General features: G+C 35.6%; 1 protein-coding gene across 1 annotated transcript; it reads right to left on the minus strand.

The window, feature by feature from the left end:
• Positions 1–14506: 14506 nt before the first annotated feature.
• Positions 14507–54271, minus strand: LOC149546072 (protein Dr1 homolog). The gene is made up of 6 exons (XM_089790982.1): positions 53978–54271; positions 53755–53838; positions 15610–15699; positions 15266–15360; positions 15038–15106; positions 14507–14901 (listed from the first exon to the last, which is right to left on the minus strand). The coding sequence occupies exons 2-6, from the start codon at positions 53807–53809 to the stop codon at positions 14755–14757; spliced, it is 456 nt and encodes a 151-aa protein (XP_089647108.1). The 5' UTR covers positions 53810–53838; positions 53978–54271; the 3' UTR covers positions 14507–14754.
• Between the last annotated feature and the right edge of the window lie 17818 nt (positions 54272–72089).

The raw sequence follows: 72089 nt of genomic DNA on the forward strand, positions 1-72089 counted from the left end.
CCTGGGTTCCACGGGTCTTTTTCCTCTGAGGATTGGGTGACCGAGGCAGCGAAGTTTGAGGACGGTTGGATTGCGATTAAAGGGAAGAAGGCTAAGCCTTATGCTCCCCCTTTAGATATGACCCTTCGGTCGTGTAAGGGTAACCTCATTTTAAAAGGATAATCTTTTGTTCCATTATGCTGACTGGTTCTTCTGGGTTGGTGTTATGGTCTTGTCACTAGTTTTCTAGTATCTAGTTTGGATAGCCTTCCTGGCTGCTTTGCTCCAGTTTGTTTGTCCTTTCAGATTCCAGAGTTTTTGGTTAATTTTACTGGTCATATCTGCTGGTTTTAGGTCCTTGCAAAACCTGGTTTAGTTGTTTGGTTGGTTTCAGGTCCTTTTAAAACCTGGTGCTTAATGGTTTATCTTTCTCTTTGATGTAATGGGTTTCAGGGCCCCTTCAAAACCTGCTTTTACATTAATCTAAAACATTTAAGTTCCTATTATGTTGCTCCACACTATGTGACATTGTTAGCCTCTCCATTGGGGGCTCATTGTCATTAATGGTGGTACAATATTAAGTGCAATCACACTTTGCAACTAATATAACATTCATATTTATCCTTACCTTTGTCTCCAAAGTTGAGGGAAAGGTTAGTATTTTAATATCTCAACCTTTAAAAGGATCCATTTTCCTCCTTGATAGGTGGCATTTATTTATCAAGTAATATCAAATCTTACATAGAATTATTTGTCGACATTAGGTTTTCTCTCTTATACAAGAGGTATGTACCCATGATTGCAACATATTCATTATTCGCAATCGGGTATCCATGGTAAACAAATCTCTTCCCATGAGGGCTCAAAGTGTGTAATCCTTAAGAATCCCTTTACCTGGCAATAGGGAGGGTGTGGATTCTTCCCTTCTTGTTCCAGAACACTTTTCAACATCCTTCAAAAGGATTCATTTACAATTGTGGAGTTCTATCTATTTGCATTCATCCATTCCTTGATCTCATAGGAGTTGTGACCTCTTTGTCTTAAATTGTGTGTTGCTTACAAGATACCTCCTTGTTGTTAGAGTGTTCCTCTTTACCTTAAGATGTCAAAAGAGACTCACTTTTCCATTGTAAGGAGGGACATATATGGCCTCCTTATTGCATATTCTAATTATTTCATGCATTTGAAGTAGAGTACACCAACATAATACACTTTTTTAGGGTCAAGTCAGTCTGCTTTGTACAATTTTGGTGGATTTCCTTATAGTAGAATGTTTTTTGTGGTTATCATTAAGAATGGTTGAAGTAGCATAACAGAACTTGCTACTCCATTTGACCTCTCCTTTTCATATATTTCACAACTAGTTGACTAGAATAACACAATTTGCTAGATCATTTTCATTGGTTGACTAGAATAATACAATTTGCTAGATCATTTCATGTCCAAATTTAGTATGTATGGGTTGAGGTAGGCTCATACTCCTACTCATACTCCTAATGCTTGTTGGAGCTTTAAATTAATTGAACAAGTCTAATGTTAATTCAAATTCTCCATATATTGTTGTGAGTATTTTCTAGGCATGCTCTTTTATTACGCTCCCTCTTCCATCATTTATTAGCACATATGGCCCCTATGTTACCATTTGTGGCCTCTGTACTTCCTCATGTCCTTGAAATTATATGTGCCTACTATCTCAACATCTACCCTATCCCTAAGACCTCCCATTTCAATTTTAGCCCATTCTCCCAAGGGTTTTTGTTCCCCCGAGACTAGACTAAAATTTGAGTTGGGGTTTAATTGCAATGTTTTGTCAAGTATTAGCTATTGTGGTTAGCTTGAATCAATTTTGAATCTCAAAATGTGTGAGATATATAGGTGACCTATCTCTCCTCATTTTGTAACCAAGAAAATTCATGATCAAGATATCAAGAGCCCTTCTATATTCATGTATTCTCAAATTTTTCAAGCCTTCAAAGCATCATTCTTCTCCTTCATTAAGCATTGTGGAAAATTACATTCATGGTGCAAAATTTGTCTTTTATAATTTCCTATAGGTTTTTGTGTGGATTCAACAATTACTATATTAACATTGATTACATCAAAATAAGCATTGTGTCATCAAGGTACAAATTAACTTACAATTCAAATCTAATTACTATTTGATATCAACAATCTTTCGTTTATGAAAATTCATTTCATTTTTAAGGTTGATTCCTAAACATGGGTTCGACCAAGGAAAATCCCTTTCTACAACTTGTTTTCTAGTTTTTTCTATGTGCAAAAACATGTAGCACAACTGTTAGAACTTTCTTGGAAAGATCGAAATCGTATAACTGCCAGTCAAAGTTTTAGGTAGAACTCTTGGGAACATACCACCCCGAGATTCTTGTTCTCAACAACAAAATGAGCAAAGCATTTTGTTTTTGTTAGAACTACTTCAAATTCAACTTACAAGTCAATCAATTTTCAAATATGTGTTTCTTATCACTATAGATTTCTATCTATTTTGTCAATCTGGATCTTGTCAAATTTTCTTATTTAGCCTCTTATCTTACATCATTATATTATTTTTTATCAAATACAACTTTCGCTAATTCATTATTACATAGGATAATGCACTCATTTAGCATTTAAGTCTTACTTCATCCTATTGTGTCATCTTCCTTCCAATGAGTATTTGAGAAAGACCGAGCAATCTACCTTGCTTTCATTTTTCTATTGTACACATACATATACTTGATTTCAAGCATTGAGAGCTAATATGTTTGCAATAGCCACAACAAAGAGGAATTAGGATCAATGGGATATTATTTTGGGTTCACCTAGCTTGGTTTCTTAGGGCCTAAAGTCTAGAGAGTTGTAATTAGTTCCTTATCCCTAATTGATCACTATTAAGATGCCCAATGCTCCAACACTTATATGACTTAAAATGAAATTTTTCATAGAATTTTTTGGCAATCTACTAGAAACACCAACAAAAAGTCTTCTCGATGTTTGTTAAAAGGGTCAACAATATATTGTGATAAGATGAAATTTGTTTGCATGTACTAGCATTTTCTTAGCTAGGTTATATTGCACTAAATGAACTTGAATCCAATTTTAGTTTCTCAAATAGATAAATGCCTCTGTAATTAGATAAATTGCATTTTTCATTACTCTCATAAAAGAGTGTATCTCAACAAAACAAGCAAGCCAATAGATGGGTACAAGATGTGTATGTGTATGGGGGGAGATTTAGAGGGTTGTGTATGTAAACAAGACTTGTATGAAATCATAATATATACATATATACAACAAAAAAGGATGATTAGATCTAGCTTGTCTCTAACTATATATTAAAAAAATTCAATAAAAACATATATTTAAAATCTGTGTTAGAGCCAATTGTGTTGATAGATCTCAAAGCAAATGGCTACCTTTGACAAATGGCTTCATCAAAATCAATTTTGATGGTTCTTAAAAAGGTAATCCTAGGAAAGTAGGTTGTGGCGTGTGTTTATGAAGTCAATTGGGTGAAGTTCTTGCATTCAAATGTCTCTCTTTGCCTTTAGGCACAAACAATATGGCAAAAGCATTTGGATTACTTTATGGTTTGGTTTTAGCCAAGAACTTGAAATTAAAAATGATCCATATTGAAGATGATTCCACTCTCATCATTAATGCTTGCATTAAGAGACAATTTCTTAACTAGAGAATCAAATATATCATGTCTAAAATCTAAAGCTTGATAGATTCGTTTGAAGTTTGCTACATTTTGCATACCTACAAAGAAGGCAACTCTTCAGCTGATTTATTAGCAAAATGGGGGTCTCATAGCATCAATCTAGATTCCTCAAGATTAAATATTTATGTAAATGACTTTCCAAATTCAACGCACATAATTGCTATAGATAAAGAGTATTGTGTTGCTCCTTAGAAATACTTACAATTGTTGTAAATGAAAATGATGTTAGTTTGTTCGCACGTACTAGTTATGAATTGGGGTTTTCTTTCTAGATTCTTTCCCTAATGAACCCTTGAATCCAGTTTATTTATTATATATTTATATGATGGCTCATCCACCTCTCTCTCTCTCTCTCTCTCTCTCTCTCTCTCTCTCTCTCTCTCTATATATATATATATATATATATATATATCCTTTTAATAAAGATTTCTAATTTAGATATAAAAAGTACAAAAAACTTATTGATGTTTGGTAATTTCAGTCAGATTAACCTATATACAATTATATATGAGATATAATGTATATATGTGTTCATTATATATGAGAAATAAGTTTTTTATTTTATATATATATATATATATATATATATATATATATATATATATATATCTTATGAAAGGACATGTCTCTTCATGACTTATTCTTTATATAAATAAGAGATTGCTTTCATTTGAAAAAATAGATCATAGAGACAATGCTAATACATTAACATCGATCTGGAGAGAAAAAAACATGATATCATGGCCAAGTTCCTTCTAGAAAGCCTAAACATCTTGAAGGTGGATCCCAATCAAATATAGTAGTGGAGTAATTTTGACAAATGCCAAAATATGGTGTAATACAAAGTTCAAGTGGAAAAAATAATCACCATACAGGAGTCTTAAATCAGTCGATCAACTCTATGGAAAAGAAAGCACTATAATTTTTGGTGACATGCAAGCACCTACAAGTAGGTCGTAGACCTCTCCTCCATTCCTTTTGTCTGGGTTGGAGAGCCTCAGGTGAAAACAAAATAATGAACAGATTAATATCATAAATTTACACATTATGTTCATTGGCAGATGAGATTTGTCTTGTCTATTTACAGTCGCTGTTAATTTCTGCAAACAGAAGCAACACCTGCAACTCCACTCACACAATGCACGCCTCATATTCTTTTAGGGTCCGTTTGGTTCGTGGAATTTTAAAAACCTGGATTTTTATAAGCCTTGGTTTAGCCAAATCAAGGTTTTGCAAATCTTCATTCCGATTTTTGGGATTTTACTTGAACCATTTGTTTCACTCGGAAGATGCATGTCAGACACATTTTTATGTGTAAGATTGGAGTTGAAGGCAAATTTCAAAAAGTAATCCAATCTATTGTTTTTACACTCCTTAAAAAACATAACCGGGTTTTGATTTTCAATTCTTACTTGCTAGTAGGAAGTTGGAAAACCTGGTTTTGAGCGAAAATTGGAAGTCGCATATGTTAATTCCATTTTGCCAATTTTAAAACAAACGCAAAAATTTTCAAATCCGGATTTTGAAAAAGCCAATTCCTGTCATCTTCCAGAAACCAAACAGACCCTTAGTAAAATGTGGGAAAACATACCGTCTACGCATTGCAAGCGTAGCTTCACTATCTGCCCTCAATTTTCTCATGCAGAGACAGAAAATGATGGTTGTGGAGGCCAACGGGCACTACATAGAACCAATGAACGTTACTCACCGATCAGATAGGAAGTATGACGTGTACACAGGAATCTCGTTTACCATGGCTCCAATTTGGCATTGAACGCCCACAAGGACAAGTAGTTTCAATCAAAGGGCAATTGGGAAATGACCGAACAGATAAGACAACATAACGGTTTATATTTATGATAATGTTGTGCAGGTCACTTTTATTAAGGTTCTAAGCATTCAAATAAATTTTCATCTACCGTATATATCTTTATCAGGCTTATTATAATTGGTGAAACTACGAAGACTTATTTCATGGATTCCATACATATACTAAAGGATTGAATTTTTATCAGAACCAATCTATAAGCCTTCCCCTATGCAAGTCATAGGAATTTGTGCATGTTTGTACAAACATTAAAGATCGCAGGGACCATTTGGAAAAAAATTAATTGTTTTTGAAGTGCTGAGAATATTTAGAAAACACGACGGACCAGCCTGGAAGTAACACAGGTTCATTGAGGGTGTAATATACAAATAGTGAAGCTGGAGAATTAAACTGTTCAGAATATCAGGAAATTTGATGTAGACAAACGAGATATACACATCTGATGGGATATGACATCTCCATGGGGTATGACGTGGAGTAGGAAATCGACATAGACACGGAAGTCAGCCCATAAATTAGCATGGAGTATGTAAAATAATGCATGGTCAAAAGGTTCGACAAATTAAATGTTATTCTGTGAGTTTGTCCTGCCAGCATGGAAAGTTTGGGCATAACATACCTATAACAAACAGGGTAGCATTCCAACATAAAGACTCTGTTGTGCCCAATTTCATATCATGCCAGTACAAGGGACCTGCCACTAACCGAGCGGGAAATGAATGGCGTTGGTTTTATAAGGAGTCTCCCAAGTACGTATGGGTAGAAACAAAAGTAAAATGAGCTGTGATTATACTTCGTTTAGTACATACCACTATATAATGAAAGCTATTAAAAAGTGGTAGAGCAGAAGCGTATTGGATAAATGTGAGTTATATCATAAAGATATAAATATTCAAAACTATTTATTAATGCTGGCCAATTCCATCCCATGCTTCATAAAGCTCTTAAGGAGCTGTTCAAAGAAATACATGAGAACAAAGGTCCATTTTCTGATGAACATGACTTCTTTGCTCACACTCTCGAGCGGAAAAAAGTCGTGTGGATGGAAGGAGAGCTGGGATGGACAACTTGGTTCGATGATCATGATGATGTTTTGGAATAGCTTTTCTATCTACTCTTTTTGTTATCTCGCTAGAACTGCTACTTAATGTGTTAGTTGGCTATTTCTAGCTGATTGTTGGACTTTGATCTGGGTGGTTGAGGCTTGCCTCCTCCCCTCTTTTGATACTGTACCTCTTTTTTGTTCTCTCGATTATTTAATTTAAAAAATATATATTTATTATTCTTGAATATTATTGTAATTTCTTTTATTTTTTTAATACATACTACAAGAGCTATGTGCCTTGATTTTTTCTTCTAAGAATGTTATTGTAGGAAAAGGAAGATTGATATCAGATTTAGGAGTTTGACACTTCTTCAAAGGTGAAAAAGCTCTAAAGATTGACGTTTAGAGGGAGTTTGACTAACTAGCATAGATATCTTAAATAAATCTATCTAAAGAAATGACGTTAGATATCCACTAAAAAAAATTATAATTTAATTTACTAAATCTAAAATTATTTATATTTCCTTTATCTCTTTTTATTTAATTTTTTACTAACTTAATCTTTTTATTTTATTTTAGTTTCTTAAAAAATATATGATTTATATCATTAAATATTATAATTTAAACGAATATTTATGTGGTATTTATTAAATTGTTTTTAAAATTATATTCTATTTATAATAAGATTTAAACTTTTGACATGTAGATGGTTGTCAAATTTAACTTGAAAGAATAAAAGTTAATATTAACACGCTCACACCACCCCCACTCCCCCATTCTACCATTGTAGAATGCTTATCGGCATTGATTATTGGAGTCTGACTAATTTTGTTTTTTGTTGAATCAATTGTCTTATGCATCTCATTATTGTAACATAATATCATCAACAATAGTAAAGAGAAGACAATCAACAAAAAATAGTGCACAAGACATAACATGGAAATCCAATTCAGGAAAAGCCACCAACACAAAGGCTGCTAGGATCTACTGTCCTATTCCAGCCTTCAATACAATTCAATTACATTATTTAAGGGTTTCACCTTAGAGCTACAACTCTTTTCACCAGCACACGTACTCCTTCAATATGAGCATCAACTCAATAACTTCATATGAGCACCAACTCCACAGATTACGATCTTTGAATGATTTAAAGACCAGTTATACTTCAATGATAGGTTTACAAACAAAAATATCAATAACTGGTTATAAGTGTTTCTCCGTAGAGATACCACCACATACAGATGATTATAAGATACCTCAATCTTTCAATCTGAATCTTCAATAAACTTAATGAGACCTGATAACTGTTATTGATGACTTTCAAGATAAAGTTCTGATAATATTTGACATGAATTATCTGTGTTATAATCTGAAAGTATATTGTAGACTATCACAATCTGGAATTACATTTTCACTGTATGCTTGACCACAGTTTATTTCATTAGTCAATAAACATGTATTAATACAAGTGTATTTTTCAAATGACTGAAAGCACCATTGTATTATTCTCTGTACTTCTACTGAATTGTAAATGCCCAGGTAATCAAATTGATTCGAGCGACTAGATACTCTAGTTACAACTACAGACCATAAATGTGTCAGAGATAAATTAATATCTGAATACGAGTATTTAGTATTGCAAAACAAATCATTTGTTGTGGATGAATATTTACCTTCACAAAACAATGTCCAACTGAATAGCTTTTCAAAAAGATTCCAAACCTTTGTGCAACACTGCCTAATTTTACATATAGAAGCCCGATTTCTTCGATCATTTTCTAGCCAAGCCCCCGTAGATTTTTCAAAATAAGACAACAGACTTTTTTTCAGATAAGAAAAAACGTCAAATGTCTATTACTGCCATGTATTACGAACACCATGACCCAATATTTAATTTTTAACCAAACCCACCTCTTTAGGGGGAAGTTCACACTGGCTTATCTTTTGAAGAAGACAACAAACAATACTTAGTCTTATATGATTTGTCTCTTTACATTAAATCAATCTTTTGTCTTTGCATATTACGTACAACCTTTTGCATTTCTCTTTGATTTAATCGCAGTCGTCAAAATAATTCAAAACTGTTTGTTCATAACATATTTGACTGCTGAGTCGGCACCTTCAATGTGGCAGACCTCTGCTCATCACCTCTATACTTTGAAATAACTGACAAATACACCTATTTAATTTCAGGCTCTACGGTGACTTATTATTTATGAATCTTCAACAGACAATCATTTCAATTAATATTAACAGGCTTGCAGAAGCATTGATGAACTCCTGTACGCACACACTCGATGTTCACAATGTATATATCATACCCAATCAGTGAACGAAAACAGGAAATATATTATTGTCCGTTTGGTATCATTGTCATATATTACCACTGCTGAAAGACAGAGACAACAGGTATGCTTTCAAACAATCAATTGCAAGATATTATTCAAAATAGAATTCAGAGTTTGGTGTTGTATTTTGACATCAATGACATCATTGTTGTGAGGTTTTCATACCATCGCCCCAAAATTTTGGGGACCACCCTTTTTTTCGGGCAGGCCTTGGCAATTTTCGCGTGTTGTAAGTCTTTGTTTGCCTTGGGGAATTTTTGGAGTTGTCCAAAGATTTCGAATTGGTAATTTTACACCTTTGACGTTTTGGTCTTTAGGAGGGATTTGGGTTATTTTCAGCTGGTGCTAAACTTGATTTTTCAAAACATGTAATTTTGTCCTTAGGCTAAACAAAATTCAACAGCAACATTTTTTCGATGGTTAAAATAATATCTGCCAAGAGAAATTTGCAAATTTTGTACTTATATTTTTTAAAATTTGATATAATTGTATAAGCTTGAGCATTTTCAAAATGAATTTGTGGACTTAGTTCTTTTGGAAATCTTTAAAAGTTTTGTGGTGAAAAGAAATTTTTTTATGGTGGAATTGAATTTTGAATGAAATTGAATTGCCAAATTAGAATTTATTTTAATTGCAAATTGAAATTGTCTAGCAAAAAATTGAAATTGGATTGAAATGCAAAATTTGATTAAGTTGATATTAAATTGCTGGGGGATTTCAAAATTTTAAAAAGAAGTGAAATTGAAATTAAAATCATATTTTTGGGCGAGTGTTTGTAATTTGGAAATTTAATTTGGCCCCCTTTGTGTGTTAAATTCAATGTATTTTTAGGCCTAAGAGGTGTGAAATTTAAGGTAAATTATTGGGTCCACAATGGGGAAGGTTTAAAGCTATATTAGATGCTTACATGACTTCTGTTTTAAATTTCAATTTTAGAGCTTCTGGTAATTTCGGATTTCACTAATTTAAACCCCTTAATTTTATTTCCCTCCCATGCAGGCAGGCCCTATTCAAGGAGGCAAAAGTTTGGTATAAGAAGAGGCTCCTCCTCTTCATTTCTCATTCCACCTCTCCCATTCTGTGGAGCAGAGAATTTGTTTGGAGGGGGAGCATGGTTGATTGTGAGGTCTGATTTTTTGATTTTTGGCAATAATTTTCTGCCCTAGCTGAGCGAATTTTGGAGGCAGCAATTCTGATTTTTAGGGGGCAAATTTTTGCCCTAGTTGGCCGAAATTTGCAGTAAGGTAGAGTTTTAAAGTGCAGACCCGAATTTGCGGCAAAGGTGCAATTTTGAGGGCGGAATTTTGGAGGTTGGCAATTTTTGCTTGGGGGGATTGTGGTTTCTTCCTAGGGCAATGATTTTCTGCCCTAATTGGGAGATTTTGAAGGTCTGAAATTGGTTAAAGGACAGCAAGATTGTCTTAGAAAGTCTGATTTTTGTAGAGCTGGGCAAATTTCACAAGGGGGGAGAATTTGCATGAGATCTAATTTTGCATATTGGAGAATTTTCATGAGAGACAAGGTTGGTGAATTCTAATTTTCACTAAAGATTCATTATTTGCAAGGAGGACTGAATTTTCTGGGATTAGATTTTGAGTTTGAAGAGGCCCGATTGTTGGTAGAAGGCAAATTTAAGGTAAGATTCCCATTCATTTTTAGAAGTGAAAATTGATTTTAAAAGTGGATTTTATTCCTTGTTCTTGCTTGGTTCGTCTCCCTTATCTTCTTCCTGCACTGCTCATCCATCCCTTCATCATTTCCATTGATAGGCTCAAGTTGGGAGATATAAGTGTAGATTTCATGATAGGACACTTGGAGAGGCCATAAATAAACTAGGCCACCTTAGGATTGAAGTTGGGAGGTATAAGTGTAGTCCATCCTAAGGTAACGAAGAGGCAGAAATAAGTGGTAGTCCCACCCCTAGGATTGAAGTTTGGAGTTTGATAAGTGTAGAGATAGGATTTGAAAAGACAGAAATAAGCTAGATTCCATCAATAGAAAGAAGTTTGGAAATTGATAAGTGTAGTCCATATCATTTAGAACGAAGGGGCAGAAATAAGTGTTTATGATGGTGGATGCTAGTATAAGGAAGAACCCAAAGGGAATGAATACCAAAAAAGACAAGGAAGACATGATACCTAAGACCACCTTCTTGAAAGTGAGGTGAATAAGTGATTCCAATATTGGCACAATGAACATGTTATAGTTATGAGTGTTGGCCTCATGGATGGATACACAATTATCCACACCTATCCATCCCAACCCTACTAATCTATGGGCATAACTCTAGTACCATAACTTGTCGTAACACGGGGGCAGCCCACAGATTTCTACGAGAACCTGCAGTAGGATAGATTGAAAGAAGGACAATCCCCCATGGCAAAGAAGATCTATAAGAGCGGAATTGTGCATGCAGCGGCTTTCCCTCCTACCTTGCCTTGTCCTGAATTGGTAATGGAGTGTGCATCCCGGTTTGATATTGTGACCAAGTCCATCATTTTTGACGAAGAGAAGAGAGTGTTGGCTAACATCAATGGACAAGTGGTCAAAAAAGTATTCAATATTCCCCAGCATAAAGACATGACAGTGGTAATGATGGATCAAACAACCAAGTTCTTTCAGGATAATCAGGATACCTACTTCATTCATCTAAAGAAGAAATGGTTACATGAAGACAAGAAGGGAGTTACCAGGCCGTCAAAGCTCACTCGGTCAGATTTCAAGTCAAAGTATGGCGACTTTATTGTGCTTCTCAACTGGATCATGGGCATGGCTCAAGGTATGCAATTCAAGAACTGGATGTACTATTTTATTGATGAAATTGAAAATGGAAAGAGAAAATTTGATTGGGCTAGAATTATAAGTGAAAATTCAGAGTTGCAACTTAGGACAGTGCAAAATCAAAAGCAATTCTATATGGGGTCCTACCTCTTTTATTTGATTTAGAGGCGGTGAAAATTGAAAAGTGGATTTCAAGGAACAACAAATTTGGAGGAAGTGATTTGAAAATATTTGAGGCCAGGCAAGGCTTGGCTATTCATGCAAACCAAATTCAAATAGGAAGGTTAAGGAAGGCAAGGATAATGAAGTAGGAAAGCGAAACGAGAGGTTGGAAGAGGTCAAGTTTGATTTCAGGGTGATGGCCAGGGGCAAGACTCTCAAATTGCAAGGAGGTTCATGTCTTGGCAAGCCACCAAGGCCAAGGCAAGATTACCCCAAGTGCATGGAGACCTCACCCTTTCAAGGTCAGGACATCAGGTACAAGCAAGTTCGAGTGGTGATGAGAAAGTTTCTAAGGATGAGCTCAAGCATCCAAGGCTTCACCTCATTTCAAAGATTAAATAAATTTATAAGATAAGGTTGATGAGGTGGCAATTTCCTGTGCATGCAATCAAATCATGCCAAGTGTCCTACGTTCTCATTGGCTGACAAATTATTGTAATTTTCTCATTGGCCCACAAAGTTGGTGCCCTCATGTAATTGGTTGAATGATGGTAACCCTAACTAGGGTTTGTAAGGTTTAATCTTGGCCCTTGATTTTGCCTCTTAATCTTGGCTACTCATTGTAATTTTGAGCCTCTATATAAAGCCATTTTGTTCTCATTTGTAAAGATGAGTTATGTTGGAGAATTGTTGCCAAAATACAATCAAAATTGTTCTTTATTCATTGTTGTGGCTTGCATGGTGGATCTACATGATCATTTTGGTGTATTTGCATGTTTCTTCTCATCTCTCAAATTAAAGTAGGATTTTTTCATGTTATTAAGTAGAAGTAGATGGCTGGTTGTATGATGATGTTAGTGAATGTTTGATAGGGATCTATTTACTAGGCCACTAGCATCCTAGTGGCTTGTTAGGAAGCCTTGTGTGGTAATCTAGTCCAATCGCTCCCAAGTTCTACTTGCATTTCATCTTTCCACTTGTACTTCAAGTTGGGTTGGAAGATAGGTGTTAATGTGAAATTCCTAAGAGTATCCCTTAGAATCATTGCACCAATGGAGGTAGCACCGTTGGCAAGCTTTCATTTGGTTGGATCCCCATCCATTCGCTAATTTCTTCATTCATAGGAGTAGTAATAGAGCAGTAAGCAATTAGTAGTAGGAGTAGTTGAAAGTGAAAGTGATCAAGGAGAAAAGAACAAGTCAAGCAAAGCAAAGTACCACCAAGTTATCTTCGAATAAATAACGTAAGCCCGCCTACGTGATTAACCAGCAAATCACATTAATATAACTGAGTTAGTATACAAAAGTGTAAGGAACCTTGGGGTTTTCTCATGTTCTATATGCGTATTTACTTTTCAAGAGAGGGTTGAGTGTTTGATATTCCATATCAAGTTTTCAATTGCTATATGTTATGTAGTGGTACAAAACTGACATCAACAATCCTTAGAGCCAATGCCAATGCAAAGAACTTAAGAATGCTGAAATTAAATCTAAAAGGGAATTGAAATCCCTACAATCACAAACCTGGTAGACAGAAATTGAAAATTGGCAGTTGATGGCAGCACTAACACGAAACATATTTTCACCGAATTTGTGGAGTTTTCTTTCAATTTTTATAAGAGGGCATTTTTATATTGTTTTTTCATGAGTTTTACCACTTGAGCACAGTCACCAATGAATCCAAACAAAAGCACCCCTAAAAAACACCGTGGATGATTACAAACGTGTTTCACATCCAAATCCAATTCCAAAATGAACTGTACCTGGGTATGCACAGGTTCTTTTGCCAAATCATAACATAGAGTTCGCTTGGTTTCTGAAAATGATGTTCAAGAATCAACACACGTGCCCATTCACCCTGTCCTCTATGGGCATTGTGACACAAATTTATGCTTTATGGCTTAGCCTGGGCCACTAGTCCATATTCTTTCATACAGTTTGGCATACTGCAAATTGCGAAAATACATTTTGGAGGGGTAGAACTGACTTAATATGTGAATGGTCTGGACTCAGAGTACCTGGAATTGAGTGAAAGAACAAACATAAGGACAAAACTGGGTCTTATAAATTTTTATATGTGATCGCTGCTCTTATCTAGAAGTTTATCTATGTCAGGTCATAATAATTATATTCACTTTCCAAGAATCTGCTGATTAAATATGAAGAAAATTACATGACTTGTCTTTCATGAGTAGCAGTTAAGAAGAACACATCTTACACACCATCCTTAACCACAAGATCAAGCCTTTAATTCCATCTTACAAGTTGAGATAACTGGTCTCCTGTCAGCCATCAAAATGAAAGTGACCTTGGTCATGAGGTAAGTTAAATGTAGCAGGGACATTTTTCATATCGTTCCCATTTTATTTATCCAAAGGATAATAAATTGACAGATGATGGAAAATACCTTTTCTTTTTGCATTTCCTCCAGTACTCCAATACTAAGGAACTGCTAAATCAGTTTATTAGTTAAAAATCCAAATTCTATTCTGGGTGGTACAGCTAGCTTTGATAGTGTAAACAACCTTTCAGAAATTCTAGTTTCACCCAAAAAATGTTTTAATTTATTTCACAATACACAGCACAGATGTGGGAACTCTCTGTTGAAGTGTAAGACTTTTTGAAAACTTAGGATCAAAATTTCTAAGAGGTTTGCTGCTCTTATATTTCTAAAAATGATTAAACATGATTTCATTCAGATGTTAATGAAAAAAATAGTTGCACAAACCACTGAACTGCATAGCTTTCTATGGTGTCTCCATGAGAAAAACTAGTGATTCTCTAAATCCTTAATTAACACAGATCCATCTTAGCTTGAGTAAAATATCATACAATAATGATCATAAATTACCATTTTTTCAGGGTCAGAAAAAGGGAATTGTGGATATTCAATCAGAGTCTGACTGCCTGGTAGTATTTGCATTCCCATTATTCATGCGTTCACGGGCCTCAGCAAACATTCTTTGTTGTTCAGCTAGAGCTTCTTCTTCTGTCATGTCCGCTCCTCTACCCCATTGACCAGATTTTGGAGAGTCCTGATAAGATAATTTTTTATAATAAAAAAATAAAATTATTATCGTAAAATATATGTCCAATGAGAATTCAATGGAATTTATTTATCTCGAGTCCACTGAACATTAGAGGCTTAAAATGAAATAGTTAAACACATACCAACGTCTCAAGCTTATGCTGTTCATATGTAGCACGAACCTCGGGAATATAGGCTCTAAAGCCTAGAACCTGGAATAAAGCAAGTCCATTTAAAAAAGGTATCTATTCTACATAACAAAAAGTCCTCTGGTACATGATTCTACATGTCTAGGGGCAGCATCTAGAAGTGGTACATGCACAACACAATATTTACAATCAATAAAGAAAACCGTTAATCTTGAAACTAACATCCAAGGCTCCCAGAAGATGCTCTGGTGCGACTGTGCGTTTTTCCACTCTGCTACAAACTTCATTGGACTCTGATGATATCATTTTGATAAACTCTGTGTTGTGATAAGTACACAGATATAACAGTTAATGATGCAAAAAAGTGATGCTTATATCGTCAAAATTTTGTAAGGCATTCTTCAAATTCATACAAAAAAAAGATAAATATCTTTGCAGCTCCAAACAAAATATCAATATCTTTAATTTTACTTGCATGCTAACTGCTTTAGATTCAGCATGAGCTTACATGAAAATTGAGATCACTCATTCTAGACTTTCATCATTAAAAGACTGCAATCACTCACCATGACAACACTCAATGAGAAGATCTTGGCAATCTCTTGAAACACGTACATCAGGGGGGAGCATCTCTTTTATAGTTTTAAATGTGCTTGCTGCATAATAATAACAAACAAATCATTCTCAAATCTATGTTCAATCTTTACAATATAACTACAAAGGATTCGATTAATAGTATGGATGTGCCATTAAGTCACCTGCACAAATCTTTTCATTTACAAGATGCTTCAATTGAATAAGTTGTTCACTATGTAACTAAGGAGAGAACCAGCTCCTACATCTTTAGATTTACATTCTTCATTGCACTTTGAATAAAGTCGGGACATAGCTTGTAGCATGATCAAGAAAACACAAATAATGAAGAAAACAGCATTCAACTTTGAGAAACCCAAATAAAGAGAGATGTAATTCCTTCTCATGCCACTATCTGTTGTTCTTACAGGTTTACTATCTTCTCAAGGCCTGCACACACATTATTACATGTACAACAAACACAAACACCTACACAAGGCATGCAACTTGCTCTTAGCAATTCCTGATCACACCAACTCTATGACATTCTAAGCTATAATAATCCAAATCTAACTCAACCACTACCACAAACAGCATTACAATTACCCCTTGCAAGTTTTACTAGAAGTTTGAGAAGGAAGTCAGAATAGTACAAAAATGAAAAGAGACAGTATGTGCCAGTACTCTTAAGCTCTTTTTCCCATAATGAAACCACCATATTATGTTGTAGAAAAAATAAAAGCCGTTGCATTATGCAATTTTCAAAAACACACAATCATCACCTAAGTTTGTAGTTTGCATATTTGCCAATTGTTAAAATTGGTGGTTTCATTGCAATCTGTGGAACTCTATATTTTAGGGATCAACTTAACTGAATTTCAAATCCAAGGTGTTCATCACCCTAGACATGATTTCCCCCTTCTAGATTATCTTAACTATTAATCCTGCATCTTTTCTTGAAGCTCAATGGGAAATGATATATCAGAAGTGCTACAAACTCCTTTTTGGTTTTCATGAGTAAAAAAAACTTTGCATATCTTATTAACACTTCATGATCCGCCCCATTTATGGGTCTTTTGGTGTTCAGAGTTCCAAACAGCTTGAGTGGACAGATTGAAAATCAAATGGATAGCACCTTCTCCAATTTTGTTAAATGGGGCAGGATGTGGGAATCCAGGATTACCAGGTGCAGGGTATTTCATTAAAAATCCAAAGGACAAGATACTGGTGGCTGCCTCCAGGAAGTTAAATCTGGACAGTAATAATGAGACAAAAGTATAGGATCTGGTTTTGGGCCTCAAAATGTCAACTTGGATCAATTTGTCGCATTATAATAGAGGAGATTCAATGGTATTTTCTTCCATGTTTGGAACAGTGTAGTCTCAGTCAAAATTCCTACAACTAGTTGGAGATTGCATTTTCTATGGTTTTCAACAGATGCCATGCAATGTCATTTTTTCTCACTTTGTTGGGTTGCAATTTATCTCCCATGATTTTCTATGACGGCATACTCTGTGAGTGACTATCATATTTTAGTTCATGTCTTCAAGCTAGCTTCAGGATGCTTTGGCTGAGATAAGTACTTCTTGTCACATTCTCACACATCGCCCCACGGCAAATGGGGGCCCCCACTTTTCGCTCAATAATCCAATTCTTTTTGCAGTCAGCGTTGTCTCTTGACCCTTGAAGTACATTGGTGATTTGTGCTTGTGGTCAAAAGAATTTTAAAGGTGAAATTTGACCAAGTCTGACAAAGGAAGCCTTGAGGGATAGTGAATTTGGTCAGGTATGAAATGAAAATTGATATTTAAAAGGGGATGCCAGTGAAATTTTGAGTGTTTTGACGAACTTACTATTTTTTTAGATTTCTATTTTTAGTAAGTTTCACTATGTCTCTGATTGGCCTAATTTTGTGTTTAAATGAACTTGCTATTTTTAGTAAGACCATTTTTGGCATCAGGTGAGAGAAACAGAAAGTATCCAATTCTAAATCTGGAAGAATGAGTCGCTTATGCAAATGGCCCAAGAAATGGCTGAGTGTGGAGAAAATATTCCATCAAAGTGCACCCAAGGGGGGAATTTTTAGAGTGTGAGGAATTTCTTCAAAATGGAAAAATCCTTATCCATTCTCCATTTGCTTGAGCGAGGGAATTCCTACAATGCAAGGAATTTCTTCAAAATGGAAAAATCCTTCTCCATGCTCCATTTGCGCCCAACGGGGAATTCTTAAGAGTACTAGAAACCTTTTCAAATTCCAAATTCCTTCATGCCTCAAACGCACTCAAAAGGACAAGGAAAGAATAAAAAATAGTTAACTATAAGAAAATTCCTTGACTCCTCAAATGTGCCCAAAGTTAAAGAGCATGAAAATGTTGAGAAAATGGCTAAGTGTCAGAAAATTCCTCTACCGTGCCTCATTTGTGCCTAGGAACGCAAATTCTTAAGTGCCAAAAAATGATCAAAATATGCAAAATTCCTCACCAATACCTAAAATGCACTCAAGGGCCCAGATCCACTATGAGCAAGGAAATTTCTTCTGAATGGAAATCTTTCCAAGTGTATCAAATGTGCCCAAGGTAGATTGATGAAGACTTGAAAATTTAGCTGAGTGTAAACAAAATCTACCTTTGTATCTCATATGCATCCAAGGATGAAGTTGAAAGGGGTGGTCACAAGAATCTACCTTTATATCCTAAGTTATTGAGGTTGGTTCTAATGCTAATGCGGGTGTGGGGTGTCGATGCACGGATGCGCAATTTATTTATTTTTTTGGGCGGGGGGATTTTGGATGCATTTGGGTGCATATATATGTATGTATGTATGTATGTATGTATATGCATACTATAATTTATGTATGCAAAGAAATGCAAGAAATATACAAATATAAACCATTCCATAGCATGATGCTTCACCATTGATAGTTCAACTTCAAACTTCACTAACACAAAGTGACAAATATACAAATTGAAATAACTAATTAATAAATTTAAAATTATTCAAGTTTCTAATGCAATTTTAATTACAAAATTAAACTTAGTTCTTGACTCAATGTTAAGATTTAACCAATCAAGGGTCAAGGCTTAAGATTCGCTATCAATTTCAGTCATTCAAAATCATAAGGATTCTCAAAAAAATCCACATTCTCATCATCATCAATTAAATACATGCTAAATTTGGCGTCTAAAAGGCCTTTTGGCTGAGGTTGCTTTCTAAATGGGCTCTGATGCTTCCTAAATTCTCCCAAGAAGCACATCCAGGGCTTCTAGGTTCTCGTTGGGTGCACTGCAGCGCATCCACCAAGAACCCACAGTCCCAGGGTGCGCTTCCTTGGAGAATCCATGTAGCAGCCTAATGCACCCAAGAATTCAAACGCATCAGAACCAACATCTGGCCATTCCAACAAAGAATTGATATCTAAGTAAATTATATCTATTGTTTAGAAAACTCAGTTACTCAGTGATGAGTCATTAAGTCTACATGGCACCCTTCATACTAGCATGGCGCCCAGTCATTTTCATCAGCCAATCAAAGGTCTTCAAGTTGACATATTTAGATTCACTACATTTAAATAAAGGAACCAAGAAAAGGCAATTTTAGGCAATGTGCCATTAAATGCTTCATGGGAATCTTGGCTCATTAATGGCCAACTTGATCCCACTTTCTTTCTAGTGGGCATGTTTTGTCATTGGTCCACTTGGCCCCACTTTTTATGCAACGTAAGCTATTGTTAGTAAAACCCTAGTTGGGGTTTCATATTTTAATCTTGGCTCTTGATTTCAAATCAGTCTAGATTGTTCATCTGTGGAAGGAGCTCTATAAAAGGTCATGCCTTCTCTTTTGTAATAAATAGATAGATAGCTCATTAGAAATGAAAAACTCTTGCCCCTTAGAGTAGAAATAGAGTAGGAGTAGAGGAAGACATTGTTGTAAGACTTAGAGAGATAAAATTTAATTTCATTCAAGATATGGTGGATTCATGTTTATTCCAACTTGTTGCATAGTGTTCTTCCAATTTCTCACTTGTTAGATGAAGTGCTTTGATTTCAATAGAGAATGTATTTCAATAGAGAATGTAACGGTGTTTGATGAATTGCCATGGCTCATACTTTTTGCATCTTGTTGATTATAAGTTGAAGTGTAAAGTTTACCTGAGCCCTTTTCTATGGATGCTTAACGTTGATCATTGAACGTGCATTGTTTGTTATGATGGTGTTCATTGTGATATGAAGAATCATTGAAAACCTTTGGAAGATTGCACTGGTTCCTATAGAGTTGTTGCTATGCTTGGCAAAAGAAAAACTTGGTTATTTGGAATTCGCCCATCAAAGCACTATCTATTGATATCAGTGTCCTTGGGAACAGATTTTGATCCTTCTAACCCAATTTCCCCTTTAATTTCAGTTCATTTCAATAGTGGTCGTTTGAAGGAGAGGCATCACGGGATTATAATATGCGATTTAGAAGTTCTAGGCCCATCTAGCATTTCAAAAGAAGTAAAAAATGATTCAAATGTAAGTCCCTTTGTGTTATCAACATAGGTCAAGCCAGATGAGATCATATCCAACCTAAAGTCACAAGTTCGTCCTAGAAACCTTGGAGTCACCTCTACGAGAATTGCAATCATAGAATACAAGGGGTCCTTGCTCAAAATAAAATAGGGTCTCCTTTGGCACTTTATTTTGTGTTGGTATGGCCACAAAAAAATACTCTTTCTTGATGACTTGGGAAGGTGAGTCTTTCATCCTTCTATTGTCGTCTTCTTTGCATTTTTTGCATTTTTTCATCCTTATATTATGTATGTTTTCTACCCTTCCCTTTCTTCTATCCTCCTTGTTCATGGGCACTAGAGGGCGTGAAACTACACACCAAGGAAATGGAGATGGAGTTTATAGATACATCTCCAAAATTTTGATAGAAGTCTTTAATCACATTTAATCTCAGCTTAAGTTGCTGCTACGAATTTCGAGTGTGTGTGAGTACGTATATCCAAAAAATCAAAAGAAATATATAGAATTATAAAACTAAATATTTTTGGTAGTATGATACTCCATCATTGATCAATGCCAAATGCCAAAATCATAGTAACAAAGATTAATACTAAATGCTAATTTCTAATTAAGTACTTGATACTTATATTTATCAATTAGCCTTTCCTCGTGATAATTTTAGTTGTCTATGTTCTAAATTCTAGTCTCCACTCACAGCCCCCCCTCTTTATAATCAAATTTCTAATATGACAAGACAACCCACTAACTAGTGCGTGTTTTCGACAAGAAACCCCAATGGGTATGAGGGGCAACAATGATAAGCTACCCAAGGTGCTACATGTGAGAAAAATCCAACCATTGTTTTAGAGAAAAACCCAACCATTGCTTTAGAGAAAATGACAAAAGAAAGTGTGAAGAGAACAAAATGATATTTGCATTGGATGGATTGATCCTTTTTAGAAGCATTTTAGGTATACTTGATTTATTGGATGGCAGTGATGCCAAAAAAAAAGTCAACTGTATTTTTTTCCTTATTTTTGGTACTCAACACCTTGGGTGCACTTCGATACATCCTTTGGCATGCCCAAACACCCAACTACATACCCAAAGTGTAACATCCGGATTTCCCGAGTCTAATTTATCATTCAACTTACTCAAAGAATACAGTTACTTCTTCATTTCATAGGAGGGCAGTTACATCATTCATGTTCAAGTGAAGAAGATTTACCGTTAAAGTCAGTTAAACAAAAATCTCTTAACTAAATGCTTGAAATACCTTTTAATGAAATTACTTCAGAAATTGAAATCACATACCTCGGAAAACTGAGACTGAAAATCATCTAAGAATGCTTCTGCAACCACTCGGGTTAGTCCACAAATACACTATAACAATTTCTCAAATCGACTACTATCTCAAAATCATTTAATGATTACAACTATAATTTAAATTAGGGCATCACATATCATCTTACCAATTAGGGCATCAATCACCATCGGTTTATTTAGGGCTTATGATACCGCTTTACCACTTAGGGCTTCCACGACCACGGAATTCAATTAGGGCATCCGCGACGACAGATTCTATCTAGGGTATTCCGCAACGACGGATTCAATTTAGGGCCTCCGCAACCACGGATTCAACTAGGGCTTTCAATACCATGGATTCAGTTACGGCTTCCAATACCACTGTATCAATTAAGGGTCCAGCTGTCACACAATCAATTAGGGCTTTTGGATTTATTTTCCTTCGATTGCTTATCTGTGACAGTTTCTCATGATTAGATAAATACTTGTATTCAGTATTCGTTTATATGAAAGTAAAATGATGATAACAATGAAATACTTCAATTAAATCTTACCTCATCATAATAAGAATGATAATACCTACTTCTGATAAACAATTGAATGTGTAGCTTACTTCTGTCTGACTCATATCCGACATCTTGAGTGAGGTGAAACATTGTCAGGGGCTTTACCACCCAGCCTTGAACCAAATATTTTCCCCACACGATCTCAATCGAGAAAGGCCCTCCCTACCCGGAATTGACAGGGAACATCTTACCATCCACTAAACTTCAAGATATAAACACGCCATATGACTTGGCAACAGATGATCATCATAATAGGAATATGCATGAGCTATTGATTAAATTCTTTTAAAATGGTAAATATTAAAATGTCTTTAATTGATACTGATTCATATTAATGATGAATCCTTTTTCTTACCTCATCACCCATCATCTTGGTTTCACAGCTAGGTGAGTCCCAAGTATTCGGGATTCTTAGATCAAACAGCTCTCTTTCATTTATTCAAAAAGATTATTTCATACAACTATTATTTCATATTCTAAGATTATGTTTTTAAGAGATCTCAAAATATCAACAATCTTGTATTTCTTTTTAACAGGTTCATCTACACCTACTCACCATAAGTAGGCTGTTAGGCCGCTGACTCCTTGGTGCCTAAACAATTAACTTTTACTGATATGTCTTGTACCTCTTTCACCTTATTCCGGCTCTTAGCCCAGAAAATTTCCTTGGTACTATGTTTTGATATTCAATTCAGATTTAAACAATATTCCATACTGTATATTATCTTTTATCGAGATAGAAAGTCATTCAAAGAAGATCTACAAAATAATACATATTCAGATATTATGGTGAAAACAATCCTATAACTGGATGAATGCTATGGTAGTCGTTTTAAACTTGAATATGTATAAATTTGGAATGACTGCAGTCAACTTTCTCTAATACTTCCATTAAAAATAAAGTAGAAAGGCTGAATAGAAAACGTATGGCTTCATACCTTCAATAATAATGTAAAAAGTATGTCAACTTGGCATAAGTTTAAACTTATGACCGACTCAGCATCGTGTTAAAGTTCAGAAGAGAAACATTACTGGACTCAATGCCTCCTTCAAATTCTACGGATAGCAACTATTTATGGATGCAAGGATGTTTTTAATCTGGATGCAAAGACGTATAAACACTGATTGCAAGGACATTTAAATTCTAAATGCGAAGACCATTTAACTCTCTGAATACAAAGACGTGTATATTCTAATGCTTCCGTAACAGAGAAAGGTATTAAGGAAAGTGTCGGATATCTCTCAGACCACCCAATACAATGCCAAACAAGAGCGTGACCTGCGGCTTGGAAATAACCTGTTCACCTGCAACACATTGGTTGAGCCCCGTCCTTTCTCTCATAGCAAAAATTATATGGGATTCACAGAAGTAGGTTAAAGATGCTTGCAAAAATTCGAATGCATAATAGGTAGATACTCAACCATATGGAAAGTGTACACCCCGTATCCCCCTCATGGAATTCGAGAAGCACCTTATAAACAAACCCGACCATGGCTCTTAAAAGTTGAAACCGAAACTTCTTGACTTCCACACATTATCAAGAAAACTATACGCTTTCCAAACTTTAATTCAATGTAAATCAATTAAAAACAAGAGCATAATATAGAAGATTATAATCATTTCAAATTTCCAAGCATGCCTCTACGTCTTCCTACAGTTACAAGATTCATTACGAATTCCCAAAAGTCCAAATGAATATAAATACTATTAAAAATGCCAAATAATAATCGGTTGAAATAACGAAGAGAATAGAATTAGAAAATTAAATATTTGAAGATTATAATAATATAATTATTATAATCCGAACATTATTATAAAATACAACTTTTAAATTATTAAATGATAATGGTGCCAAATTATTGGATATTATTTAAATGAACATTTATAAACAATTATTAAAAGTACTATGACAAAAGATAAATTAAAACCCTTTAAGATACGTTTTATATTTTAATTCAATTATTTTATCTAAATTATTTATTAAATAACTCATGCAATTCCATGGGTGTATCCTGTTTCAAATTGCTAGGTCCTTTATCCGTTTGCCAGTGATGGTGATGCCCTGCCTAATTCTTTTCTGACAATGCTTCCACCCCTTCAACATGCTCCCTGCAAGGAATTTCTTCGTAATTAAATTATAAATTATAAATAATCATATCAGTTAACCTTTCATCTTAGTTCCATGAATTTGTGATTAACGATCAACTAATATGTCATCATAACAACTAACTATCTTACCATTTCGCCAAATTATATCAAATTGAACTACCAACTGACTTCATGTGAACCTCAACGGCTATATTTCAAGCTAAATCAAAAATTGGGATGTAACACAAAGTGTACCTAAGCATACCCTATATTGGTGAAGGACACCTTAAGGGCATAACCAATAACTAAGATCTCAATATAAAGGGCACTGAGGTGGCTGTGATGGTGGTGATAGGAAAAGATTTTGTGACTATTGTGACTTGGACAAGGTTAATTCTAATAACACCACTAGAATTGTGTTCAAGATTTAATTTTCTTTTTACGCGCTGAGATGTTGTTACATGTTGTCAACTTTTATTCTGTATCAAACTTGGGTAAGAGTTGGCATTAGAAATTTTAGATGTAGTTAAGCATAAATACATTGAGTTGGAGAGGGCAGAATTGTATTTGTCTTATGATATTATGGTGTTCAAAATGAGATTAGATTTTGTAAATATCAAGGGTCCGCAACAAAACTCCTATGTAAATGATTGAGTTCTAATTAGAGAGCTATTGATATCATTTTTGCAATTTATTTAATGTATTCCTCCTAGCTGGTTGCCATCTTTTCGCATATCCCTTGCAGATTTTGGTGAAGAACTGATTTTACTAGACAAATCACCTCTCTAGGCTCCTCATTTGGCACATGGGTTTTTCTGGTACACTTCAATCTGCACTTTTGACATGGATTTGTCTGGTTAAAAATTTGTATTTGATTGGATGTTTGTTCAAAGTCATTTGCAAGAGCTTGAAAAAGTTAGTTGTTCACTTGAAGGTCCAAAAATAAACTTCTCGGCTTTGTAATCAACTCTGCATATTAACTCTACAAACCTTATTTCAGTTTAGTGCTTGATGCTTTTGGTTTTGTTATGGTAATAAATGTGGCTTATTGCAATGAATTGTCTATTCTCCTTCAGTGCAATAATTATTCTAAGTATGCATCAAAATGGTGAAAGAAACTTTTTCTTCATCCCAGTATTATTCTCTCCAAACAAACAAACAAAAAGTCAGGGATGAACATTTTAAAAAACAATAGCATTCAGCTTTGTCACCAATGTCTCTTCATACAATAGCACCACCATGTTCAAACCTGCTAGGCTAAGACCAACATACCAAAGCAATTTTATGCCAAAATATAGGCAGCTTTAGACCTTAAAGTGGTTTCATGAAGAACAATTGGCATATATTCTAGTAGGATATTGGAATATTTTTTAGCTGACATCGTCACGTTTCCTCCATACACCTACCACAATCTCCATTGACAATTTGCATTTTGCAGCTTCACTATAGAGACCTCCTTCATGTCTGTATTGGCTCCTTTATTCATATATTTTCTTGTATTCCAGCTTTTTTTTTTAGAGCTTACTGATGGTGTGACAGTTTTTATTTTGATGTCTATAATTTCCAAAATTTGCATATTCTCATTAGCAATGCTTAGCGCCTCTCATTTGGTATCTTCCAAAGCTTTATTTGGGCTCATACAATAACACATTTTATGCAACTTTTTTTGAATACAATTTTTTTTACTTCTCATTGCTGCAATCTAATCTATTCTATTTTGCACCAAACTTTGTAGTTTCAACTTCATGGCCTGATTTGGTATTTATAATAAATCAAGATCAAGACCACTTTATAGATTTGGCAAGTGAAAACCATAATCACACTAAGTATAAAGTGTCATCATCATAATTTGTAGGAAAGGTCTCCTGATTAAGTATTTCTAGGAACTGTTCATATAATTTTCCATTTCTTTTCCTAGATTAGTTTATTGCATGATTTATTTGAGAAAAGCATATCATGATGGATATTTCAACTCACCTTTCAACTATTGAATTGAAAGGAGACAAATACAAATCTTGGTAAGAAGGTATTTCGACACATTTCAAATAGCTTAACCTATTGCCCTATACTTATGACCTTGTTCCTCAACTAACTACATATTGGCAGAACCTCATATGGTACTTCAAGGATAGTCATGATGTAGGATTATCAGTCTCAATGCACATCACCACATTGTTTCAACTTTCACCTATCAAGGATTGAGACTCCAGAGATGCAAATGATCCATATATAATGATGACATACTAGAAATGCTAGATCAATGGCAAAGTCTTGAACATAGTCAGATTTCTACTTCTCTAAAAAATTCAAAGGATTCTTGTAATGTTCCCATTTCTAACTACTATTTAATAATAAATAATAATTTAATTATAATACAAAAATAAGTTAAAAGATAAATAATAATAAAATATAAGATATAATATAGTTACAAGAAAATTGTCTTATTTTAAGAATGTTTTATGAGATTTAATAATATGTTCTCGGGAGAAGAATGTGAATATTCCTAAGAAACATTCAATGAACAAGAAAATCAATTCATCATAATAAATCCATTTTACTTTCATGAGATTGAAGCCAATGAACCAGAAGGAGCATATAGTTCTCAGGTGGATGAAATATTTGTTGAAGATGTGCATTGTGGTTGAAGTATAGAAAAAGATATACCTGGATACAGTTTCAAAGAAATTCCAGATCATTTTTGCTATTTATTTAATGCATTCCTCCTAGCTGGTTGCCATCTTTTCGCATATCCCTTGCAGATTTTGGTGAAGAACTGATTTTACTAGACAAATCACCTCTCTAGGCTCCTCGTTTGGCACATGGGGTTTGCTGGTCACTTCAATCTGCACTTTTGACGTGGATTTTTCTGGTTAAAAATTTGAATTTGATTGGGTGTTTGTTCAAAGTCATTTGCAAGAGCTTGAAAAAGTTCGTTGTTCACTTGAAGGTCCGAAAATAAACTTCTTGGCTTTGTAATCAACTCCGCATGTTAACTCTACAAACCTTATTTCAGTTTAGTGCTTGATGCTTTTGGTTATGTTATGGTAATAAATGTGGCTTATTGCAATGAATTGTCTATTCTCCTTCAGTGCAATAATTATTCTAAGTACGCATCAAAATGGTGAATGAAACTTTTTCTTCATCCTAGTATTATTCTCTCCAAACAAACAAACAAAAAGTCAGGGATGAACATTTTAAAAAACAACAGCATTCAGCTTTGTCACCAATGTCTCTTCATACAATAGCACCACCATGTTCAAACCTACTAGGCTAAGACCAAAATACCAAAGCAATTTTATGCCAAAATATAGGCAGCTTTAGACCTTAAAGTGGTTTCATGAAAAACAATTGGCATATATCCTAGTAGGATATTGGAATATTTTTTAGCTGACATCATCAATTTTCCTCCATACTCTTACCACAATCTCCATTGACAATTTGCATTTTGCAGCTTCACTATAGAGGCCTCCTTCATGTCTGTATTGGCTCCTTTATTCATATATTTTCTTTTATTCCAGCTTTTTTTTTTTTAGAGCTTACTGATGGTGTGAGTTTTATTTTGATGTCTATAATTTCCAAAATTTGCATATTCTCATTAGCAATGCTTAGCGCTTCTCATTTGGTATCTTCCAAAGCTTTATTTGGGCTCATACAATAACACATTTTATGCAACTTTTTTCAAATACATTTTTTAACTTCTCATTGCTGCAATCTGTTCTATCCTATTTTGCATCAAACTTTGTAGTTTCAACTTTTGGCCTGATTTGATATTTAAAATAAATCAAGATCAAGACCACTTTATAGATTTGGCAAGTGAAAACCATAATCACACTAAGTATAAAGTGTCATCATCATAATTTGTAGGAAAGGTCTCCTGATTAAGTATTTCTAGGAACTGTTCATATAGTTTTGCATTTCTTTTCCTAGATTAGTTTATTGCATGATTTATTTGAGAAAAGCATATCATGATGGATATTTCAACTCATCTTTCAACTATTGAATTGAAAGGAGACAAATACAAATCTTGGTAAGACGGTATTTTGACACATTTCAAATAGCTTAACCTATTGCCCTATACTTATGACCTTGTTCCTCAACTAACTACATATTGGCAGAACCTCATATGGTACTTCAAGCATAGTCATGATGTAGGATTATCGGTCTCAATGCACATCACCACATTGTTTCAACTTTCACCTATCAAGTATTGAGACTCCAAAGATGCAAATGACCCATATATAATGATGACATACTAGAAATGCTAGATCAATGGCAAAGTCTTGAACATAGTCAGACTTCTACTTCTCTAAAAAATTCAAAGGATTCTTGTAATGTCCCATTTCTAAATACCATTTAATAATAAATAATAATACAAAAATAAGTTAAAAGGTAAATAATAATAAAATATAATATATAATATAGGTACAAGAAAATTGTCTTATTTTAAGAATGTTTTATATGAGATTAAATAATATGTTCTTGGGAGGAGAATGTGAATATTCCTAAGAAACATTCAATGAACAAGAAAATCGATTCATCCTAACAAATCCATATTACTTTCATGAGAATGAAGCCAATGAACCAAAAGGAGCATATAGTTCTTAGGTGGATGAAATATTTGTTGAAGATGTGCATTGTGGTCAAAGTATAGAAAGAGATATACCTGGATACAGTTTCAAAGAAATTCCAGATCCCATATATGATGGACTATTGAAGGGTGATGAAGAATATGGCCCTTATACATTTCTATACCTTGAGGAGAATGTGAATATACAGGAAGAAGAAAATGCATCCGAAAATGAATTCAAAATCATTTCAAACTCCTTATGCAGTGAAATGATAGAGAATCCTGACAGAATATTTTGTGGAGATACATACACACATGGTACTTCTATATTCTCTAATCTACAGTTTGAAGAGGATGGGACATTTTCAGAACATAAAGATATAACATCACAAGATGAGTCACAAAGTAAAAAACGGTGACGAGAGATCTATACATAACACTGATGTTAATTGCACAATATTTTCGAAAGGAACTGGGCATCATAAAGTAATAAGGTTTTTGAGTTAGTATGAGGTGCTGCTAAAATGTTATTATTAAGTTTTCAAATCACCACAAGTGAGGTTGATGAAAAGTTCTCGAAACATGTGTAAGGGAAACTATATATATCCATTTTCAAATCAGTTCCAGAGGAGATCAATAGGTAAAGAGTATCATGATAGTAAGATGAAAAGCAATATTTCAAGAAATATATTCAGTGGGACAAGTGATGACAATGTTTCCAGGAGATATGCACTGTTACGTAATCAAAACGAAGTTTTTGATAGAGGCGAACATTAATTTTCATTTGTGGGGGACTGTAGCCACCAAATAAGGTTCAGAAAATAATTTACAGAGGAGAGGTGACATGAATATCGTCTTCTTTCCCAGAGATAGCTGGATTCTCATTATGCCCACAAGGGGCATACGTCCCCAACAAGACCCACTGATGGAGCCCTAATTTTTGCAAAAAATAAGGGCCTCCATTTGTGAAATAATGTTGGAAATTCAAGTTCGGGGTTGATTGGTGTTATTAGTACTCTGCAGAGAAATTTGTTGCAACCAAATTATGAAACACATTGAAACATGAGTGCACTCAGGCCATCCTTGGTACGGACTTTATTTGACAAGCAAAGTCTGGAATGGAAAGATTGCTGTATGAGTACTGTCAACTCCTCAGCAAATTGAACCTGTTGCACGCCAGGTTGCTGCCCTTGTATTGTGCCATACTCAAGAGTTTGGCATATCGGATATGCCATGAATTTGAGAGGTTTAGCACCTACTTGCCAGATGTAGAGGTTGCAGTATTCCGTGGAAGTGTGCATGTGAGAGTTCACAAGGAACTACTGAAAAGGAATGCCCTCATATTGTTGTTGGAACACCTGGATGAGTTTTGGCATTGGCAAGGGATAGAGACTTTAATCTGAGAAGACATTTTGATGAGTGTAATAAAATACTAGAATCTCTTGACATGCGAAAAAACAACAGGAGATTTTCAAGATGACTCCCCATGACAAATAAGTTATGATGTTCTCTGCAACTCTAAGCAAAGGAATTCAGCCAGTCTACAAGAGATTTATGCAAGATGACATTCAATTTTGGAGACATTTTATGTGGAAGAAATGTGAGCGTGTTTATCTGGACTATTAGTTCTGGCAAATCATCTCTGGAGCATTCATCTCAATTCACTCTAATCATATAATCATAATATATTCTGATATTAAATGAACTGCTACCACAGATTGCAAATGTTACAGGAACATCCCTGAATCCAATGTTCTAGGAATTGCATGACCTTAAGAAGGAAGAGGACATGGAATCCTGTAAGAACGAGGCCGAAGTAAATTGCTGCATGCGTAGATCATTGACTTCTTGTACAACTCTGAAACAGTTTCAAATTCCTTCTCTACAAGCTCTCAAAGTTCTTCAAGGATATCACATCTGGAGGACTCATTGAGCAGAAACAGCAGCCAGGACACTGGATATGAAGTTGACAAATATCACCTGAAACTTTGAAAGCATTTACTTGTCCATTGTCAATTGAAATCATGGAGGACCCTGTGGATTTGGTCTCTGGTTATACTTTTGATAGACAGGAATCAAAGAGGAGTCATTTACAGCAAGGTTATTCAATATAAATTGAGGGCCCAATAAAAATAAAGCCAGTAATGAAAGGCAGCGTATACTCCCTGACAAAAACAGCATCCAAAACAGAGCATTTCATCTATTGCAAGTACGAGATGTGATTAAAATCTGCAGATGATATCTCTGCAACACCTGCTTTAATTTCCCAGTGATCTATGATCATTTACAATTGCTAGCAATGAAATGTGATGTGGATACTTTAATATTTGCAGTTGTATGATTGGCAGCTCCAGATTGATTCTCTAATACGTATGACTTCATAGACAACAACAACTGAATTTCAGAAACAAACATGAGAAGGCTATGAAGTATGTTGTCATAAGCAATTCATACAGACGGAGATTTATGGCAATTTCAAATATTTTGAAATGAAAAAGTGGCAAAGATGAATTATTTCATCTCTGTCAATACATATAGGACGAGATAGAAGCAGCGATAAAATTAATTCATGGTATGTGTATGCCCTTAGATGCGACGGGAGCTAAAAATAAACAAGAATACAATGAAGGCCAATAAACTCAGAGTTTTAAAAATTCATTATGTGCCCATAAATTGAAACTAATTCAGAAGAGATGTGGCTATAGTATTATTTTTAAAACAAGGCATGACTCTTCTTTTTAAAATAAGGATTGGGGATAAAAGAAAGTACTTTTATTTCAGAAGAAGTAACAAGACATATTCAGAAGCAAAAAGGAGTATTCAAATCTTGTAAAAGGAATTACAGATGAAGGCATGAATTACAAATGAATTAATATATTATTATTTCATAATAGATAAAATCTTTAGTTTTTGTTTATTTAAAAGGCAAAGAGAATAAATTGCAATTCGGATTTGTCCTTTGCGATCAAAAAGGCAATTCTTGGATTATTTCTCTCAATGCTTATGTATGAGATTTGTCAGAGCATTCGTTGTTTGATTATCAGGGATATTGTGAAAGTATATATACAAGGATCTCCCCATCTCTGTCTACTTGGGCTTCCCACCAAAGAATTTAGATTTCTATTAGACTAACATCAAATTGCATAGAAGATTTATCTTTTGCAGAGCATAGGAGTGATTGATTATATTTTAAATATATATTGCCTCACAAGGTTGTACGGAAGAGTCTTTATTGTAAACTCTATTGCCCAAATAAACAAGGCAATGGTCATTTAAAATTATTGAAAAGTAGTCATTGAGTTCATAGCCGTAGTTTGTGATCCTTCACTATATTTTTGTTTTGCAAGCATCAACTCACTCGTTGAAAATTTTATACAAAACATTAAATTGTTTCAAGCACTCGCATAACTTTATTTCGATCGAGTTCAAGGACCTTGTCAGCCTAGGAACTTGCCAAGTCTAAATTCGCTATATATAAGCTTTGAACGGGGTGATCAGGTTAAGGAGAAGGTTTACCTACCTAGGCATAGCCAAGCCTGAAGTGCAAGAGAATTAAAGTTATTCGCATTCGTTGGCCAAAACTGATTGAGTAATCCTATCGGAGAATTGGCAAAGCTCTTGGATTTCCCATCTGTGATTTTGGGAACCAACAGAATGGACCATGCTACATTGTCTAGAGGGAAAGAGTAGGGCTTGCGGTGGGATGGACCATGCTACATCATACAAAGGCAAGAAATAAGGCCTATGGTGGAATGAGCATGGGTTAAATCATACAAGGCAAGGGATAAGCCTCATGGTGGAATAGGCATGGGTTACATCAATGAAAGGCACTATTTGTTTAGGACAGCCCATTGGACGTTAGATGTTATAAGTGAGTTTCTTTCATATGCATTAAAATATTGCTACCTAATATATAGGTTAGAATTGTGTAACATTTTGTATTATCAATTAACAAGCTAAAGGCAGGTTATATTACAGTGACAATATAACTAGTTGCGTGTGCCTATATATATATGCACTTGTCCCTTATTTGGTGATTGTAGGACCCAAATCAGGATTTACCTTGTCAAAACACATGTAAGTGGTAAAATTATGTCTCTAAGCCTCTTATAATTCTTATATTAATGGAATTTGTCATTCTAGGGCAAAAATAAGGGCAATCCCATAAACGGGAATGGAATGCTTCTTGTGGATTTGATTACTTCAAGAGATAGATGTTGTGGTTGTTGGATGTTGCTACCTATTGTGGATTTGATTACTCCAAGAGATGAATTGGGTCCTAGTTAGACATTCCTACCTCTGGTGGATTGATTACTCTAAGAGTTGGTTCTGGTCTGATTTGGATGCTCCTACCTCTTATGAGCTAAGCGAACCATTTATGCATATACTCATGTGTTTGCTCTCTTTTCATGTCTACTTTGTGTTTGGATATGTGTGTCTACTTCATGTATACTTTGTCTTAATGCGTTAATGCGTATACTTCATGTATGTTTCACGTGTTCATATATTTCATATTTACAAGTATACTCCATGTGCGGCTCTACATTAATTTATTAGAATAAGAAAATAACTAGAGAGATAAATTTGAAGCATGCTGTCATGCAAATGTGGTTATGGTCTAAGAACATTCCTATAGAAGTTGAAAGAAAACTCTTCTTCAGTCGTGATATTCTACTCTCTAATCATAAGGAAAAACATATAATTGCTCGAGGACAAACAATATTAGGAAGGGCAGACTATAATATCCCCTTTCTAAATAAAATTTAATAATAAATAATAATATAATTAAATTATAAATATAAGTAAAAAGAAAATAATAATAAAATATAATATATAGTATAGTTACAAGAAAATTGTCATAGTTTAAGAATGTTTTTAAGAGAATTAATATTAAATTAAAACATTTCAAAAAATGTATTATGATTATTATTAAAAAGAATAATACCTAAACTCAAATGAAAGAGTAATCATTATTTCCTTGAGTTGCCAGCTGTACACTTTTATAAGGAAAGCATTAAGTTAGAGAAGATAATAGCTAGCATGGTTCTGAAACTATTGTTTTTTGTCTTCTCCTCGAACTCATACATGACGAATGATTAAAAGTAGCAGCAACCTTAAAGTAATTACTATGCAGTAATTAAGTTATAAGTGAGCAGATGCAAATAATGAAAGACAATAATTTATTCTGAGTGCCATTTCTTTAAGAGGACACACCCATGGGAAGGGACATGTCTCTCCCATGTCACAAAGTAAAATATAAATACACTCGAGGAAGGAGGGGGAGATAAAGAAGCGAAAAAATAGAGAATCAGAAAAGTAAATCGAATTACTAGCAAACATAGATATACGTGCAAGCACAAGCCATATACTATAGTATGAGTTCTATACATAATAAAATTATTTTGTGTAAATCTGTAATGTCCCCAAATAATTAAACAGTTAAATTAAACTTAGTTGTTTGTATGGCCCCAAATTTAATACTAACATCTTTTGAGCCCCCTTTTATGAACTAGTTGTCATAAGTAGGTATTGGCTTGTTTGTAACCCTTCAAGAAACTTCTCGGAGCCCATTTATGATGTTCAATTTGGCATAGTTGTAGGCATGGTGAATTTGATGTTTTCTTTGTATTTGCAAATTCCAATTTGAGTTCAGCTTGTCTTCCATTTCGGAGGTGCAAGATCCTCCCTACTCTGGCACTTCGTAGTTTCGGTAGGAATCATCCCTTCACTCTATTCTACTCGCAAATAACTACAGTCATGGATATATTTTTGTGTAAAATTCTACACTTGTTCCTCTATGTCATTATCTCCATAATAATTATGCAATTTATCAAACATTATGTTCTGAATATGGCATAAATTGATAACATTAAGTTCCTTATCTTCACTACATCCAAAGGTGTTCCTTGACTGCATCCAAAGGGTGTCGTGTTTGCATCTAAAGGTGTGCCTTGACTACGTCCAACGAATGTCGTGCCTACATCCAAAGGTGTGCCTTGACTACGTCTGTGGGTGTCATGCCCATGCCTGAAGGTGTGCCTTGACCATGTTCTAGGGTTTCATGCCCACATCCAAAAGTGCATTGTCTATGTTTGAAGGGTGACATGACTACTTTCCAAAGGTGTTCCTTGCCCGCATTTGAAATGGTGTTGTGTTTGTGTTCGAAGGGTGGTGTGTTCACGTTTGAAGGGTGTTGTGTCTGCATTCGAAGGTGTTACTTATCCACATTTGAAGGATGTCATATCTATGGCCAAAGGTGTGCATTGTATTCAGCAAGCTGACAAAACCGTATAGGTTTATTAGACTGTACAGGTATTGCAAAAAGCGCATGACATCCCAACGAGCCACACAAAGTCATTCATCCACCAACACAAGTTCTCAAAGTTGCACACCAACAAGGAGGCAATACAGTGGTATTAGAGCTGGTGATTTTGTCAACCTATCAGGTAGTCGATGCAAGTATAAGCCAAAAGGAGATACCTTTCTACAAACAGAATAGGGGAAGCACAAGAACCTAAAGCTGAAATCACAATACTATTAATGGAAACTAACCAGAGGACAAGCTCAACTCAACAAAGCCACAGTCAAAGAGGAACAACAACAACAACAAATCATGGAGAAGTTGCAGAAATTGTTAGAAGGTAGAACAAATGGAGAACATAATGGGCATGGCGATAATTTTGTTGCAAGAAGATCAAACATGCAGTGTTCACATTCTCAACCGTCAATGTCGACATTTCCCCAAAGAACAAATGCACCTCGCAAAGTGAAAGAACCCACTTTCTAGGAGTTGCAAGAGCAACTAAGGCAAGACTAGAGGGATGTAGATCTTGAGGGAGATATATCCTTTAAGGATTATCTCGACTTTAAATGGAATACTCGGATGACAAGAGTTGTGGCTATTAGATTGATGACATCAAATGTAAGATAAGCAAGATTGATTTATCATCCTTTGATGGCACCAGGACAACATTGACATGAGAATGGGTACGTAAAACAAATACCTACTTCAAACTTTAACTAATGCCTGAGGACGAGGAAATCAAATTCGCAGAACTTCACCTAGAGGGAGTCACTCACAAATAGTGGCATCATGGGATGATCGCCCTTGGCCACGACCAAGTAACTTCATATGCCAAATTCACATAGACAATTATAGACTACTTTCATGGAAAGGATACAAAGCTCAACTTTAAAGAGTTCGCTCAAGGTCCAGTGGGCAATTATGTTACAAAGTTCCAAATGGACCAATGGAACCGCTGAAGGGTTGGGTAAAAGGATTCAACCTCAACATGCATTGAAGCGATTAAGAAGACATATGACATGGCCACATCTTCTTCCAAGAATTACATGCATCCCAACCACCTCTACTTCAAGAAGACAAAGGCAAGAAGCTATTTTTGAAGAAGCCTTAGATGGATGTGGTCACTCGTCAAGTGTTCCGGAGGAGCAAGCTTGGTTTCACTTGCAAGGAACCTTGGGAATCGAGTCATAATTGTCTTGGCAAGGGGAAGGTTCACTTTATTAAAGTGGTACCCAAGAATGAGGAAGAAGGTAAAGTACTCAAAGTGCAAGAGGGAGAGACTAATCATGTGGAGAGGATTGCCACAGTTGTGCAAAAGGGAGGTTCCATTACTACACTTTTTGCAACTTTCGGGTAATAATGTATTTCAAATATGTGGTACACTTTAGGGGGAATGAGTCCCAGTAATACTTAATAGTGGGACCACACTCAATTTCATCAATTCATTACTTGCCACTAAGAGGGTTTTGCATACAATGGAGCATGAAGTGAGGTTTTCACACCATCGCCCCATTGCATATAGTGAGACTTTTGCGATCTTAAGGAGTCTAAGTGGAAACAATCCCTAAGTCTTTCCCTTGATTGAGGATGGTAAAGGGGTTAAGACACCATGAGTTAAGTAGAGTTGTCTCATGCTCAAAAGGCTTTGAGGGGTTTTAAAGTCAAGTCTCAAGTAGTAATTCCTATGGATTTGATCTCGAGCTCACTAAATTTGATCCCCTTAGTCATGACTTGCATATTTGTTTCCTTGGGTGTTGATGAACTTGCGAAGTTTCAATGAGATAATATGAAGTGGACAAATTTGATGGCTTTCTGCACTAAGAATTTGTTTAGATAAAATAGCTGGGAATGCCCAAGATAGGTTGGAGGCCGACCCTCTTTGGGCATTATTTCCCAGCATAGCCAAATTCCCACCCACCTCTAACTAGGTCTTTGAACCTAGCATGATGGCAACTTGAAGTTTTGAGCAAACTAGTATGAAAAAAGGGGTAAGTTCAATAGTGTGTGGCAACAAAAAAAAATTTGTGACAGAGAATTACCCAAGATGGGTTAGAATCTGACCCTCTTTGGCACTTAATGCCCAACATTACACAAATTCCACCCTCACCTTTTGGCAAAATCCTTTGGTATCGAGAAAATTGATGGAAACTTGCCAAAATATGAAAAACAAAACTTAAAAGGGGCTGAATGTTGGTGGAAATGATTGACTTTGATTGAGATTCCCATGATGGATTTAAATCCCAACCCTTTTGAGCATTTTCACACTTTGGTAATTTCCGCCCCCTCGATCAAACAAAATATTCATCCTTTCATGGCAATGTTTCAAAAGAAATCGAACTTGGAAAGGTGGGAGGTAGTTCGAAGCAAGAAACTACAAGTTTGATGATTGTTTTTAAGATATTGCCCAAGAAAGAACAGAATTCACCCTCCTGGGCATTTTTGCCCAAATTTCTATGAATTCCAACCCCCTTAATCAGTAAAGAAAATGTAATTCCCTAATAGCTATTCAACCCTTATAAAGGCCAAATGAATTAAATTCAACTATATTTTCATTGGATGTTTTTGGCCCAAGTCGGCCTCCTTGGGCAACATGTCTTTTCACCTTCCACTTGCTTATGAAGGCTCCAAACCATTCATTTGAACATCATTTCAAGGCAAAATTGTCTCTTCTATAAACAGCTAACTCCATATTTTAGCAGCAAAAATCTCCAAATTTGGTAATGAATTGCCTTCAACTTGAGAGCGAGTTCCACCTAGACTTGGCAATGACTATCTCAAATCAACTGCAATTCGTATTTGGAAGCAAATTTTCATAAAAATTGGCATATTGATGGGCTTAAAGTACTGTAGAGATCAAAGGTCAGATTAGGAAGTTGGAAGTAAGTGCAGAGCAGTTGTAATTCCAGATTCCTAACTTAATTCCAGATTCCTAACTCTTATCATTTTTTAAGGCCTGAATCTCTTGTAACCAAAATGCTAGATAATTGATGCCAAATAGAACATCAGGAGTCATAAAATTGATAAAATAAATTGCAATTTAAAAAATCTAGTTAGAGTTTTCATTTAAATTCAATCGGTCCCAAGTCTAGCAAAGGAAGTAAATTAACCTATTTGCAGCTTGGTTTGGTAACTTCATTGTAAATTTCTCTTTTCTTTCAAACCAATTGATATTTCATGGATGAACTCTATAAGTTCAAGGCATGGATAGGATAACATTTCCATGAATCCTCACAATATCTAACTTTCATTTCATGAAATCCTTAAATTGTCTTGTCATTTCATAAACTTAATGCCCTTCTTTTTCTCTTGATTTTGCAAGGAATATCATTTAAGGATGCAAAGCATGGGAAGCAAAGGAAGTGAGAGGATCACATTCAAGTCAAGTTTATCACATCATAAAACTGAGTGAAGTCCACGATTAAGAAGGAACCTTGAAGTCAATTCATGATTTTACTTTGCAAGCTTCACATGAGAGATGACCTTATATCGGGAGGGGATTGAGTGTTTGGTGTTTCTCTTCAAAACATTAAGTATTTGATTCTGCATGTTGTAGTGGAAGAAAACTCACATTAACAGGATGCAATACAGTAAAGGCTTGTGTAATTCCAACTAATCGGTCATTCCAAGATGGGCAAGGATCAACGTCCCTATAAGATGCCTTGAGGATTGACCAAGATGGGATCAAGTTGCCTTGTGCTACTCCAAGAGGGGATTAAGGGCTTGGATCCATAGAAACCTTAAAAAAGACCACTGAGTTTGGTGTCAAAGCGACCTATTGCATGTTAGCATTCCTTCTAGACCAAAGTTATAATCGGAATGGCATGACCTTTTCAATTCACATGCAATCTATTACCTACCTACAAAGGTAGCCTCAAGAGAGAGAACAAAGGTGTAATTCAGGCTAGTGTAAATCCAACCAATCAGTTATTCTAAGATGGATAAGGATTAGCGTCCCTGTAAGATCCTTGAAGATTGACCAAGATCAGATCAAGTTGCCTTGAGGTTATTCTAAGATGGGATTAAGGGCTTGGATCGACACAGAAACCTTGAGGAAGACCAATGAGTTTGGTGCCTAAACAATTTGTTTACATCCTAAGAATTCTTCTCGACTAAGAATGATAATAAGAGCAAAAAACAAAACAAGCATCCCGCTAAGTAGGTCACCTTGTGTGAATGTGTAAACACCACCACCAAGGCCAAGGGGGGCAAGGTTCTGCTCTTGAACTTGGTATGGGATTGGCTTGGAGAAATTTATCATGACACGTATTTCTTTTGAAACTTATCTGTACACATTTGTACCAATGACCACTTGTGGTTGCAGGACTCTCTTGAAGAAGTAAATTTTGCGAATCTTCTTCTTAACTCTAGTGAATTGTAAGGCGTTAATCAAGAATGCATGCATTATATGTATGTCTCATGTCTACTTTGTGTTTTCATGCATTCATGTGTCTGCTTCGTGTTATCATGTGTCTACTTCGTGTTTTCATGCATTCATATGTCTTTTTCATGTATGCTTTGTGTTTCCATGCATTATGATGTATACTAAAATCCTCTTGCATCCAATTATATGTTTTGTATGATGGATCTATAAGATAAGTTATGTTTAAATGATTTGCTTGAGGACAAGTAAAATCTAAGAGGGAATGACTATTATATCCCCATCAAGATTAGTACTATGTAATATAGATAAATAATAAGTCAATAAAAAAGTAATAATATAACTATGATTTATTATAGTCATACTATAATATTGCATGATATATTACTACTAAAATATGAGAATTAAATATAACATAATATTTAAATTAATAATACATAAAGTTAATTTATTATGCAATAATATTAATAATAAGAAGAAGAAGAAAAAGAAATATAGAGGCAGAGATATTTTTTAAGGTATGCGGATTTCCCCAAAGGGATATTAAAAAGAACAATACGGAAGAAGGAGACGCAAATAAATGCATAATTTATTCATTCCGCACATAGGAGAAAAAGTCAACTAAATACATGCGCAAGAAAAGCCTAGTTAAAAATATTTAAAGCTGTCTCAAAAGTAACTATGCCCTAACAATCAGTGAATCAGCAAACAATCAACGAACAATTTACAGTCAAAACAAAAATAGGTGGGACAATAAGCAAACAATCAGCGAATGAGGGCAGCGATAGCAGGCAAATCCTAATGGCTTACTAATAACTGCAATTCACCAATTGCGGAAGATGGGTTAACTTTAGAAGAGGTGCATTGGGACAACAGCGGCAAGACTTCAATCAGAGTATCTCTTCCAAGACAAAAATCTTTGCTCTGATTGACGTTCTTCAGATCGTCAAAAATAACAGCGAATCTGCTCTTCAAGCGATCTCTGTCTATGAGCGACTTCCTTCAATAATATTTGCAATATAATTCCATTGGCTGCATATAGGCCAGATTCTGATCTGATATTTCCATCAACCAGACCACATTCTGATCTGATATTTCCATCAACCAAGTGTTTCAATTTCTCTCCTTGCGAACTCCATCCAGAATAAATCTTAATTTTTAGTGGAGATAAAAGATCTGACTGGGAGCATATTGCATCTGATTCAAAAATTTGATAAAGACAACTTTGAGGTGGAACATTGCATATTAGATCAGAATTAAGAAAAAAAAATCAGTTGGGAAGTCAGCATCACCAGTCACAGAAAGAACTTTGAATACCTCTACGTGACCAATATTTACAAAAGAACAAAAAGCTACGTTACCGATTCGGATGCGGATTCCGAAGCGGATTCTGGAAGTGGATACGAGATGCGGGGATTTTTATTTTTTTTGGAAGCGGATGCCGGAGGAAATGTGTATATATATATAAAATATATGCAAAGAAATATATTATAAGAAATGATATTATTATCGGGACCTGTTTGCTAGATAGTCTTCTCAATACACAGGTGCTAATCCGGAACAGCACCAAATCTGCCAGATTCTCCAATATCGATGGTCTCCTAGTACAGATTTCAAATCGGATATAATAATTGTTTTTATTATTGACTTGTATGCTTGCTTTGTTATTGGGACCTGTTTGCTAAACAGTCATAGAAAACGTTTTTAATAGTTCTTTTTTTTACTCCAGACGCATCCAGGAGCCTGCAGCTGGCTTCCTGCCAGCATCCACAGGGCTTCTGGATGCATCCCGCATTTGTCCGCCTCCGATGCGAAAGCCTCTGCCTCCTAGGACGAATCGGTATCTAAGACAAAAAGTAAAGAAGAGAAACCGTCACAAATAAAAAGGAGCAAGGATACATAAATCTGCAACCATCGATCATTAAAAGATACACATAAAAGTTATTAAAAAAACATTTTGAAATAACAGGCAAGAATAGGACTTCAATCTAATGAATATCGGAAAAAATGCGCTCTGCTCCTACTTTAGCGAATCAGGGGAACTCTTGCCCAAATAAACAGTACTAGGTTCCAGTCGTCTCCGACAAGTATGTTCCTCAGGTTTTCCGTATCGCCAAGATTGGTGGCCTCCACTGACGACTCTTCGTATCTAATGACTTTGCCTTCAAAGCGATGGGTGGGACTCTCGTTGATCTCTGCATTGTCTTCTTTGTATTCCACAAACTCTAGTGGGAATACCTCCTTCTCCCCTTCAGGTTCCTCGATGCCATGCATGTAAGCATGGAAGAGCTCGTAGTCTTCCATCTACCAATGGAAAAGTCCATTCATTGAACTAGTCTCATCTCCTGAACATTCCTCCAATTCCAAAATACCTTCGTCGTTCGGATCCATGCGGGCTCTTCCCTCATCCATCCGATGTTCCCCGTCTAACTCGGACTCCGATGACGACGCCATTTCTTCACTTACTATCTGTGTTCGAAGGTCAATGGCGAACTTCTGCCCTTCACTTTCCATAGACAAAATGTTCTTTTTCCAATTGTGATTCACCTTGGCTGCCACAAGCCATCCTCTTCCAAGAACGGCACCATATCCCTTTTTCTTCAAGGGAATCACAATGAAATCGAGCACAAATGGTTGTGTCCCAATGGTTACTTGTTGAGCCACTAGGGTCCCTAGCGGCTTTATCCCCTACTGGTCGACGTTGAGCAGGTTGAATGTGGTCGGCCACAAGGTACACTTGTCGAGTTTCTTCCATGTCTCCTTGGGAAGGACGTTCACCCCAAACCCACCATCCACAATGGTGTCCACCAAGATGGTTCCGAGGATTCCCATCTCGACCACCACCGGGTGACGGCCATTGCTTACTGTCAACAACATGGGGTCTGTGGCTGACCCTCCTGGTAAAGTTGGTTGTTCATTCGTCTCTGGTATCGTTGGCGGCTTTGTGTAAGTGTTTAATAATGTCGTCCTTAATTGTGGTACTATTTGTAAGAGGTCTTGAAGTTTGATGGGCACCTCCATTTGCAACATCTGGTTCAATAAGTTGTTCTCCACCTCTATTCATCCAGAACTAGTTCCATTGATATCTTTTCTACCCTTCATTGCCCTTCCTATTTCTTCTCGTGCCTCCCGCAGTCTTTGCTTCACGGTGCGGGGATATAGATACGTTGCATGCTTGACTTGGTTGCAGGTGAGGGTGAGGACCTTCTCCTCCTCAATGTTAAGTAGGTTCACTTGCTTTGGGCAGTTAGCGTCTTCGTGGTCCCTTGGACCACACCATCGACACAATTTGTGAGTGTCACCCTTTGGGCAATCTCTGGCAAAGTGGCCCCATTGGCTACATGCACGACATTGGACTATGGGCCTTCCCTTGGAGTCATACTGCATCTGATTCTTCTTGTCATTTCCACCCCATCCCCCTCGGCGGTTGTTTCTGTAGCAACCCGATGTGGCATTGTTGTTGTTCCCCTATGTCTCATTATTAGTGCCAGAGGTGGATGATTGGTCCTATGTGAAGAGTATTTGTTGGCTTCGTGTCATCATGTTATAGTGGCACTCCTTCGTAGAATGACCCAAAACTTGACAAATATCGCACATCGCCTTCTCAGGACATGCTCCCCTTGTGTGTCATTTCTCTTTACAATAGGTACACCATATTCTCCCTCCTCTGTATGGCTAGTGGTTCCCTTCATGGACTTGAACTCCTTCATCATCCACTCCATGTCCTTTTGGAGGGCCTGTACCTTCTTGTTGGGTTCTTCGTCATTGTCGGCACTACTTTCCTCTTCAGAGGACTCATTGCTCTTTGAGGAGGATAAGGATTTACTCTTCTTTTTATTTTTCTTTGTCATCTTTGTCTCACTTTCTAATTTCACGGCACAGTTGTAGGCATCTGTGTACAATGTGGGTAGGGCTATCTTCATCTTCCTTCTCAATGCCTCGCGGAGTCCTTCTACGAACCACTGTTTCTTTAATTCATCAGCAGGTTGAGTACCCATCCTGCTAAGAAGATCCTTGAGCCTTCGATTGTAGGCTCGTATGGTTTCCTTTTTCCCTTGTTTGCAATTGTAGATCTCGACGACAACCTCGTTATCATCCCATAGCAATCAAAATTCTGCTTGAAATTATTTTTTGAGATTATCTCATGTGTTGATCTTCGCCTTGTCCATATCAAAAAACCAATCCACTGCCACTCCCCACAGGGTGGCTGGAAATTGTTGCAACCACTCGTCCATGTCTGTGACTGAGTTGGCAGTCCATATGGTTTCACATGAACAGCAATGTCGTACGAGGTCTTCCTTCCCGTCGCCTATGAACTTCGAGAGTTTTTCTTTCTGAGACATAGTATTTCTTGTCCTCTGACGACCAGTTGTGTATGTACCACTCGATTCCTTCCCGTAACTATTAGGAATTGGTCCTAACGGGTTACTCTGACCATCGTGTAGTGTCCCTCCTACACTTCCTTGTGCCTTGGTGTCCTTTGTTGGCCTCGCCTCCTTTCCTACTTCTTCACGGGTTCCCTCTCGCAATGATGTACGAGATGAATATAGAAATTGTTCCCTTGTCCTCGAGCACATGTAATCTGTGTCGTGTTTCCTCGAGCAACTCCTCATTGCTTTGTACCCACCGTTTAGGCGAACTGTTGCACCCTTCGATGGTTCCTATGCCACTTGCGTGACTGTCTTCTACCACACTTGGTGATTCTTCCGACTACCCCATAGTCCGTTCTTTAGCAAGTTGTCTTAGTCGTCGCCTTCGTTCAACTTGGATTAAATCTCCACGCACAAATTGTAATTCATCAACATACTCCTTTAAGTTCCTATTTTTATTTAAGAGGTCGGGCATTTGACATAACCATTATATTCAAAAACCAAAATAGAACACTCTTTTATTTATTCAATCTGTATACATCATGTGGTTGACTCATGCGACAGTTACAAACTCTTGAGTGCTCTTGGTACCATGGCTCAAAAGCTCATAGTTCAATTTTGCGACGCCATGAATCTCTCTCCTCGTAGAAATTCTTGAGGGTTTGTTGACAACGTTCCTCTTATTCCTCTTCTCACTGTGTCTCTTCTACGACAAGTATGCATGTGCAATTAAACGGGGGAGTTGGTCTAGGAACCTATTCATTGTTGGGCTTGCATGCATGGCATCCCACACGGTATCCTATATAACCTTGTTTTCCGTGGCTTCTCTTCATACGAAGGTTTTGAGGCTTATGCGGTATAGGATGTGGAAGCTCTGGGTCGTCTAGTGCTCACCTTCCAGGAATTTTGTCTCGTCCTCATCATTAGTTTTCCAGTTGTCTGGTACAGGTATTCCCATTTATCCTCGGTGTCCATTTGTTGCTACTTCGGATTTGAATTGGCAACGGCGCCAAATGTTAAGCCCATACGTGAACATAGAGTATTATTCATTCATCAAATATTTTCGTACAAAGTAATAATATTCAATACCAACATGATTCCAATTACATAAGTGTATGCCATATTTATAACATCTGACACGGTGCCAATGAAGCGACTATTACAAGATTCAAGAAGAGTTGGCAGATTAACGGATTTCTGGATGATTGATTGATTAACAGAGGAACAAATGTGTTCCTTATAAAGAATTACAAGGACGTTTCTAAAAGAAACAACGTAGACTGAAGACGGAATTAGAAACAAAACTAGAGACAGGATAGGAAACATTCTTATCTAGACTGAAAGACGGACTACAGACAAGTAGTTGACTATTATAGAAAGTATAAGATATTATCTTAATACCCTCCCTTAATGGTCAACGTACGAATGTCGGAACATTCTGGGATAATTGAGAACCTCCCTGGATCTACAGAATGTTGAAACCAAGAAGCTTTGCCAGAAGAGTGCTATGACTCAAAATAAGTTGCATTTACAAAACTTCATTTTTGTGGGAAAAACGGTAAAACCCAGAATCTCACGCAACCTTGCGTATTACAGACAACTTGAAATGATTTTTGAGGAGAAAATCAACAAACCCAAAAAAATAGAAACAGATTCAGAAGGCGAAAAATGCAGCTTCGCCTTGATCAGGACCCGGAGAAGTCGGACGCTACGTAACACCCAGAACAAGTTGATCGGTGTTTCAATATTCGAAGATTGCGATGATGCGCTGCTTCCAGGTTCCATAATTGCGACCATTGAATTTGGAATTATGTTTGAGCAGAATATTTGTTAGAGATGCCATGGCACGTTTTTCAATGAAAAATTGTGAAAATCTGTGAAGGCACGTTCTTCGAGGCAAAAATACGAAAGACCCAGAAGAGAGCTCGAAAAACCCAAAAGGAATCTGCTGTCGTTTTTTGGATCCGCTGGCTTGAAAATCGAGGCACAAAAATAGAGGCACCCAGAAAAAACAGATGACAACCCAGTTGAGCTCTCGAAAAACCCACCAAGAATTTGCAAACAAAATATTTTTTCGAAGTCAAAAAATTAGGGTTTCGAGCAGAATAACAGTCGGTGGCTAGGGAGGTCGAATAAGCAGAGAAGATGGCAATTTCTTGGAAATAAATGGTCGTTTTTGTTACAGAGTTCTATTAGAGGCAGAGGACGCACTAAAGATTGGAGTTTTAACTCCAAAAATGGTCGAGATTGTAGGTTGTAGGCTGTTAAAAAAAACGTTTGCACAAAAAAAGCCAAAAAACGACTTCCAAAAATCGTGTGTTTATAGATGGATATGGCGTGATTTGCAAATGCAGGTAGACACAAAAGGAAATACGCAACTTCTAGTCTTGATTTGCAAAGAAAAAAGGATACCAGGCGCAGGTGAAAACACCAGTCATGAGCAAAATACCAGGCGCGAGCGGAAATGAAAACCAGGCGTGGGTGCGAACAGAATGCCAGGTGTGGGCAAGAGTTCCTTAGCCACAAACGCGAGTTTCAGAACACGGGAGCAGAAAAGAAAAATCGCGAGTTGCAGATAATCATCCACGATTTCCAAATGTTTTGCAGATGACGGGAGTTGCAGAAAAACGTGTTTGGAAATCACGATTTTTAGGGCAGACTGGTTGAAATCTCAGACACAAAAACCTCAGACAAAAAACCTTAAAAAAAAACCCTAGTTGAAAGCTCAAGGTTTTTAGAAAGCAAGGATCACAAAATAATTTCGAAAATTGGCTCTAATACCATGTTACAAGATTCAAGAAGAGTTGGCAGATTAACGGATTTCCGGATGATTGATTGATTAACAGAGGAACAAATGTGTTCCTTATAAAGAATTACAAGGACGTTGTTTCTAAAAGAAACAACGTAGACTGAAGACGGAATTAGAAACAAAACTAGAGACAGGATAGGAAACATTCCTATCTGGACTGAAGACAAAAGAGACAGGATAGGAAACATTCCTATCTAGACTGAAAGACGGACTACAGACAAGTAGTTGACTATTATAGAAAGTATAAGATATTATCTTAATAGCGACACCCCCGTGCCCATACCCATAACCGTCTAATTACCTAGTTCGTCGGACAACATGAATAGCTTATAGGAATTTGGTTTTGAGTAATTTGGGGTTTTTTATTATTAAATAATACAAAATGATATTGGGCACTACCCACAAATCATACATGCAAATAAGGCTCTTAGAGATTCAATTTGGATCACACTTCCCCCAATTAGGAGGCTTCCAATCCCATATATTAGGCTTTGCTCTCATGGAGGAGCTACCTAAAATTTCTCTACATGTGCTACTAAGATCTTGTAGGATCTTTTGATAAACTAGCAATTCCCTGGATTTTATAGTAGCAAGCAAAACTAAAAAGTTTAGCACAGTCTCTAAAGCAAGTTGGCAGTCCCATGTAATTTAAACTTCACGCTAAAAAACTGCACATGCTTTCTAACAAAGTCATGTGAAAAAAAATCCAATTTGGTAGAGTAAATTTCCAACCCTACCATAGAGGGAACTTTTGGAACTTTTACAACTAAAAAAGTGGTGGCTCTTACTTTCGAGGATAAGGTTTGAATGTATTCTATAATAGACTTTTCCTCGTCTAATAGAGGCTTACCATTCCATTGAATTAAGTAAATCCTAAACAATCCACACACAGGACCCCTTCCTTAGAAGCTCATGGTGAAAATATTTACTTCGCACTTCCTGCCTAGGATACTACTTAGGCTATTTCCGTGGAGGGGCTGTTGGAATCATTTCTCATTGCACCAAAACCTCAAGCTATCAATCCCTGATACAAACACCAGATTTAACCCGACCCACTCAAGGCAGTTAAGTCATGTCACGAATCTCCAAGTAGGCGTTCAACACCAAGTCAACAATCTCCACCTCAACACCGACTAAGCCTTCAACACCCACTAAAGGGAGACTTGAACCCATTACCCAAGGCTCTGATACTAATTGTTGGAATCATTTGTCATTGCACCAAAAGCTCGAACTATCTATGCCTGTTACAAATGCCAGACTTAATCCAACCCACAAGACTCAGTTAAGCCATGCCACGAATCACCAAGTAGGTGCCAACCACCAAATCAACAGCTGCACTACGTAAGATTTCTCAATGGCTGATATTGATTGTTGTTAGAACCCTAAAATAATCAAGCCATATGTTAAATATCAGATGTTTCAATATATAGTTTTTCCAATTCTTATGTATATATCTTGAGATATATATATGTCCTTTAAATCAAGATGAAGAAAGAACGTCTCTAAGATAAATGAGATAATTGATATCAATTTGCTTAAGGACTGTAACTGCAGAATTAACAATATAGTAATATTGAATTTCAACCTGAGATTAACACCGTTGGAAGACTGAATGTTTATGTGTTCGCTGTCAATGTTTTAACAGCAGGTTGAAGGAGGTAATATAAATAAGAGAGGTGGGAGTCATGTTCCTGATGGGAATTGACTCCACCGTGGAGTCATGTTCCTAATGGGAATTGACTCCACCGTGGAGTCATGTCCCATCGGGCACATGACTCCCGATGGTTTGTATGCAAACAAAACATTTAACATAAATACTGACGACCAACCATATTAAAGTAGTCATCCAATTTAGATGTTCAATAATGTGATTTATACAATCATCCTCAATAACATTCCGAAGTCTTAGGTGAATTATTTATATATATATATTGAAATATTCTGCATAAGAATAAATAGATATATTTACCAATAATATATTTATCCTGAATGAACTAATACATCAACACAATACAATGGATTTTATGGCAACAATACATGCTAAAAGTTTAGCTCAAAATTTCGAGGAAGTTAGAGACACCATGTTTAAAATTTGTACTTTTCCTCTAGAAATCCACTTCAGATTTGTTGTTAGACTTGGAATGAAAAAAATGTAGATGCCTTCTAATGATGGCATAAGGAAAAAAAAAAACTATGCTAGTGGGAGAAACTTCTAGCCCCAGCCTGAAGGCAACTATCCAAAATTGAGAACTACAAGTAGGGGTTTTGATTTTCCAAGATAAGGATCCAATTTACTGTATATTAATTTATCCTCATCTCATGAGTCTTCTACTGCATAACAAATAATATATCTTGACATTGCATAGGACTACTTTCTTAGTTGCGACTGATACGCATCCTTTCAACCCAATTTGCCAATTTTACAACACCCTTAGTTTGATCCTCTTTTATTCTCATGTCTTGGCTGCTAGGAGCAAAATCCTCAATGAAAGATAACAAAAGACCCTCTTCTTTATCTACCATATAAGTTCTCAATATTGACAATGCTTAATCCTTTATTTGATAAGACTAAAAATCCATTCCAGATTTGGAGTGGATGTGTAACTTAATAATTATAACTTTATTTACTAGAGTTCTTTACATCTAAGAAAACAAGGGAAAATAAGCCAAGAATGAAACACATATCCTATCTATAAGAACTGAATTTAAAGAGGTTTCAATAGTTGCCAGTTAAGATCAAATCCTTAGAAACCAATATAGCTAATCATGACAATTTAACAAAGCCAATAAGTACTAACAAAATATTCAACACAAAGAGCCTCTTACATGTTTATTTTGACATAATACAGCGTCCTACCTAATAAGAAAGTCAAATTCCTAGCCGGCAGAGAACAAAAAAAGGTAAGATCACTGAACAGTAGGGCAAGAAATGCTCCTAAAGGCATTAATGCTTTGATAGATGGAGTTAGTTGTAGATTTTTTCATTTTTGTCTTAATCCTAGGATTGGGTGTTGAATTTGGAACTACTCCACTCTCCCACCACATGCCAACAAATACCAAAAGGATACCAACATGCCTCATTATTACAAATACTGATATACTTTCTGAGTCGAAAGCATGATTCAAACCATAAGTTCGACAAACAGCATATAATATTCATCTTAGCAATTGGTCTTGCATTTATGATGACCACCCCATGTCTTCTAAGATTTGATTTTAGCCCATCCAAGAGCAAGGTATACACTAAGACTTGGTCAAGACAGCATTTAATCTCAACTACCGCCTAGATTTACCAATAAGTCAATATCCAACTGTCATGTCCCCTTTTCAAATAATTAAAAATAATAATCTTTTCTAAGGCAGGCAGGCCCAAAAAGGTGAAGTTTCGGAAAAAAGGGATAATCTTTGGAAGCTAATGGACTAATAAATGAAAATTATTATTAAAATATGTTTTATTAACCCCTCTTGGACGTGAATTAGGGTTATGCCCTCTTTTAAGGAGTTTGGAGGCATTTTGGGCTCATTTCCAAAACTTGATTTTTGCACATTGCTTTGTTGTTCTTCAGAGGCTGCCAAACCTGTGAAGAAGGAGACCCAAGAACGGGAGTTTGCAGGTTTCCAAGAAGGCTAAGGACAAGAGTTTGAAGCCATTCCATATGCATGCTCATGCAGAGTTTGCCCTTGTGCTGAACAGTGCAGATTTGTGGATTTTCAGGTGTATTTTTTTATAAGGGTTTGGTGTTTCCGGTTGAGTATTTCATATCAGTTTGGGTTGCTGCTATATATCAGACTTTTAAATGTTAAAATAGAGCTGAATATATGTATTTGGATATGATTATACTTCTGTGATAGATTATTAAGTTTTTGTGGTGATTCCAGGCTATTTTGTGCTATTTTCGGGAGCCCGATGAGCATTGTTTTTGTCCTCCGTTTGGGAGCTATTGTGTGCATGTTATACAGATCTGAAAATGTCATTTTATAGGCTGTTATGCTGCTCAATTTTTTGTAAAAATGTTCACTTTCAGATTTATTAATAATATGTGAAGCTGTGAAGTTTTTGGCACTATTTCCGGCATACCCGATTTGGAGTTTATTGAGAAATTGGTGGATCTTTGAAATATTGGTTGTTTGATTTTAAAAATCTGATTAGAGGCTTGAAATATCATAGAAAATCAGGAAAGGGACATTCACCAACCATAACAATAATCTTAATATATGCAATCACAACTATGAAAGGGTCCTACCATATTTCATAGATTCATGCAAAATCAGGTATAGCCCACCCCACACCCTCCCCCACAAAAAAAATGGGGCAGCTCACACAATTGCACATTTTTTTGAAAATATTTGTGGACTTACTTTCCAAAGAAAATGAAGTGTGGGCTGAGTTGCTTGATGCAGTCCTCTTTACCATATGGGGTGGTGTTGGTTTAAGTCAGTCATAATGCAGTTGTTTGTACTGATGTAAAAGCTTGTTGGGCAGACCGAACAACATTGCCACTTTAAAATCGGATTATGCTCTATTGAGTGTAAAATGATACAATCTTGGCTCTGGGCATACAAAATATATTGCAGGGTGTATGATGGCATCATGTTTATGAGTGATTGACAATGTGAACTTACTGGACGCATATTGCATACTTATTTGACTGTACAATTGGGGTAGGTAGTCATACAATGCTAGGTGGTCCACTACAAGTATAAGAATAGTGTACAATATGATGGAGTTAACTTTTTTTTGAGCGGGCATTTGTGTTTTAAACAAATGGCTGTAGAGTTATGTAACTATACAATAGGCTATTCCTTGAATGTAAGACAACTTCAGAAGATCATTGGGGATTGGTGCCTAGTTCTTGTATGGTGGCTTCCATAGACTATTCAATGTTTGCCATCTCACACTCTCCGTCAACTTTGCTACAGATTATTCATGTGGCCTTGTAAGGGATCCATTAGACATCTTAACCCATTGTATAGAGTTCATAAAAGGTTCATTGGCCTATGTGGTACATATGATTTTGAAGTTATTTCTTTTACCTTCTTCAAATCACTACAAAATGTTTTTACCTTTGCTTTTCTTTTTCTCAAATTTCTCGTTCAATTCATTGTAGTTGTTCTCTAATTTCTTCATTCTTCTACAAAAAATTATCAATTTATACAACATGCATATGGTCCATTATATATAACATTTGTTATGGCAACACAAATCAATGAACTCTACTTTAATTTTTTTAATAATGTCACCATCTTTACTTGTACCTTATTTGTCGTATTTTGAATCCAATTTTGATGATTCATTAACATGCTCAATCATATTGTTTACTTTCCCAACCAAAATCATTTTGGCATCTCCTAATCCCAATTTTACATTTACCATCAATGAATATTTATATTTCATTCCTCTTTACTTCCAAATTGATGTGTCTGTTGCTCATCATCTAACTCAATTTTACCCACTTAATAATTTGTCAACTTTGCAAAAATAATTTGAAGGAGCAGATTCTTTGCAGGGCTCTTCTTTGTTTCCTTATCCTTCTTTAGTTTCCAGAGTTACAATCATGTTGAAAGACTTCGTAATGAATGATCAGGTATCAACGATAACCTTTTGGTCATGACTGCCCCAAGCATCTTTATGTCACATTGATCTACTCAATGTAGTTTAGATTGTCAACATTGAACAGACTGGAAACATAGGCACCTCCTCAAAGTACTTGAAACCTCCTCTAAGTACTTGTATGCATATGTCAGTGACTACAGTATGGATTGTCTATAAAACCTTAGATAGAAAGAAGATATTATGTTCATATTGATAATTTTGTCTAAAATTGTCAGAACTTATGAAGGAATTCAAATAGTTTAATGAAGCATGTTTTGTTGTGAGCAATTGAATATATCAAATTTACTCACTGCCCACAAACTAGATATCCTCCCCAATGCAAAAGGCGTGGAACCAAGCACTTTGTAAAGAGCTTAAAAATAAATTTATCCTAACATAACAATCTTTTGGCAAAATATGCACAAAATTAATAGTTGCTTTTCTACAGTAGTAACTTGACTAAGGAATAGGGATAAAACATGTTAGCCATATCATGTGCCGTTTTATGTTTAACTAAAAACATGACTTAGTATTACTTGAGGTTGATCAATGATTGGTTGTCCAACAAATAAACCTTTCGATCTACACTCATTGTAGTCATATAGTTACATCTGAGAATAATTCTGGGAATTTCCTTGTATCTAATAGACTGATGTACAAGTACATATGTACATATAATATGGATCAAGTTTTTGTTCTTGCACCTATGTATATTTTTCTTCATGGATCAAACTTTTGTTCTTGCACCTATGTATACTTTTCTTCGATTCCAATGTGCATATTGATTTAGATTACTTTTGCTATTAAGTGTAAACATCAAAACGCAAAACTACTAGAATTCAAGTTACTATCAAATATGCTCACCAGTCCCCAAGAACATGATGTAAAAAGCCCGAAGAGAGAAATAATCCATTGCCAGATTACAAAATCCCTTATGGCATTGCAAACAATATATCAAATAGATTGATTTATGTTTATAAATAAATTCTTTTTAAAGTTCAAAAAGTTAAACATGGACTCTTCATTAAACCTGGGTAATTAAGTTTCCAACTATTGTCATCACTTTATCCAGAATTGTGTTATAAGAAATGTAAAATGTGATTTTAATTGGGAATTAGCGATATAGTGGCCCCCTTAATTTTGAAGCTTGATTTTTGTCTAGCCCGATAACAGTTTAACATGTCTCCATGACCTAAAAGGAGGTTCAAGCTCCTTACAAATTGTTTAACCTAATCTGTTCCTTGACCCAAAGATCACGAAACAAACTTGAAATTCTAGATAGTCTCCAACAAAATCTTCAAATTCTAATACCTATCCAAGCATATGAATGATAGTCAAGTCATCATTATTTTGGTCCTCGCAGATACTATTAAAAGAAATCTAAAGAGAAGCAAAGTGGAAGACTGACGAATAAACCCAAAGCAAAAGATATATAAAATACTATCTAAAATTGATATAACGAATGATATGCCCAGGTTAGTTTTGAAAAATCAATAACCTCCCATAATTCAGTTGCTTGGGCACCCGAGATGGTGATTTTTTTCATACACTAAGACTGTCTTTACTTCAATACCAGAAACCATGCCGCATGCAACAAGCCCTAGAAATTGATTACAGAGCAAAACCATTTTCTTTGGAGAATATAAACTTAAACCTCTAAAGGAGCCTACCTCTAGGAAGCCCAACATCATCTTTGGATTTGCCCACACTATCCATTGGTTCCATGTGAAGATTGTATTCCTCAAACCCTCAACCTACACGACAAAGGAGTTCTCCATTGCTTCAGTATACTGACGAAAAAACAGCAATAAACCCCACCATTGTATACTTTCAGAATTAAAATTAGCAGACCATTGCAAAGCAATAAAATGAACCAGAAAAGAAAAAGCCCACCTTGCACGTAATGCAAAGAAATTCGTTTGAATCAAATCCTCCCTTAAATTGCTCTACGTTGGAAACAGAAAATTGCTGTAAAATCGAGCTCTCTAACTTAATAACAATGTAAACAAAAAATCATCCGTGTTGGTCTTCCCTGTTCTAAACTTTCACATAATTTGGGATAGACGGTTGACTTTCTAAGAGCATAAACTAACAATTCGAATCTTTTTACCAAAAAGTTGTGGTCAACTTTATATTGGGAATTTCGTTGCCGATGTCGTCCGCGCGTCGATATATAGTTCAATCCAAAGTGTTTCGGAACTATCTGAAATACTGCATTTCAAACTTAATTGGTGCATTTAAGTATCGGATTGCCATAATTTTCAATTTCATTTTCGTTTAGGTGAAGTTTGGACTTCTAAGCATTGATGATGCATGGTGTAAAAATCTTTGTCAAAATGTTCATCTATAAACTTAGTATAGATATCTTAAATAAATCTATCTAAAGAAATGTCGATAGATTTAATTATAAAATAATTTAATTTAATTTACTACATCCAAAAATATTTGTATTTCTTTTATCTCTATTTATTTAGTTTTTTACTAACTAAAGTTTTTATTTTAATTTCTTAAAAAATGAATGATTTATATCACTAAATATTATAATTTAAACGGATATTCTATCTAGTATTTATTAAATTATTTTAAAAGAATATTATATTTATAATAAGATTTAAACTTTTGACATGTAGATGGTTGTCAAATTTAACTTAGAAGAGTAAAAGTTAATATTAACACACACACACCATCCCACTCCCCCATTTTGCCATTGTAGAATGCCTATCGGCATTAATGACTCTAATTGTGCTAATTTGTTCACTTAAAATTATCATTACTTGTGAACATAAGTCTCAATGATGGTGCACAAATAGTCTAGTAGTAGTATTTTTTGATTGGTAAGAGGTCGAAGCCAAAGATAATTATTATTATTTGTTGTGATTCATTATTTCGATTATTAGTTAAGCTTGAGTAGATTTGAACCCAAGACCTCCCAATTAAGAGGCTCACAATTTACCATTGTGTTGCAAGCTATTGCCTAATTTGAAAGTTGATGTTATTTTAGTACTTGGTATAAATAAAATTTGTTTTTTCAACAAAAGACACAGTGCGTCAAAGTTAGGTAGAGAGGAAGAGAAGTCACAGGAATGGAAATAAATAAAGAACCACAAGAGATATAAAGAGAGTTAAAAATGATAGAAATGTATATAATAGGTAAATATGCATAGAGGAGGAGACAAGAGAACAAGAGCGGAAGATATAATTAATAAAATAGAGATAGGAACTTAGACTTGTGTAGAGAAACGAAAAAATAGGAAGTTAGCATAGAGATACAAATAGAGTGACAAAATAATAGGGGGGGAAATAACTAAATAGGTGAAGTAAAGGAAATGAGATACATCTAAAGATAGAGGGGAAAAGAGGAAGATAAAGGTAGAGATAAAAGAATAGCGTGAGATAGGAAGATGGAGACAAAAAGATAGAGAGATAGAGAGGTAAAGGAAGAGATAATGTCAAAGAGGTGGATGGGAAGAGATGGATAGCGACATATAGAGGGAGAGGGAAAGGGGGAGATAAAGAGATAAATCATGAGATAGAATGATAAAGATATAAGTGGGTATGAAAAGATAACGAGAGGGGGAGAGAGATAGTCATGCAAGTATAAAGTAGGAGAGATAAAGAAGTAGATGAGGCAGCAAACGGATGGAGAGATAAAGATATATCGTAAGAGAAATAGAGATATAGATATAGAGGAGACGATAAAGAAGGAGAAAAAAGAGGTAGAAATAGATAGATATATTTGAAAGATAAACTCAATATTAACAAATAAAATAAAAATATATAATGATGAATAAAAAAAAAAAATTTTAAAATGAGTAAAAATTTTCTTAAAAGCTAAAATAAAATAAATATAGAAAATTTCTTGAATTGCAAGCAGTGGGAATGAAATAATCGTTACAATAGAGCAGATTGAGAGTTACAGGCAAATAAACAAGCACTTATTTATTTTTCTTATTTTTTTCTTCATTCTGGATCAGTGGGCTACAGTCAACAAATCTTACACAATTGTTGCAAAATATTAGTTCTCCTGAGTCAGTTGTGTGTCCCAGCACTTTCATCTAGAGGCGCAGTGATTGTATTCAATTGTCCTAGCGTGGGGAATTACAAGGTTGTGGCAATTCATACATATACAGTGTGACGAGGAATACAGTATAATGATTTATTCTCAAATTGATATGCAAGATTATAGATAGAAAAGAAGATTCTAAGAAATAGAAAAGCGACGAAAGAAATTACAATCTTAATCATTGTATCCCTCAGCAGATAAAATCTTTGGTTCGGGACCTGGATTCTTTATTTTTGGTACTCTCCCACCATATTACAAAAAGCAATGAAGAAATTAGGCAAAAAAATAGAATGATATATGCAAAAAAAAAAATGTAGGTTGAAAGTACTACAAATTTAATAATGGCGAGCTCTGTGAAAAATGCCAAAAAAGTGAGAAGTGTGAAATCATACTTTGTTAAAACAAAATATGCCCTTTACTCACTTCCAACAAATTCTCCACTCTTCAAGTCGACCTGGAGGACTTTGTTGAAATAACGTTTGAATCTCAAGATCAGGTTAATGATGTTGCAGTCTCTGCTTTGGATTCTTCGAATAAAGATCAGATTGAGCAATAAAAGAAGATTATTTCTAGAATGAGATATACAAAGATAATCCTAGGAGAACCCGCACACTATAAAAAAAGATACAAATTCTTAGAAACTTTCCAAAAAAATCCAATGAACAATTCATTCAACACCTTCAGGCGTGATATGTTTCTTTATATAGCTTGTAAATCAGAAAATCACAACAACGAATGAACCATAGTGGCTAATAGAAGAATAGAGTGGGATCATAGTCGCATTAGGTCTAAAACTCTAAACCCCAACAATTTCAAACCATCTTCCATTCTAGATTCAAACAGAGACCCTTTAGGAGGTTTCCCCTATAAGATCTCAATGAATAAAACCCTTAACTCTCACTTCCCCTCATATAATCCCAAATATCTGCATAGAAATAGGTTCAAGAGTGCCTATATTCCTCCTCACAAATGCCCTTCTTGCCCTTCTCTCACTATATTAGATATTTTTGCCCCTAATCAGATTTCTAAACCCAAACCTAAGCAATCAATCAACATTCTTCTTTATGAATTTAGGGTGACACCCCTTTCTAATAGATCCCCAAGAGGAACCATTGCCTGTCAATATTCGCCCAATAGAATATTTCTCCCTTAGAATGCAAAAACTCAGATTTAGAAAATATTCTTATTATCAGCAATATGTTCAGTGAAAATTGTTGGATGGAATGCCAAGATCCGGGTCTATTCGCCTACTAGTGTGGACCTGAATCGAAAAATTCCAATTTGATTAGATGGTTGAAAGACTTTTTTAGTGAACAGGTAAGCATATATCATGTTTCTAATAATTTATTTTTTATTCATTGCCAAAATAAATTCATTAGAAATGATTTTCTATCAATTCCTTATTATTTTTATAAAAGGTTTTCCTGTAAAATTTATTAAATGGGAACCAAACTTTAATGTATCAATAGCTAAAAAACATCAAGCACCTATATGGATTTCCATTAATTTCATGTCTTGTGAACTTAATCATATTGAAATTCTCAAACTGATTAGCTTCACTATAGGAGATCTAATTGAAATCGAAGTAAGTTTCTTAAAATCTAATAATATTAACATGCTCATAAACATGGAGATAGAACTTCAGGAATTCAGATCATTAAAAATCATAACTAATAAATCAATTTATGAATTGAAATATGCAAGATTTGAGGACATGTCAAAGAAACTATCAAAGTTGAATCAAACCAAACTATGAAGCTTAAATATATTGAATTAACTCAGCACTAAGATATATATTTGTGCTAATAGATCAATAAATAAATAAATAAATCGAAAAAGGACAAGTCGTAAAATTTGGATCAAGATGTATCAGCATCAAAATCATCTACAATAAGATAAATGAGGATTGTGATTCGAAGGAAGAAATGGAGGAAGGGTAAATTATTGCAACAAATCCTAAAGATCTAAGTTGGAATAATGACCAAGAAGAGAATAGGGAACAAACAGGGGAAAGAAAAGATATCCAAAAAGGGCTTTGAAGCTCATATGAAAAACAACAACCACATAGAATAATATGTGCAAAGAATGCAACAACATGAACAATGCATACAACAAAATTTGCTCATTAAGGACAAGGAAAAAAATTGAACATGTACTACAATTGGAATCATGACATAATGTTAATTCAAAATGATAGTAGTGATCAACTCTTACATTGCAAAGAAGTTGTAGACACTTAAAATCATCCTAAACACTATATTAATTTATTTAATATCTCCCTTGACACTATAATTAATTGTTTATTGATTAATTGCATTTGTCATGTTCCTCTACTTATTTAATTAAATGTGTTTAATTAAATAAGTTCACTTCCCTAATGTATTTTAATTTAATTTGAATACATCCCCTCTAATGTGTTAAAAAAAATTAATACATAATGCTCCATAAACCCCCTTTTAAATAAATTTCAATTTATTTAACACCCCCACTTTATTAAATTCTCTAATCCTATGATTAAGTTAAATCATATTTAATTTAATCCTAATCTCATCCTAAAACCTAGTCTACACCCATCACTCTCATCCTTCTAAGCCTACCCATTAATTAATCCTACTTAAATAATTCTAAACACCTTTCTAAACACATATTTGTCCCTAAGTATTTTCTCATACATGTGTGGGCAACTCAAGATCTAAGAAAGCTTCCATTTTATTATTTTTTTCAAAGCCTCTTACAACTCTTACAAATTTATCCCCCTTTCCTTTCTCAAAGATTTCTCACACATGTGTAAGCAAAGCTTCAGCCATCCCTTTCACCAAAAAGGCTTATGCTGACCTTTGCATGACTCGTCCCCTTAGCCCATGTGTCTCCCTTGTGGCACCTATGTGGATGTCACATAGATGTTACCTCCCCAAGACCTCTCTCAAGTCTATAAATAGACCCTTGTCTCAAGCATTTCTCATCTCTCTCATTTGCATTGTTATCATGCTAGTATAAAGATAGAGCTTTCTTAGAGATTTTCATGCTTGTTACTAATTGTTACATATTGTGCCCCCCCGCCAAATATTTGAATTTTAAATACTACCTGCCCAACGATCACTTTCCAGTTTAATGTTATTTTAAACATCCCCAGGAATATTGAAAAAATTAAATGATTGAACCTTATGATATTCCTTATTTCCTAGATATATTTTTGCAGGCCCGCAAGTTCCCCATCGTCAGATTGAAAGAGATCAACGGTTGGTGCTATCTTGCTATGGGAAGTTGCACGGAGGATATCCATAGCGAGATAGCGCCTCGACGATGCGTGGCACAGATGATGTAATGGGCCTGCCCTTTTCCAAAGTAATATTACAGCTCGCCCTTGGTGATAGTTGTCAGGTGGGTCACAGTACAATGGTGGTTTTTCATTGGTCCATTCAGCCAACTCAGTGTGCAGTTGTACAATTCTGTTGATCACCATAGATCTAAGAAAATTGACGGTTGGCGCTATCTCACTATGGGAAACTACGAGGATGTTACCCATAGCGACATAGCGCCATTGTGCCACGTGGATCAGTTGGGCCAGGTCTCGCCAAGATGAGGACGCCAGGTTGTGCCAAGTGGTTGCCAAGTGGATTCATGAAACATAAACTTTATGGAGGCAAGCGCAGTATTATGAGGATCTTCCACGATCGTTGATCTCGTGGAGATCAACGGTGGGCGCTATCTCGCTATGGAAAGCTGCGAGAACATTACCCATAGCGACATAGCACCTCAGCAATACATAGCAGGGTGGGGCCGAGTGTTATGAAATTGCAAGGATGGTACCAATTCGGGCCGAGTCGGATGCCAGGTGTGTCGAGGTGTTTCGTGGGCCCAGAGGTTTTAAGGAGATAATGCAGTATTATGGCGAGTCTTCACAATCGTCAAATCAGTTCAAATCTATGGTGGGCACTATCTCGCTATGGGAAGTTGCACATTGTTTTTCCATAGCGACATAGCGCCTCGGTGACACGTGTCCTAGTGGATCCGGTAGAGGTAGTAACGGTTAGATGCAATCGATAGTTAATGTAACCATCGTGGTCAAGGTTTGCAAGGTGGCGCGGTCAGTTTGAATATCTGGTCAAATTTGAGGAGACCCGCAAGGTGGCATAAAGAAATGAGACTATTGGTCCATGTGGTGCATTTTCATTGTGAAATTCGGCTGACTCACTGACTCTGCTAATTCATGCACCAAAAAATGATAAGAAATCAGGTTTTACCGTGTGATTTGATCTCTGTAATCAATCCCAACCAACCTAGAATGAATGTGAGACAAGGAAGAACACTCCACCTCTAATCCAATTCATCTACCTGGTCAGAGTGGCTTAATGGCATCATTTTTGTCTTCTCGAGGCATTATTTGACACAGAGGATCAGATATCATTATGTCTAAATCTTTATCCAGATCAGATTTTCTTCATGATTTTTCTCTGCAGGACTTAATGGCAAGTTGTTATGAAGTAATGACAGTTGACGGACATCTCAGTTATGCCTGAACTATAAAGGCAATTTTTGTGAATTTCGTGAGGGTCGACCTTTCTCTATTTTCTCTGTTACTGTTCTGCAAATTCTCAGTGTAAATTCCCCTGTGCCTCTGAACTACATGATTTTTTGTCTTATCTCTTTCAGCCATTGGTATGAAAGTGCAAGAATTCTTTGCCTCTTACTGGTGTTTTGGAGAGATCTATGGATGCATGACTGTATCTCCTTGGCTTATGAATGATAATATAAGTGAATCTCTCTTCCTTGTGTCGTTCATTTTGGTCTTCTGATCTGCATGTGATTATTAGATTAAAGCAAGTCGGAATGTGTATATCCTTAGTTTCATTCTGGTTCAATAGTGCATATATGGGCAGAGTTTGGTCTAAACACTCTATTTTGGTGCATCACCTCTTTAGACTAGATTAGGTAGATTTGCTTTCATGCTCTCCTTCTCCCTTTTCCTCTCCAAGAGTAGTTAGGTGCATCCTGATAGTAAGAGGAAGCTGGCCTTCTCCGGAGACTCAACCTCATAGTTCAAGTCCCATAGCTTGGAGATTGTTTCCATGTTTCACTAGGTTGTCCTCATGCATAGGCTTTGGACAAGGGTGCAAACCTAAGTGACAACACTAACCCTTTGGTAGATGCTAGATTTCTTGCATTTGTACTTGCATATTTCATGATAGCTTACTACTAATAGTTTACTTCATTGCATACCATTTCCATATTCACATCTTTAGAATCCTTTGACGTTGGCTTACTCATATCCATTTCTTGAAGGTATTCTACACTCATCTTAGTTTAGATTCATATTTCATATTACACTTGCATCTATCATTTTGGGATTCAAATAGTTGTGTTTGGGAGAGCACATCTACATCCCTCCAACTTGAGCACACCAACAAGGCCTCTTATGGGCACCCTTGTTGAGATGCTTTGAGGTTACATGAGGACTTTTGTTTTCGGTTGTATTAAGTTGTAAAACTCAACTATAGATAGTTGTATTTCAATTTTATTTGAATCTTTGATATACATGTGCAACTGACTTTTCTTTTTTACGTGTGCTCTCGAAACGTTAGGTTTTCTTATATACATTTTGGCATGCCAGTGGGACCCACGTCCCTCTAAACATTCAAATTGTAAACTAAAAATTGTCATTTTTCAGAATAATCATGGATTTTGATTTCTGTTCATGCTTAGAGTCGTTTACACAGATGAATTGTTGTCTCTATTGTTTATCATCTCCGCCATGTAAAATATCATCTCTGCCATATAAAATATCATCTATGCTATTGAATTGGCATCTCTACTAGTAAATTGTCGTCTTCACCTTTGAATTGGCATATTTGCCTATGGACTATTGTCTACAATTTCTTAGCAACCCATTATTTTAGCATCTACGATTTACCAACAACTCCTAGTTTTGTCGTCTATGATTTTTTTCGACAATTGCAATTTTTGTGGTCTGTGATGTTTTGGCGTTTGTGATTTACCAAAAAATCCTAGTTTTGTCATTTGCAATTTTCGAACAATTGTAAGTTCTATTATCTTCATGTTTTAGCATCTCCGCTTTGCTACTATCATCTGTGATCGACTAGAGTAAGTATCAGGTATTCATTGTTTCCTCTTCTGTCATCTCTGAAGTTTTGTCTTCTACACCTACATTTTGTCGTCTGCATTTTTATTTTTATTTTAAAAAAATTAAAACAAAAATTGACTTTTAGTGGTTTCATAGGATATGGGTCATTCTAAGCTTATTTACGTATATAAAAAATAACAAAAAAAGTTAAAACAAGTTTTTCCATAGTTAAGCTTTCATTTTTGGGGATTTTGTTGAAACTAATCAAGTTATTTATTGCAGCATTACAGATGGGAGCCTTCTATCTAAACACCTAACCATGTTTTTTTGTAGATTTTCTTAAAATTTTGTTATTTTTGGGAAATGAACTTGAATGCTTAACACTTGTCTTAGAATGCATGTTACACTTGATTGGATAAATCAAACACACTCTTGAATGACTAAACTTAAAACAAGCAAATCCAATCTTGAAAGCATTATCAATTGAACCAAACCTTTCATTTGGATGAATGTTGTTAAAACAAAATCTTGAATTCCATAAGGAAATTAATTTTTTTTTATGGAATTAGTGTTGAAATACACTCTTAAATGCATAAAGGTCAAAAAACAATGCTGTGATACACATTTTAATTTGGGTTTAAAATGAATCTCATCAAATCTTGAATGCCTAAGGTTCAAATTACATTACAATAAACATTTGGATTTGGTTCTTAAAATGAACACTCATGCAATCTTGATTGCAATAAATAAATTTTCTCTATCCCTATCAAATTTCTTATGTTGATGTCGATTGATTTATTTTTGTTGACAAACTCTTGATTTCTCATGTTGACGACATTTTCAAGTTGGAAAGAACATTGTATGCTATAAACACAAGTCTCTTCAAAAATAGATTACAAAACCTAAAGCATCAATTGGAAAAGAGAAAGTGTCTTTTAAACCCAAGACCACTTATGTATTCAATCCTCTTGCGCCTTTCGGTGGTCTTGAGTGCACAATAAATAAGTGGCCTTGTTTTACACTTTTTAAGAGGCCTTCTTGGGGATTTCATCACCCCTTGGGATGACCTCAACTCTATAATTCTGGCAAAGTATAAATATTAGGAGGTGAATCAAAAGACACCTCTCTTGGAAGCATAATCTTGTCACTCTTGGCTAAGCCCCAAAGAACTTTATACATTTGGAAAGTGAAGGTGGAGATTTGTGTTGTTGTCTCCTCCCTGCTGTGTGGCATTATTTTCTTTCATCTACAAATTTGGGTCTCACGTACCTTGCGTATATCGAGGACACCCCTAGTTGAGCTTGTATATCCTATTCAAAACTTATAGGATATTTGGTGTGTTTGCATTCTTCAGTATTCAAAACCCTCCCTAGTTGAAGGGGACACACCATCTAAAATTTTCTTGTATATATTTCATTGTATGGTTTGCATGTTATATTTCAAAGAGGACACACCATCTAAACTTTTCTTGTATATATTTCATTGTATGGTTTGCATGTTATATTTCAAAACAATCCAAAGACATCATAAAAGTTCAAAATCTAAAAAAAAATTTTAAAAAAAATAACAAAAAGAAGCTCTCTTTTTTCCACATCACTTCTTCTATTCATTCATTTCATCACACTCTTCAAAGTCTCAACCATCCTAATCATTACCTCATTTTCTTAATCATTCAATCAAATCTGTAATCTTCATCCTAGTCATGGTTTATAATCCACATCAAGATCTAATTTCCTTATCCAATCTCATAATTCATCCTTAATCCAATCTTTCAAATCATCATCATTCTAATACAATCCCTTGTCAAAATCATTATTTTCTAATCAATTCCTAAGTCAACCATTTACATCTTCAATCCAAAATCAATCAATATTTCTTCATCTATTCAAATATTCTTGTAATTCAATTTTCATAGAATCTTCTACTTTAGACTTAGGAGCACCATCATAATCCTTTGACTTTAATCCTAGTTAGCTTGAATGACCCAAATCTTATCAAGGTTATCTCAAACCTTCATCCAATATCAAATCATATCATATCATATCATATCATATCATATCTATATCAAGTCAAATCCAATCCAAATCAAATCAACACAAAGTCCAAAATTGCTCTTGGTCCTAAGGTCATATTTCATCCATCATCAAATCTTTCATCACCTCTCATCTAAGTTCCATGCATAAAAATTGGCTTAACCAAATGGTTGGGGACCTTCAAGGATAATATGGAGTCACACCTCCAACACTAACCGCATATCAAATCAATCCTCAAAACTTCATATCTAATTCTAATCCATCTCATGTTCATTATTACTTATACATTTGACAAAGGAAATCCACCTCATTATCCTTCAACCACATATGATTCCATTCATAGCCCAACAATTCCTCAAATAGAAATATCATTTCCAAAAAAGTTGAGGAACTCAAGAATTCTATCTTGAGCCTAGCAAATCAAAAGCAAAAATCTACCTTCCAAGACATGTATCCTCTTCCCCCATGCTTCCAACTCCATAATCCTCATGTTCCATCCAACTTAAGTCCTCCATTTAATTCCCAATACTTTGAGCTTAATGTCCAAAACCATCATCCCAATTCACTGCCCATGCCTCCACCTTCACACAATCCTAATCCTCCAAAATCAACATCATCCCCACCTTGTAATAGGTTTATCTTACTAGAAACCTTGTCTAAATAAAAAAAGTTAAAAAAAGTGATCTAATCACCCAAAGTCATACACCCATTTCATGTCAAGACCTTCTTCTAAAGCATGTCATTATAGATTCCTCTTCTCCTCTAGATCAGAGCATTTCTCCATCCCATTATTCCCTTATCCCTTAAGATCCATTTATCCCTTTTATTCCATCTCATGATCCCCTTCCTAATCAAGATCAAGAAATTCAAGGTACTGCACACATTATTGATTCCCTTCCATCTCAAGAGTCAACATCCATAAATTCTCCACCCCATGAAGATGTTCCTTCTACAGAATCCACTTACTTTCATCCCTATCAATATTAAAATGTTCCATCTCATAATTCCATTCCATCCACTCCATTATACCACTCTATTCCACTAGATTATCCAATCATTCCTACCATCCCACTACATGATCCTCTTTTAAGTCAAGATCAAAGTACCCCTTCATTTGCATTTCATGGTCCCAATCTATCTCATGATCTTATTATCCCTCATGGTCCCCCTCATGATCCTAATCCCCCACAAGACCTTGCCAAACCTATCCAATCCACTCATGAACCCCATATACATGGAATCACATCTTTTAATGAAAACGATAAGTATCCCATTGAAGAAATAATGTCTCAAGATGTTGGTACACCTTTCACTCCTTCCAAATCCAAAATTCCTCCATCCAAACCTAAATGTTCCCATCATCCATATTCTGTTGGAATTACAATAGGAAAGGTGAATTTCTAAGGGAGGGGGGGTGTGAATTAGTAGTTCAAACTTGGACCCATAAAACTTTCACCATATATCCATCACATACATTCAACAACTGAAATAACATGTAAAGCATATGCATCTAAATCATATAAACATGTAAGCAATCACACATATAACACTAGATATGATTACCTAGAAACCCTCCAAGTGAGAAGGTAAAACTGGGGTGGGATGACACCCACAAATCTTCACTATTGCAACAATAAAGTGTATCCAATGTAGGTTACAATGTTTTGACCATAAAACATGATCTACCCTATGAAAGGTCTGCCCTGTTAAAGGCTTACAAAGACTATTAGGTCTCACCTTGTTAGAGGATTTCAACACTCTATTAGAAGTGTGCCTAGTTAAAGGACTTCAACTTACAACTAAGTAAGCACCATGTTAAAGGATTTCATATAGTCTGTTAGGACTACTCTGTAAAGAGATTTAACTAAAATCACCTGTTAAAATGTCTCAGCATAGATCCTGTGGTTGGCACTTGCTTGCCTGATAACAAATCACCTCTAAAAAATGTCTTCTTGATCCTTCTCAATCAGATGTCTCAATGTTGTATCCTTTCCTCTATCCTCTGCTCTTCTCTAACTGATTATATAATTCACTCTCTCTTCATAACTTCTAAGTCACCATGTGACCTAAAGGATATTTTCACCAAAAATTGAAGTATCTCAAAAACTCTAATAATTAACACCATGTTAAAGTTCTCAAAATTTTGAATCCAATGCAAATTGAACGGACAAAAATGGAGTTTGTATGCTCGAGTTATGGCCAGTCAAAGTTTGGTCAAACACTAGTTCAAAGGGTGTCAGAAAAGGTTAAAAAATCATCTCCAAAGTGGTCAAACAAATTTCAAATTGAAGAGCTCATTGAGAACTTTCCAATGACGTTCGTTTTGTCAAAATTGGAGTTAGTATGGGAAATTTGTGATAGTTTGAATTTGATGAAAAAATGGGACACTAATGATGTCAACATAATGTCATCATGTTAGCGTGACAACTGTTGGCAAAAAGACTCCTATGAGGTTTGAACCCATGACCAAGTACCACCAACAATCTTGCCTTAACCGCTAGACCACACAAGCATTTTGAAATACATTGGAGGGAATTTGATTTTAAACCTTAGCTTCCACCAGGTCTGATTAGAGGGACCGCCGGCAGGGTTGGAAACCTCAACCGATCGGCCTGGCAAGAGGGCTCCCAACTGCTATGCTATTTGCAAGTTTGATGATATAGATAGATTATGTTATATTTAACCTCTAAACAAACCCACCAACCTTAGTAAATTAAGGTTATTTGTTATTTTTGACCCCCCAAAAATAACATAGAGCCAAATCTCTTTAAATGGCTAAGGGGTTATTCTGAGAGGGGAATTAATTGAAGGTCCTAAACTTGTAAATTTTGTTATAGCCTTATTTTGGCTAATTTGGTGTATAAAAATGGGGGTTTTAGAGACTCTTATTATTCATTCTAAAATAGAGAGAACATCCAAGTGCTAAGAAGGAGAGAAATTATGAAGGTGTGACCAGTCCTATACGTTAGAATAGCATGATGTTGTTATACTTGAAGCGAGTGATTTTGTAAACACTTGTACTTGATTTTGGAGTTAATCAGATCGGTCCCCCTATTGGAGCATGACCCAGAGACATAGTCCATACAGACGAACTCCAAGATCAAATTATTTTGTTTCTTTTATCTCTCAATTTCCCTTCTGTCAGTTTAATTTATGTTGTTCCTTTATTTCAATTATCTTAATTGCTTCATTTAAAGCTTTAAAATTAACTTTATGTAATTAGTTAGCATTCCTCTATAATAGTCTTAGATCCTAATCAGATTAAGTTTGGTATTAGAGCTTTATGTGATTAGTATTGCAAATTTGAATGCTAACAAGATTCAAGATCAAGAAAGGTGAAGGAAAGCTAGAGGAATACAATCCTAAGATCAAAAAACGAGAGAATAAACTATCATCACAAATGGCAGATGAAGGTGGTGGACAAATTTTTCAAGATAAGAGTATCTAGAAGACTCTTCAGAATTTGAAGACAATGGTAGAAGTTTTGGTACAGGAAAGAGAAGAAAAGATGCGAAGACGTGCAACTCAGAAGGGCAAAGGGAAAAAGAAAGGAGGCGATCCTAATCCTCCAAACACACCTCCTTCTTCTCTATCTCCTCCCTCTTCTCCTTCTCTCCCCTCTTCTCCTTCTTCTATCCATTTTGAGTCTTCTAATATTTTCAAGGGTGGACATAAGCCTAGAATCAAGTTCGATGTAAAGTTTGACTTACCAAAGTATTGTGGGGAGTTAAATGCCAAGAAATTAGATGATTGGATTCAGCAAGTAGAAGTCTACTGTAGAGTTCAAAACCTTGTAGATGATGTTGATAGAATTCAATTAGCCACTCTCCAATTAGCTAGTGTAGCTCTAACTTGGTGGGAGAGTAGGACTCAGGATGAAACTTCACAACATGGTACATTCAATTTGTCTTGGTTAGAATTTATTAGTGCTTTAAAGAAGCAATTCTACCCCCTAGGCCATATGCAACAGTTAATGATAAACTTGCAACATTTTAGGCAAGGGAAAGGTCAGTCTATCTAGGAGTACACCCACAAATTTTTAAAAATGGCTATCTCATTAAAATGTTCCATTGTATACCTAGGATACTTTACTCAAGTACATAGGTGGTCTTCATTCTTACCTTAGACATTCTATTTTGGTTTTGAGTCCATGCAATTTGGATGATAAGTGTACAGGTGACACACTTAGAGTCAAGGGGTAAGGGTACTTTCATTGATAGGGTTGAAAAGAAGCCATCTAAGTTTGAAGGTAAATCCAAAGACAAAGGGAAGCGAAAAAAGATAGCTACAGTAAAGAAAGAGGGTGAAAAACCCATATGCTCACATTGCAAGAAAGAAGAGCATGATGATTCTAAGTGCTGGAAGCTGCACCTAGAAAAAAGGCCAAAGAGATATGGTGGAAATAAAGGAAAACAAAAAATTGTTCTTGTAATTCAACAAGATCTTGGATCTGATTTCGAAGATGAAACAAGGATCATTGCCACTGGGATCCAAGGTAAGGGAAAAGGTATAGCTCTCTCATTAGCTAAAAATTCTTCTAGCATAAGTGCAAGTACAAGTAAAGAATTTTCTCCTAAGAATGATAAGTAAGGGAATGAATTATTTCACATCCGAGTTGTTATGAAGCATACTAAGGTTGATAGATTATTTGATATGGGTTCTCAAGTAAATTCGATATCTGAGGAAGTTGTTAAAAAACTTAATTTGAGTACAATACCTCATCCAAAACCATATCCTCTTGGATGGGTTTGCGATGGTGCATAGTTTCAGGCAACTAAGCAATACAAGTTAAGATTTGCTATCACTGAAAACTTTGTGGATGAGGTAGAAGTTAATGGAGTCCCTTTAGATATTTGTGGTCTTGTACTTGGGGGTCCCTATTTGTATGACTGACAAGCTATATTCTATAGGGGCAAAAACAAGTATCATCTTTTTAAAGATAAGATTGAATACATTGTACAGGAACATAAGGTTAAGACTAATCCAGCATTAGTCAATGCTGGTCAAATGAAAAGGTTAGTCAACTCTAGTAAGAATTTTGTGTTGATGATTGTAAAATTCAAAGAAGATGAAACATCTGAGGCATTTAAGGGATGTGATCGAAAACATAAGGCTGAATTGGTCCAAGTTGTTTTCACTTATGATGACTTGTTTCAAGAACCGAAAGGATTGCCTCCTAAGAGAGAGATACAACATGGGATTTAGTTGCAGCAAGATGTGCCGCTTCCTAATATTAGCATGTATCATTTATCAGTTCTATAGAATGAAGAAATTAAAAAGCAGGTTTAGGAGCTGGTTGAGAAAAGAGTTATTCGTCCAAGTACTTCTCCTTGTGGTTCTCCTATTGTGTTGGTTCCAAAGAAAGATGGGACTTGGAGAATGCACATTGACTATAGGGCTTTGAACAAGATAACAGTAAAGAATAGGTACCCTCTTCCTAGAATTGATGATTTACTTGATCAGTTGAAACATGCAATTTATTTCACTAAGATAAACTTACGTAGTAGATATCATCAAATAAGAATTGTAGAAAATGATAGTTGGAAAACTACTTTTAAGAAAAAATAAGGACTTTATGAGTGGTTGGTTATGCCATTTGGGCTTTCTAATGCACCAACTACATTCATGAGAGTCATGAATGATGTCTTTCATCCTTTTATTAATGATTTTGTCATAGTCTATTTAGATGATATTCTTGTATTCAGTAAATCTTGGGATGATCATGTAATTCATGTAAAGAAAGTATTTGATATATTGAGAAAAGAAAAACTATATGTAAAGATGTCTAAATGTGAATTTGCTAAGACATCCTTAGTGTACTTAGGCTATGTCATAGGAGATGGTCAATTGAGAGTAGACCCTATGAAGGCAATGTATTATAAAATGGCCTAAGCCAAGTACAGTTATAGAAGTCAGGAGTTTCTTAGGTGTATTCCAGTACTGGAGGAAGTTCATTGCAAACTTCTCTTATATTGCATCGTTGTTGCATGCACTAACCATTACCAAGGCAACTTTTTAGTGGGGAGGTCCACAATAGAAGGTTTTTGACACTTTGAAGGAAAAGTTGAGTACTGCACCAGTCTAGCTCTACCTGATTTGCATCAACTAGTTGAGATTGAGATAGATGCAAGCGAGTTTGCCATGGGAGTTGTACTCATGTAAGGAGGTAAACTAGTCTGCTACCACTCTAAAACTTTTTCAGGAGCAATAACTATCCCACGTATGATAAGGAACTTTATGCTTTAGTTTAGAGTGTTAAAAAATGGAAACACTACTTAATGGAAAAAGAAATTGTAATCCACACTGATCACCGGCCACTTCAGTATTTGCACTCACAATCTAAGTTGCAACAAAGTAGGAACTTTAGATGGATGTGTTTTCTACAACAGTTTCATTTGATAATTAAGTACAAGAAAGGTGTCCATAACAAAGTAGCAGATATGCTATCTAGGCCTCCTATTAAGAATGCTTTGATAATCCTTCAGAATAGTTCTATGGTACATGAAATTTTCCAAGAAGAATATGCTAATGATGAGAATTTTAAGTATATCTATACAGCTTTAATCTAGGGTAAACATGTAGAAGAGAAATATTACTATGTGCAAGATAATTTGTTGTACCACTTGGGAAAACTATGCATTCCTAAAGATGAGCAAACACATGTAATCCAAGAAGCACATACCTCTTTGATTGCAAGACATTTCAGGGTAAGTAAGACATTGGCTCAATTATAAAAATATTGTTATTGGCCTCATATGCAAGCAATTGTAACTAAGTATATAAAAGGATGTGTAATGTGTGCAACTAGCAAACCAAGTAATAGAAAATTGGGTTTATGCACACCATTACCCGGACTTTGTGGGAGGTTTACCTATGTCTAGGAAGGGTCATGATTATTTATATGTAGTAGTTGATTGGTTTAGCAAAATGTGTATTTTAATGCCTTGTAAAAAGCAGGTCACTGCTGAACTAATAGCTCATTTGTACTTTCAAAATGTATGGGTTCATTTTGGGTTATCCACTTCTATTATATCGGATCAAGAATCTTGATTCTTAGGGAAATTTTGGTCAGCATTGTGGGGCCTCATGGATACCAAGTTAAAGAAAAGTACAGCCTTCCATCCATAGACCAACGGGCAAACAGAGGTAGTAAACAAGACAGTTGTGCATCTACTTAGAGGTTACTGCAACAAGCATCCTAAGTTGTGGGGTGAAAGTCTTCATTATGTGCAACATGCTTACAACCATGCATCACACTCTTCTACAAAGAGGTCTCCTTTTGAGACTTGCTTCAGTTAATTGCCTAAAACACCAATGGATTTTGCTTTTGGGAAAGATGACATTATTGATGAACGCCATGATGTAGAAAGGGCTTTGAAGTTCATCTAGAAAGTCCAAGCAATTCATCAGGCACTAGAAGCATAGTTGGAGTGGAGCCAAGAAAAATATAAGGCTCGCCATGATAAGCATCACATCAATCACCATTTTCAAGTTGGTGATAGAGTTTGGTTACATATCAGCAAGGAAAGAATGCAAGGTGAAGGAAGGAAGCTTAAGCCTATCAGGTATGGTCCTTTTGAGATCTTGGGAAAGATCGGTACCAATGGTTTCCTCCTCAATATTCCTCCATACATGCAAATTTACTCAGTTGTCAATGTTGAGAATCTGAAGTTGTATAAGCCTCCAATGATCTTGGATGAAGACATTGACATTCAGATTTCATTAGTTGATGATCTTTCACTAGAGTATATGTTAGAATTTCCAGAAGATGTTATCCTTGACAGAAATGTCAGAACTTGATGAAGAGGACCAGTTGAATATGTCTGA

Source organism: Cupressus sempervirens, chromosome 7 (genome assembly GCF_028749045.1).
Source record: "Cupressus sempervirens isolate cs-2001-9-10 chromosome 7, ASM2874904v1, whole genome shotgun sequence".
NCBI lineage: Eukaryota > Viridiplantae > Streptophyta > Pinopsida > Cupressales > Cupressaceae > Cupressus > Cupressus sempervirens.

Excerpts from the sequence above, each read along its gene's own strand:
- LOC149546072 (XM_089790982.1), bottom strand. The coding sequence starts at position 53,809 with ATGGAACCAATGGATAGTGTGGGCAAATCCAAAGATGATGTTGGGCTT. Across the intron at positions 15,700-53,754 it reads TGATGTTGGGCTTCCTAGAG|CAAGCACATTTAAAACTATA; the intron begins GTAGGCTCCTTT and ends ATTATTATGCAG. Across the intron at positions 15,361-15,609 it reads TCTCATTGAGTGTTGTCATG|AGTTTATCAAAATGATATCA; the intron begins GTGAGTGATTGC and ends ATCACAACACAG.